Below are 71,075 nucleotides of genomic sequence, written 5' to 3'. Positions count from 1 at the left end.
TGATGATGCTTGAACAGCAATAGAAAGCAGCTCTCTCTCAGAGCTGTGTCATGGTGGTAGTAAACATATACTCTTGTATTAAGGCCTGGATCAGGGCACGAATGGGTGTACATATAGGAACTGACCTAGACTGTAAGCCCCTTGGGGCAGATACTGATCTCTTTGCTCTGTGTTTGTACAGCACCTTGCACAGTGAGGTCCTGCTCAATGGCTGGGGCTCCTCACCTTTTGGACAATTTTCAAACCACTTAGACATTGCTCATGTAAAAAGGCTGGGGAGGGGATTGATATCACCTTGGTGGGAAATCTCCAGGGACATCCCAAATTATGTTTGCCTTGTGGTGACAGGGGTGAGCTGTCAGGATGGGATTTCCACGGGGGATGCACCAGCTGGATGGGGTGTGGGCTACATACGCAGGAAACGCTCTCGCTGCCCTGCTGGGATCCAGAGCTGCTGCTCTCAGTGTGAGACTGAAGCAGACATTGCTGATCATGGTTTATTTGTCATTTCAGGCCCCAGTCATGTATGATTATATCACCGTTTATTTCTCCATGGAAGAGTGGGAGGAGCTAGTGGAATGGCAGAAAGAGCTGTACAAGGACATGAAGAAGAACAACAACCAAGAGGCTTTGCTCTCGCTGGGTAATGACTATTTTTTTCTCATTTATTAGGTGCTACAGGAATTTGAAGCACACATTTGCTTTAGCTTAGGATTGTTCACATGTTTTCTGATGGTTTTGCATGTACAGTTCCCAGAACATTTGGGAAAGAATGCCAGCTCCACTCCCCCTGCCCCAGACTGGATTAGTGAAAACCGGGCTTTGCTTCTTCCTGATGGAGAAAGAGGCCTGCAAATAACCTGAGGTGTTTTTTCTTTACTTCTTTTTTGTTTTTCAGTGGCAGGCTGATTGTCATTATTCCCCCTCAACCCCAAGCACCCCCTTGTGGGTGGGCGCAGTAACACAAGGATTGCCACCTCAGTTTTCCCTCTCAGGCCCCTTAAGGACTCACCACAGCATCTCCTGGTTTGACATTACCCCTACCCAGGGCTGGTTTATTATGCCGAAAGTGCAAACAATCCTCAAAAGGCCCAAGACACAGACCATTTATCTCACACATAGGGCTATAGTCCATAAAAGTCCTGAAATGCAGTCAAATGACACACCTCAGCTTTCCTTCGGAGACCACCTGTTCTATTAAACAGCCACCCTAGCCCTCCTGGCTGGAGTCCTTCCCAAGTTTCTTCCTGGTTCCCAAGCCTCTGGCTGGAAAAGGTCAGCAACCTAATCCTTTGGCTGGTCTCCTAGCCCTTTTCCTGGGGACTTCCTCCAGAGACCTCCTGCCTGATCACCGTAGTCTTCCTCTCATTTATTAGTCCCAGATGTCATCTCCCCTCTTAATGAGGTTACCTTGTGCTGGTATAGGGGGACTGATGCCACTTCACTTAAAGGGGCCAGCCACCCTGTGATAATTTTGATTATAATGTTGCTTATTGTTTGGCGTAACATCTAGGAGCCCCAGTCTCAGCTCAAGACCCTATTCTACAAAGCACTGTACAAACCTGTTTTCTCCTGATTTTGTCAGAAGACCTTTTTGGAGGTCTCAAATGTTGACTGTGGCTCCCACTTCTTCAGTAAAGGTGTGCTGTTGAAAACTGAACAAAGACTACCTTTCTCCCAGATGGTCATTAGAGTCAGGATTAAACAGATGTTGACAATTTGAAACAGTCTGACTAAAAATCCTCTCCCCCCTCTTAACCGCTCACCTTTGCTCTCTTGCCTCTTGTAATTTCCTTCGCTCTCCAGCCATCCTCGAGTGCAGGGTAGGGGAGACCTGCATTTCTAAATTCCCAAATAAAAACAAACAGAAAATAAAAAACCTTCCATGGGAAAGGGGTGAATTATTTCATACACACAAGGCACTTTTGACCAGAAAAGCACTGCACAAGTGTGATACAGTCTCATTATTACAACTGGCTGACACTTTTTTAAAATTCCAAATGTTAATGACGTTTTTCTCAGGATAAATGTCTCTCTCTGTAGATGGGAGGGTGTCTGTGAAAATTTTCCGCCATTATCCACCCAGTTGTTGCTGTTATTAGCACTCCCATTGACCCTTATTCTCTCCCAGATACTCTGGGGCTGGTGCTGTGGCATGTTTCCAGTCAAACATATCTTCCACCCTCCGTTTTTGTCCTTATTTTTCAAGACCAACTCACTGTTTTAGTAGTGAAATCTCTCAGCGCCTGCCCAATAAATACTCCTTATTCGTAGAACCCATCCAATCTGCAAACATGGTCCATGGCTGTAAGGCAGATATCCGCGGATTTGTGTTGTCGGTAGCTACCAGTAGTGCTCTGCTCTTGTTCGACGATAACAGTTGGCTGCATGCGTGTTCCCTCTGCTGCCCCAGCTGCCCCAGCTCTGCGCAGATCGCTAACACAGCAGACCCCAAGAGAACCCCCAAAAACCACAGACTCTAGTAAGATATGAAGGAACCCGAGCCAGGTTTATTATCAAACGAAGTACAGTGATAGTTCCCTATAGACTCTACAGGACATACTACAAATGTGTGCTTCCTGGCAATGGACACAGCTCGGTCAGTGGCGGGACACTCCACTACCCCCTAGGCTGGACAAAGATGTGCGCTCCCGGACCTACATTTATACCGATGCAGGACAGATTACTCATCATACTTCAAACGAATCTATCCATCATGTTGTCCTTTTGACCCGGTCTTTAAGATGCACCTGCCTGTTCCTTGTTATGTCTGTGCAGTGTTCTGATGCCGTCTTGGCGCAAGTTCCTCTCATTAGCACTTATGTGTGTGTGCACGTGCTTCTAACAACCTTTTCTTGCCAACTTCTGTGAGTGGGACCTGCCTCTGGCTCACAGCCCAGCTTTACTTATCACTGCCTGGAAGTACTTTGGTTCAGGCTTCAGGCCTCAGACTGGGCCTCTGATATAAGAATTTACGTTTCAGGGCCTCCTCTTACTACAATTTGCAGGGCTCTACTAATCAGCAAACTCTCCGTCTTAGACACCAATCCAGTGCAGCACTTAAGGACACGCCTAACTTTTACACATTGACGCAGTCCCATCAAAATGACTCGTGCTTAAAGTTAAGCACGTGCTTAAGTGCTTTGCTGGACTGGGGCATCCATACGGCTGCAGGCTGTGCACTCACCGTTATTTTGCATATCGCAGCCCGGAACACTCTGTATAGACTAGCAGGTGACAGGCCTTAATCCAATGAAAGGCAAATTGAGCTTTGCAGTGCTGGGTTTTTTCCTATTGTGCAAACCTCATATCTCCATCTCAGCTGTCAAAGGCTCCTCGTCCAGGCAGTGTAGTTTGCAAGGCTGATTATAGGGATTCTCCTCCAAGCGCGGCAATATCAGTCACAACAGGTTCTTTTCACTTCTAAGCACTGAAGTGAGTTTCACACCATGTCTTAAATAACGCCCCCTTTGGAGGCACAGTTGTAGCTCTAGGGCACCGGCCGAAGTCAATGGAGTTAATGCCAGCAGAGAACGTGGCCTGTCATTATTAGTGTGAGCTCTGCCCCATATGTCACAGGATGGGGTTCTCTTCCCTGCCTGTAGACTCCTGGTGGAATTATTTGCTGAGAACATTATTTGTTGTCAATTTAGCCCTTTCGGCTAAGTTGTCCCGCAACCTGCCGCGATTCCCTGCGAGTCTATTCGTTATTTTTAAAAGGAATCATTTGGACAACCGGTTCTCACCTATGGGCTGCCCACAAACAGTAACTCACACTGGTGGCGTGACCCCCACCCCTCAGCTCACACCTGTGACTGCAGGGCTCCATTAGTCATCTTTGTGACCCCCATGGGGTGATGAGTAGCAGCCTGGCCTCTGAGCAGTGGGGATTTCCCACAGTACTGACACCAGTGCTCTCCCCCAGTCTTCAGAGAGTTTGTACAGGAGACCTGAGCTATGGCACTAGGCCCAGACAATGAGGGAATTAAAACACAAAATCAACAAAATCAACCCAAGCTCAAATATGGGCAAAATAGGAAGAGTCACATTTTCATACGAGCACCTGGCAGCTCTTGTTATTCCCCGAGAACGAGAGAGTGGGCTGATGGGTGAATGGAGAAGGAGAGAGGTGATGGAGTCTCTACAAGGGGAACAAAATAATAATCAGAATCCCTCGCTCTTATCTAGCACTTTTCATCAGCCGCTCTCAAAGTGCTTTACAAAGGTCAGTGTCATTACACCTAGTTTGTAACCTCCCTGGGGTTCTTTTTGTTCTGTGTTTGTACAACACCTATCACCATGGAGACCTGGGGCATGACTGGGGCCTCAGGTGCTATAATACTACAAATAATAAACAATAATACACATGGGGAAACTGAGTCACAGGGTGGGGAAATGATTTGCCCAAGGTCACCCAGCTGGCTAGTGGCCTAGCTGGGAACAGAATCCAGGATGCCTGAGTCTCTAGCCAGTGCTCTAGCCACTAAGCACAAGACAGTAGGGACGTGGTGCATTGGTTGATATGCTTAGTCAGCACCCCTGGAAAAGCTGAGCCTGTCAAAGATACAGCAGTGTCCATGAAGTGCAGTGACAGAGGCCTACCTGAGCAGGGCCCAGTCCAGCCATTCCCCTGTGGAATTTCTCCCGAGCGAGGCAGAGGAAGGTTTGGTTTCTCAGCTGCAGCTCGGCAGTGGGGATGAATCCAGGCTGCACGTTCCCCCTCCTCCAGGGAGCTGCTTTTCCTGGGATGGAGACAGGCACAAAGGGACCAGGGAGTGACTGCAACTCCCGCTGTCCGGGAGAAAAAAGTGGCACTCAGCATAAGCGGGGAGATTATCCAACCCAGATCTGTACAAACACCAACAAGAGAAAATAACTCCAGGGTAGTTGGGGGGTTTGGGTCAAGATTAGAAATATTTACAGAGATGCTACGTGGGAGCAACACTTAATTTTCACTGCACGCTGTCATCCGGAGCGACTGGCAGCTCACTGTTGTAATGAGAGACTTGTACATTTATTTGCAATCTTTCCACAAAGCAAAGGGAAAGAAAATTTCAGAGGAGTAAAAAAATCCACCATACAGGGCCACCTCCTTAGCTGATGTAAGTCAGGGTAGCTCCATTCACGTCAGTGACCCTATGCCGATTTACACCAGCTGAGGCTCTGACCTTTGCAAATGATATCTAGTGTATCTGGCAGTAAGTTTCCAATGCCTCTGGAAAATCTGCTGATTTCCTAACCATGCTAACCCAGCATTCAATCTTTTAAACCCAGCTCACGTTGATGCCCCCCAAAATGCTCAGGCTTTGATGAAAGTTTCATTGACAAGCTGAAAATGTCACTGCCCCAAATCAATTTTTTTATCATTGTACTTTTCATTCACTATAATATTATGTGAATTCTATAAGCATCAACAGACAAGTTCCATTCAGCCCCAGGTGAGGGCAGAATATACATTATCTTAAATGCATATGTCTCAGCTAGCAGCAAAACCTAACTCAACAGAGACCCCAGTCATGCAGCTGGACCCCTGTGCTCCTGCAGAGCCCCACTGGAGTTCACCCATGCAGGTCCAGTTGCAAGGTCACAGCCATATTTGGCATTTTAAGTGTTTGTTCAAGCAAATCAGCTGTAGCGTATCCCTTTCAAACAAAGCAGATGGTTCCAGCCCCAGAGAGCAGCTGGATCTGAAAGCACAAAAGGAAAAACAAACCCAGGAAACCTCTGTTAAACTGACAGCAATTCAGAGGCAAAAACCCAACAAAATGTCTCCTGGGGAGAACAGAGTGTAACCCCTTCATTCCCAGAACAAACGGTGCCAGTTAAAACGTTCCAAAATGAGACACCTCCCGACCCAGCAAAGCACTTCAGCATCTGCTTAGTGAAAAGTGCTCGCTCTGTAAAAGTGAAATATTATTAATTTGAAGCATGTTGGAAATAGCTTTTTGTCATGAGTCTCAGGATAATTATTCGCAAAAAGAACAGGAGGACTTGTGGCACCTTAGAAACTAACAAATTTATTTGAGCATAAGCTTTCATGAGCTACAGCTCACTTCATCAGATGCGTTCCTTAAAGCCCCAGCTCCTGGAGTCAGGTGGAGATGTGATGATTTCAGCCTTCATTCTTAAATAAAAACTAAGTTTCTATCCCTTGTGACTGTGGAGAAAGCTTCCAAATGTGACCCCAGTGCACCCTGAAGGCCCAAAAAGGCAGAAGACAAATAAAAAGAACCCCAAATCTAGTATTTTACATAATCTCAAGATTTTAAAGCCAATCTCATGATTTTTGAGCATTTGGGACTGGCAATACTGCAGTCAATTGGCCTGTTCTTGTGCTGAAAAGTAAGCACATGCTGAAATGTTTGGCCATAGTGGGGCCCTAGAGAGATTCTTCAACCAACCCCCCAGATGGGAACAGCCTCAGACTCTAAGAAAGGTGCAATTCAGCTCGGAGCTTTGCAGCAAGCACCCTTTGACCAGGCTAGCCCAGGACTGAGGCCAGGTTCCAATAAGGGGTGCGCTACTGAGTATCTCTGGGCATAGTGGCTTGCTCAGTTTTTTTATTTCATGGAGATCTTGCCAGACATTTCTTTTTTGGTAATTATTTAAAACCCCAAGTCATTGTATAGTGGGACCCAAACCCAGAGACCCAAACCTGCCCCAACAGAGTCACATCATCAGGGTGGCTGCCCATTCCACCAATGGCCTCTGTATTCCCACTCCCAGCCTCCCACTCCTGCCGCTGCCCAGGGGCGGCGAGTTGGATGGGCCCATGGTACCCAGGCTCCAGGAATATTCAGGGCCTGGGGGCCCAGCTCCACCAATGTTCGGAGCCGGGTCTCTCCCCCGGCCCTGCCAGCCTCTCCCGCATGCCTCCTGCTGCCCCAGTGCGCCTCCCCCTGGCCCTGGAGCGTCCCTGCCGCTCCCGCGCCACCGCTGGCCGCCTACAACACAAGAGCGGTGCTGGCGGCAGGCTGAGACGGCGGCTGCACCTGCGGCGGGGAGGAGGCGCACACGGGATTGGTCAGCCCCCCTCCCCTCCCCTGGCAGCCACCAGGAGGCGACGCCGAGAGGCTTCTGGGAGTCGGAGTCTGGACCTCACCTGAGCAGCTGCTGGGGCTTGGGTGAGTGTCTGACCGTGTGATCAGCGCCCCATCCCTCGCCTGCCCCCAGCCACCTCTCCTGCCCCACGCTGGGCAAGGGGCAGCCCCATCACCCATGAGGCTGCAGCCAGGGAGGAGGCCACATGTGATGGCAGCCCCCTCCCGCCTGGCACCCACCACAGTGGAGGCGAGGGGGCTTCCTGGACCTGAGAGGGGCCCGGCCCCGGCCCTTAGGAGCATGAGCGGTGATGGTGGCGGTTGAGTGTGCTGCTTGGGGAGAGAGGGGGCCCCTCCACTGGAGCTCGCTGCGGCCGGGGGAGAGAGAGGGCTGGGGGGACTGTGGAGTCCTCCTCTCTGGCCTCAGCCCCGGGACAGCATGCCTGCACCCCAAACTCCTCATCCCTAGCCCCACCTCACCCCAGAGCCTGCCCCCCAACCAGATCCCTCACCCCCTGCACCCCAACGCTCTGCTTCAGCCCTGAGCCCCCTCCTGCACCGTGAACCCCTCATCCCTGGCGCACCCCACAGCCCTCACCCTCAACCCTCTGCCCTAGCCCCTCCCACACCTCAAACCCCTCATCCCATCCCCAGCCAGAGCCCCTATCCCCCACCCCAACCCACTGCCTCCCTTCCCTTCCTAAACCCCTCATCCCCAGCCCCACTCCGGAGCCTGTACCCCCAGCCAGAGCCCCCATTCCCCCACATTGTGCAAAATATAGGGAAACTGTTAAATGCTTATTGTTTCCAGTCCATTTTTACATTATTTTAAAAACTATATATCAGCTTACAAGGCAGGTGTGTCTGGGGGGATTGGAGGGGACTGGGACCCATTCTGGGCATCACCAAAAATTATACAAACCTGCCACTGCCCACCTCAGGCATGGATGCGGCTCCTGGTAATGTCAATAACACACTCCATTAATTGCAATGGTGCAAGATCTGGTCGTTCATGCTGAGCACAGGACTCCCCCGTGCAGTCGTTAGCATGCAGTGGATTCCAAATTCCAGTTCCTGGAGCAGCCCTGGCACCAGTTTGCACTGGGGCTCAGCACAGAGACCGTCCTGGGGGATGGGTGGAGTTGGCTGATTAGGTTACAGTTACAGAATGGGCTCCAGAGCACGTCTCCATGTAAGCACTGGCTGAAAGAGGACAGCCCCACAAACTGGGGTGTCTGGTTCCCTTAAACTGGTCTCAAGTCAGTCATAATCTGGAGCACCCCAAATGCTAAGAGAGTTTTATGGAGGAGTGTATTTCTACAGCAATAAATGAGTCAGTGAGAATTTTTCCTCCTGGAGCTCTCACTGCAAATAACTGCAAGTTGCAGGCAATGCTGAACTGGGGACCCGATAGTGGGGTGCTTTTTAGCTAAGCAGGGATGCTGGGGGTTGGGTGTTTTACAGGAGGCTATTGGGTTTGATCAGGTGGTTTTGTTAACACATCAGAGGCAGCTGGAATTTCCAGGCAAGCACCTGTTTGTGTCTAATGATCAATCAAAACATTATTATTTATTTGTATTGTGGTAGTGCCCAGAGCCCTCGTCATGGACCCCACTATGCCAGGCACTGTACAAACTGACAATCCCTGCTCCACACAGCTTCCAGGATATACAACATGACAAGTGTGGGACACAAGGAATCAGTGAGACAATACTGAGCAACATGAGAGGCAGAGGACACCTAAACATTTTCATTAGAGAATTAGAGAAGAACATTAGAGAAGCCCTGGCTGTGGGTTGCATAGTTAAGGTGGAATAAATAAATAAATAACACTGCTACGTCAGTGTAAAGTGTCCCCTGCCCACACATCTGATCTGTAGTCGCCACCACTAGATAGGTTTGTGAGATAGTGCAATCGGATTATAACATGTTAACTCTTCAATGTCAGAAGCAATTCCCTCAGAGGGGCTGTCAGAATCTTAGAGTTAGATGGGACCCTCAGGGACCCCAGAGAAAGGGCCTGAGTCCACTCTGATTTGTGCTGGTGACCAGCCACCAAGTGTGAAAAATCAGGACACTTTTTTGGGGGGTGGGGTGGTTATAGTTGCCCCTAATATCAGGCCATCTGTTTTCTGTCAATGTAACACAATTGACTTCAGTGCCAGTTGCTGCTGAGTTACACTGGCCTCAACTGTGCAGCATTGAGCGTAGGGCTGAGACTTATAGTTAGGGCTCTACCAAATTCATGGCTATGAAAAACGTTTCATGGACTGTGAAATCTGGTCTTCCCCTGTGAAATCTGGTCTTTTGTGGGCTTTTACCCTAAACTACACAGATTTCACAGGGGAAACCAGTGTTTTTCAAATTGGGGATTCTGACCCAAAAGGGAGTTGCATGGGGGACACAAGGTTATTTTAGGGGGGGTCACAGTATTGCCACTCTTACTTCTGCGCTGCCTTCAGATCTGGGCATCTAGAGAGCGGCGGCTGTTGGCCACGTACCCACCTCTGAAGGCAGCGCCCTGCCAGCAGCAGAGCAGAAGTAAGGGATGAAGTACTGCAACCCCCCCCAATAATCTTGTGACCCTCCCCCCCACACACACAACTCCTTTATGGGCCAGGCCCCCTAAAATTACAACACCATGAAATTTCAGATTTAAATAGCTGAAATCATGAAATTTACTATTTTTAAATTCCTATGACCAAGAAATTGACCAAAATGGACCGTGAATTTGATAGGGCCCTAACTATAGGTGGCCACTCTTGGGATGAACTTGGAAACACTGACGGCAGATTTTGTAGAATCAGAGAATCTCAGGACTGGGAGCCCTTGAGAGGTCACCTGCACACAATGTCCCTTTCTAGGGGCAGCCCGGATGATGGACTATAAAATGAAAAGTTTTAAACATTCTTTAAAATGTAATGATAGAGGAAAGTTACAATTCCCGAGCCCCAGCAATAATGCGCAGAAATTAGCTCCAAGGAACTATGGGACTTCTTTGGAATTTTCCTCCCCTTTCGAAACCTGCCTTCCACCGGTGGCATTTTAAAATGTCTGCTCACCACAGTTCGCTTTTTGTGCAGAGCGGCAGTGTCTGGCCTGTGACAGAGATCCTGAGACACGCACGCACACACGTATGCACCACCTGTACTGGGGCAAACTTTGATTTGGGCATGAAAGGGTTATTTGGGCACGAAAGGGTTATAGCCTGCTTTCTGTGGCGTTAACCTTTGCGCTGGGGCTGGCCATCAGTGAAACAGAGACAGGCTGCAGGTAAGGAGGCTGTGGGTTTTTCTCCTCTTTCCAGCCTTAGCCTCTGGAGGGGCTGCAAACGGCTTGCCTGGCAATTGTACAGATTTGGTTCGGGGGAGTGGAGGGGCCTCTACATCCGGGCTGTGTAAACGGAGGAAATATCTGCTATGTGCTGAGAGCTTTGCCGAAGAGGCCCTGCTCCAGGGGCAGAGAGTTAACATGCAGCATTGTGCCGGCTACGCAGAGCAGAGCTCCTCCATTTTGTTTTCCCACGGAAGGTTGGCTCCTGCCCCTGCTCTTCCCCCTCTGATCTCTGGGGCGGAGGGCCAGTAAAATGGAATGCAGACAAATGGAGTTTAGGGAAAGAAGCGTCCCTGTGGCTGCTTTGTTCCTGATGAGGCCGGGACCTGCAGAGAGAGTGAGCGGGGCTCTAATTCCAGGGGGGCTAAAGAGTTCAATCAGCACAGCAGCCACCACACGCTGCAGTTACACGCAACCCCCAAAGAAACTAAAAAGGAATGTATAAGGCAGGGTATAGGTTCATAGAGTCCAAGGCCAGAAGGGACCATTGTGATCATCGAAGTCTGACCCCCAGATAGCCAGAGAACTGCCCCAAAGTAATTCCCAGAGCAGAGCTTTTCGAAGAGCATCACACTCCCCTAGGCTCCTCCGTCTGTGCCAGCAATGGCTCCGTCTGCAAGACCTGACTTTCTCGGGAGGGCCCCGGCTAATCCGGAGCCCCTGCCAGCTGCCGTCCTGCTGCAGCCAGCGGCGTATTAACACCTAGGCCGACAAGGCGTAGGCCTAGGGTCGCAAATTTGCAGGGGCGGCAAATTTATAATAGCAGCCAGAGGCTGCTTCCCCCGGTGCCAGTTTGTGCCCTCTGCCCTCGCCCCCTCCCCAACTCCACCCCTTCCCCGCCCCCTCCCTGCCCCAGCCCCGCCTCCTCTCCTGAGCGCACCACATTTCCCCCCCACCCCCTTCCTTCGGGAAGCTGTTTCGCGCACAAGCGCTGGCAGGGAGCGGGGAGAAGCAGGACCTGGCGGCGCGCTCGGGGAGGAGGTGGAGTCGGAGTGGAGGTGAGCTGGGGTGGCGGGGGGGGGCAGCAAAATCATTAACCCGCCACTGGCTACAGCGGGCTTGTTTGTGAAGTTGGGAATGTAGATTTTGTCCACAAGGGGGCAAAGCTTAGGGGAGGAACAGTCTCTATGCCAGGGGTGGGCAAACTTTTTGGCCCGAGGGCCACATCGGGATTGTGAAACGGTATGGAGGGCTGGGTAGGGAAGGCTGTGTCTCCGCAAACAGCCTGGCCCCCTGCCCCCTATCTGCCCCCTCCCACTTCCCGCCCCCTGACTGCCCCCCTCCAAACCACCGACCCCTCCAACCCCCCCGCTCCTTTCCCCCGATTGCCCCCTCCCGGGACCCCCCACCCCTAACCGCCCCCTCTGGCAGGGCCAGCTCCAGGCACCAGCTTTGCAAGCAGGTGCTTGGGGCGGCATTCAGAATGGGGCAGCAGTCTGTGTCCCGTGGCGGCAATTTGGCAGCAGCCCCGCCACTCTTCCCACCATGGCAGCTTTTGGGCGGCAGCCCTGCTGCTCTTCCGGGTGCGGTGGCAATTCGGCGGCGACTGCTTGGGGTGGCAAAATTGGTAGAGGCACCCCTGCCTCCCAGGATCCCCACCCCCTATCTAACCCTCCCTATCCCCTGACTGCCCTGACCCTTATCCACACACCCACCCCCCTGACCCATCCAACCCCCCTACACTCTCCCTGACTGTCCCCTCCCAGGACCCCGTCCCTAACTGCCCCCCCAGGACCCCACTCCCTATCCAACTCCCCCTGCTCCCTGTCTCCTGACTGACCCGCCCCGAACCTCCGCCCCATCCAACCGCCCCCTGTCCCCTGACTGTCCCCCAGGACCTCCTGCCCCTTATCCAACCCCCCCTCCCCCTTACCATGTCGCTCAGAGTGGCAGGACAGGCTTATTGGAAAGCCTGGGAGGTGGGCGGGCACAAGCTGCTGCCAGCATGGCTGTGGGGGAAGGGAGACAGTCGGGGAGGGGCCGGGGGCAAGCCTCCCTGGCCAGGATCTCAGGGGCCGGGCAGGACGGTTCCGTGGGCTGGATGTGGCCCGCAGGCTGTAGTTTGCCCACCTCTGCTCTATGCTCTCTGGCCATTACAGTGCACGTAGATAGCAGTGATCATAAAGCACTCCCCTTGGCCTGTACAGTTAGGGTGACCATACAGCACGTATGAACAATCAGGACAGGGGCAGGGAGTAATAAGTGCCTAAGACAAAGCCCCAAATATGGGGACTGTCCCTATAAATTCAGGACATCTGATCACCCTAGGTGCAATGAATATGTGGACAGTGCCCCCCTCCCCTCAGTTGGTGCAGTGAGCATAGAGATTGCTTCCTCTCCACCTGGGGCAGTGGGTTAACATAAGAATGGCCACACTGGGTCAGACCAAAGGTCCATCCAGCACAGTATCCTGTCGACCGACAGTGGCCAATGCCAGGTGTTCCAGAGGGAGTGAACCTAACAGGTAATGATCTAGTGATCTCTCTCCTGCCATCCATCTCCACCCTCTGATAGACAGAGGCTAGGGACACCATTCCTTACCCATCTTGGCTAATAGCCTTAATGGACTTAAGGACTCCATGAATTTATCTAGTTCTCTTTTAAACCCTGTTTCATAGATTCATAGATACTAAGGTCAGAAGGGACCATTCTGATCATTTAGTCCGACCTCCTGCACAGTGCAGGCCACAGAATCTCACCCACCCACTCCTATGAAAAACCTCACCCATGTCTGAGCTATTGAAGTCCTTAAATCATGGTTTAAAGACTTCAAGGAGCAGAGAAGCCTCCCTCAAGTCAACCATGCCCCATGCTACAGAGGAAGGCGAAAAACCTCCAGGGCCTCTCCAATCTGCCCTGGAGGAAAATTCCTTCCCGACCCCAAATATGGCGATCAGCTAAACCCTGAGCATATGGGCAAGATTCACCAGCCAGATGCTACAGAAAATTCTTTCCTGGGTAACTCAGATCCCATCCATCTAATATCCCATCTCAGGGGATTTGGCCTATTTACCCTGAATATTTAAAGATCAATTACTTACCAAAATCCCATTATCCCATCATACCATCTCCTCCATAAACTTATCAAGTAGAATCTTAAAACCAGATAGATCTTTTGCCCCCACTGCTTCCCTTGGAAGGCTATTCCAAAACTTCACTCCTCTGATGGTTAAAAACCTTCGTCTGATTTCAAGTCTAAACTTCCTGGTGGCCAGTTTATACCCATTTGTTTTTGTGTCCACCTTGGTGCTGAGCTTAAATAATTCCTCTCCCTCTCCTGTATTTATCCCTCTGATATATTTATAGAGAGCAATCATATCTCCCCTCAACCTTCTTTTAGTTAGGCTAAACAAGCCAAGCTCCTTAAGTCTCCTTTCATAAGACAAGTTTTCCATTCCTCGGATCATCCTAGTAGCCCTTCTCTGTACCTGCTCCAGTTTGAATTCATCCTTTTTAAACATGGGAGACCAGAACTGCACACAGTATTCTAGGTGAGGTCTCACCAGTGCCTTGTATAATGGTACTAAAACCTCCTTATCCCTACTAGAAATGCCTCTCCTGATGCATCCCAAAACCGCATTAGCTTTTTTCACAGCCATATCACATTGGCAGCTCATAGTCATCCTATGATCAACCAATACTCCAAGGTCCTTCTCCTCTTCCGTTACTTCTAATTGATGCGTCCCCAACTCTTGTTATTAATCCTTAAATGCATAACCTTACACTTCTCACTATTAAATTTCATCCTATTACTATTACTCCAGTTTACAAGGTCATCCAGATCCTCCTGTATAATATCCCGATCCTTCTCTGAATTGGCAATACCTCCCAGCTTTGTATCATCTGCAAACTTTATTAGCACACTCCCACTTTTTGTGCCAAGGTCAGTAATAAAAAGATTAAATAAGATTGGTTCCAAAACCGATCCCTGAGGAACTCCACTGGTAACCTCCCTCCAACCTGACGGTTCGCCTTTCAGTAGGACCCGTTGCAGTCTCCCCTTTAACCAATTCCTTATCCACCTTTTGATGTTCATATTGATCCCCATCTTCTCCAATTTAACTAATAATTCCCCATGTGGCACGGTATCAAATGCCTTACTGAAATCTAGGTAAATTAGATCCACTGCATTTCCTTTATCTAAAAAATCTGTTCCTTTTTCAAAAAAGGAGATTAGGTTGGTTTGGCATGATCTATCTTTTGTAAAACCATGTTGTATTTTGTCCCATTTACCATTGACTTCAATGTCCTTAACTAATTTCTCCTTCAAAATTTTTTCCAGGACCTTGCATACTACAGATGTCAAACTAACTGGCCTATAGTTACCCGGATCACTTTTTTTTCCTTTCTTAAAAATAGGAACTACATTAGCAATTCTCCAATCATTCGGTACAACTCCTGAGTTTACAGATTCATTAAAAATTCTTGCTAATGGGCTTGCAATTTCAGGTGCCAATTCCTTTAATATTCTTGGATGAAGATTATCTGGGCCCCCCGATTTAGTCCCATTAAGCTGTTTCAGTTTCGCTTCTACCTCAGATATGGTAATATCTACCTCCATATCCTCATTCCCATTTGTCATGCTACCATTATCCCTAAGATCCTCTTTAGCCTTATTAAAGACTGAGGCAAAGTATTTGTTTAGATATTGGGCCATGCCTAGATTATCTTTAACCTCCACTCCATCCTCAGTGTTAAGCGGCCCCACTTCTTCTTTCTTAGTTTTCTTCTTATTTATATGGCTATAGAACCTTTTACTATTGGTTTTAATTCCCTTTGCAAGGTCCAACTCTACTCAACTTTTAGCCTGTCTCATTTTATCCCTACATGTTCTGACCTCAATTAGGTAGCTTTCCTTGCTGACCCCTCCCATCTTCCACTCCCTGTATGCTTTCTGCTGCTTCTTAATCACCTCTCTAAGATGCTTGCTCATCCAGCTTGGTCTACAACTCCTTCCTATGAATTTTTTCCCCTTTCTTGGGATACAGGCTTCCGATAGCTTCTGCAGCTTTGATTTTAAAGTAATCCCAGGCCTCCTCTACCTTTAGATCCATAAGTTCTTCAGTCCAATCCACTTCCCTAACTAATTCCCTGTTATAGTCCTAGCCTTCACAACCTCCTCAGGCAAGGAGTTCCACAGGTTGACTGTGCGCTGAGTGAAGAAAAACTTCCTTTTGTTTGTTTTAAACATGCTACCCATTAATTTCATTTGGTGGCCTCTAGTTCTTATATTATGGGAACAAGTAAATAACGACTTTTGTTTCCATCTGGTTTAACCACTGCAGAGAAAGGAGACTTGAGAAAGGCAAGTGAGGAAAGGCGCAAAGCAGCAGAGGGTGGAGGAGCCTGGGGGGCCAGAGTCCAGCAGGCGAGCTATGGGGAAGGGATGGCTGTGGAGAAGAGAAGCAGCAGGATGGACCAGAAAGCAGGGAGGGGAAAACGGGCAAGAAAAAGGATAAGAAGAGATGCTGCCTTGCAGAGGCTGAGAGAAAGGCCAGCAGCAGGAGGAAATGGAATCACAAGGAGGAAACAGACCAGCTCAGGAACAGAAAAGGGAGAGAGAAAGATGGGGATTAAAAAAAGGAACAGGAGAAAGCAAGCCCTCCCATCTAGGTTGGGGAATTGTGTTTAATTTCTTGATGCTCCGGGAGTTAAGCAGAGGCCTCTGTGGCCGCACTATTGAGATCTGGACACAGGATTGTTACCCTGGCCTCCTGCCTCCCACACTACCCACAACCATTATCTGTTACTTTTTCCCAGGAGTTTAACTACCAAATCCAGACTGGCCCGATACTGATGTACAATAAGGAAAAAACCCAACCCTACATGGAATTTAGCTCTTCAATCTGAATGTGCAAATCTTCCTCCTGACGCTAAGCCTCCCACTGGGACACTCCTGCGGTATTCACGCCCCATCTCCTTTGTGTCAGTCTCCACTAAAGCAGCAGCTGCTCTGGGCAGGAGGGGCTAGAGCAGCATGAAGCCTGTGGCAGTCCCAGCAGGAGGCCTGGATTCCCCACCAGCTGCTGAACCTGGGAGCAAACATCCACATCCAGTAGGATGGGAAAAGGCTGGCAGGGGCTCTGCTCAGGTAGGACTTTGTCCCTGAACTTGACTTTTTCCTGTGAACTGTAAGGACTCTGAGAAGGAGGGCGATTGCCAGCTGTATTTATGGGACTGTTCTGTTTCCTCGGCCCATGATTTTAGAACCATTGCTGCACTCCGCAGTGGAGTTGTGCAAACCAGTCCGATTCCAGTTCATCCAAAATTGGGGGATCTCTCTGGCGGGGTTTGGGACATGTGGTTTCGTGACTCCTTCCCCAGAGCTTCACCTCGCATTGCAGGCTCAGGAAAAGCCCCATGCTCCAGAGAAAGCTCCTAACAACGTTCTGTCAGAAAACAAAAAAGGGAAGAACTGTTCCCAGGAGCGGGGAAAACACAGAGACACAGAGAGAGAGCAGGGCAAACGGGCAGGGGAGGAGCTGGCTAGGAAGCCAGGGAGAAATGAGCTTCCTCGGGGGACAATTTTGAATGAATGCCTTATCCATCGCAATTCAAAGAAGAAAAGGAGTACTTGTGGCACCTTAGAGACTAACAAATTTTTAAAAATTTAAATTTAAAAACAAGTACTCCTTTTCTTTTTGCGAATACAGACTAACACGGCTGCTACTCTGAATTCAAAGAAGGTTTCAGAGTAGCAGCCGTGTTAGTCTGTATTCGCAAAAAGAAAAGGAGTACCCGTGGCACCTTAGAGACTAACAAATTTATTAGAGCATAAGCTTTCGTGAGCTACAGCATCCGATGAGCTACATGCATCCGATGAAGTGAGCTGTAGCTCACGAAAGCTTATGCTCTAATAAATTTGTTAGTCTCTAAGGTGCCACGGGTACTCCTTTTCTTAATTCAAAGAAGGATACAGCTGAGGGGGGCAGTGCATTCTGGGCTCTGAAATGCAGGTGTGCTCAGTATAGGGTGTGCCTTCATGTCCTCTCTAGCCGTGCCTGTGTTTAGATTTCTGTGTTTCACTGGACAACACAACCCCCAGTTAGATATCACTGCAAATAAGTGGGATGGGGGGAAGGGACTGGTGCTGCCTTGATGGGGAGTCTCCACTGTGACAATGGCTGGGCTACTACTCAGCATCCACTTGGAAAATGATTTCCTTCCATCAGAGCCCTGGAGTGGCAGGCGTGAGCTGACAGGGTGGGAATCACACTCCAGATGGACCGGCTGTGCTGTGTGTGTTACTCAGGCGAGTTACTTGCCCAGGAAATGCTCGCCCTGCCCTGCCAGAACCCAGGGCTGCTGCTGCCAGGATGTGACTGAAGCAGATGTTGCTGATCATGGCTTATTCACTGTTTCAGGCCCTGGTCACATTTGATGACATCGCTGTGTATTTCTCTTCGGAGGAATGGGAAGAGCTAGCAAACTGGCAGAAGGAGCTGTACAAGGACGTGATGAGGGATAACTATGAGGCTGTGATCTCTCTGGGTAACTGATCGTTCACCTATTTCTAGAAGCTGCATGAACTTCGAAGGGCCTGAATTAGCTTCAGCTCAGATTTGCTCTCATGCCTTTAAAATGCTTAGCAGAATTACAAAATACTGTGGTGGTTTTAATCATTCTAGCTCCGTGTTCTGTGTGTGATAATACTATAGCTCTTAGTCTTTAGCGCCTTCAGTTTTTACAGGGAATGTGCCCTGACCCCCACCTTAGAATCATCGAATATCTCAGTTGGAAGGGACCTCAAGAGGTCATCTAGTCCAACCCCCTGCTCAAAGCAGGACCAATCCCCAACTAAATCATCCCAGCCAGGGCTTTGTCAAGCCTGACCTTAAAAACTTCTAACGAAGGAGATTCCACCACCTCCCTAGGTAATGCATTCCAGTGCTTCACCACCCTCCTAGTGAAAAAGTTTTTCCTAATATCCAACCTAAACCTCCCCCACTACAACTTGAGACCATAACTCCTCATTCTGTCATCTGCTACCACTGGGAACAGTCTAGATCCATCCTCTTTGGAATCCCCTTTCAGGAGTTCAAAGCAGCTATCAAATCCCCCCCTCATTCTTCTCTTCTGCAGACTAAACAATCCCAGTTCCCTCAGCCTCTCCTCATAAGTCATGTGTTCCAGTCCCCTAATCATTTTTGTTGCCCTCCGCTGGATGTTTTCCAATTTTTCCACATCCTTCTTGTAGTGTGGGGCCCAAAACTGGACACAGTACTCCAGATGTGGCCTCACCAATGTCGAATAGAGGGGAACGATCACGTCCCTCGATCTGCTGGCAATGCCCCTACTTATACATCCCAAAATGCCATTGGCCTTCTTGGCAACAAGGACACACTGTTGACTCATATCCAGCTTGTCATCCACTGTAACCCCTAGGTCCTTTTCTGCAGAACTGCTGCCTAGCCATTCGGTCCCTAGTCTGTAGCGATGCATGGGATTCTTCTGTCCTAAGTGCAGGACTTTGCACTTGTCCTTGTGGACTCTGCACCTTCACTTGAGTTATCTGATAAATTTCCCTTCTCAAGATCCTGGGGATAAAGTCTGGGCCCCCTAACACGTCCAGACAGGGCATCAGATTTTCCCACAGTGCTCCTGGCCAGGAACACAGTACCAGCACAACTGTGTGTTTCACAGAGCACTGGCAGGGCAGCGCTTATAGGAAGATCCCATTTTGGGAACAAAGTGATCTAGAACATTAGTACTCCAGCACGTGTTCCCTGGATATCAGTCAGTGCGTAATCATCATTCTCCCCACGCAGACTGCGCTGCTGCCAAACCTGACATTATATCCCAGATGGAGCGAGGGGAGGAGCCGTGTGTCAGTGCTCACCGGGACTCCAGGGACAGACGAACATCTGCAAGTGAGTTGGAAGCTCCCTGGGGCAGGGGGAGTGGTCATATTCACCACCATAGCCATCACCACCATTCACCACCACCCCATCATCAGGGCCTCTCATTACAGGGCTCTTCACTGCTAGAGCCTTCTGAAGGCCATCTGCCTTTGTGTACAGTCAGCCCTTCAGGAAAGGAACATCTAATTCAGAGCCCTTTCAGCTACAGAACATCCATCTACCAACCCAGGTGCCTCAGCAAATCAGCCCGTCCTCTGGGCTCTGTCTTCAGTCCCCTTTTTGGGGCCACTCTGGAGTCTTTGCTGAGCTCCAGTACTGAGCCTTCCTGAGGTGTCTGTTCTGCAGTCTCTGGCTCAGGCCCCTTCACAAGAGTCCATTTTGGGTCCCCCTCTTCCCCGCCCCCACCCCAACCCCAACCCAACCCTGACTGAACGCTTTCAGCTGTGCATTAAGTTATCACCTGACACCTTAGTCCCGCCCCCTCTGCCTGTGAAGCAACCATTTAATTATGACACAGGTGTAGTAGCTGCGACTAACTGGCTTTTAACCCGTTCTAGCCCATGATGGGGTTTCACCCCATCACAGGAAGGGACCATCTTTGTTATGTGCTTCTACAGCTCCTTGCCCCATAGTCCATGACTGGGGCTCCTGCCTATAAATAAATAAATAGTATAATGTATCCAGAATGACCCCCCACTTCAATGTACACCTACAGTTCCATGCGGGAGGTTGGTATCTAGCATATGTCATATTTTCTTGGCAGACATCAATCATCTCTTTCCACTCTCCCTGATCCTCTGCATTTTGTCCAGCTAGTTTGTGAGCATTCGGATGTTGCAATTGAATTGATATCTTCATCTATCTTCTCTAGAGAGCTCACAAATACTTTGCCCCAGACAGAGAACTTCCCTGGAGGTGGCTTGATTCACAAGGGTCTCCTACTTTTCTATCCTGCATGGACCACTTTGTGAGTGTGTCTTTCAAGGACCCATTTAACCTCCCAATCCCCCAGCTCTCCACTCTTTGGTTCTCAAATTACGACGTTCTACAGACCACAGTTTGCGAATTACTGAGCTAGAAGGTAGAAATGGCTCCTGGGGTATTTTTTTCATACTCATCCGTCCTCCCCCAGTGAAGGTCTCAGAATACAGTAATTTCCACTTCTCTGAGAAGGCAAGACTTATTCTGAATGAATCACCTTAAGAGACACAGTTTCTGATCTCCTCCTGCTCTGTCCCAGACATACTGATGTTTCAGACTTTGGACTTGACTTACTGCAGTTCCTAGTTGTTCCCATAAAGTTGATTTTTTTCAAGCTATTGCTCTGTTCGTTGGGACACAACGGGTCAGATTTTCAGAAGGTTTAACACTGTTTTGTGCCCACACAGATCCATCATCTGCTCACACAGCTCTGAATACTGCCTTCACATCCTCACCAGCTGGGCCCTCTCCTGAATCCCTGTCGTCTGATCCCTCCTCCCACAAAGTGCACCTCTCTCCATCCCCTGTGCATTCCACTAGCCTGTGGATTTGGGAGGCACACCTAGAGCACACAGACCAGGGAGACAACATCATGGACATTGCTGAATGCATAGAGAGGCCTGGCAGTAGATCTTCCCGGGCACTCAGTGGGGCAATCCACGGCCAAGTGGAAAGTAAGGAGAAAGCACTGGACAGGGCATTTTGCTCACCTCCAGCCTCACCTGGCCTACATCCACATTCTGAGCAACTCTATGTACCTGGGCAAGTCCAGACATCTGAATCTGCTCACACAAATCAAGGATCTGAGAACAACACAACTATGTTCAGAGCAAGGAGAACTGAGGATCCTGCCTCTGCGCTCAGTCTGGAGAAGGAATTGGGCAGCATCACCCAGGAGATGCGGACGGCAAGAATCCACCTGGGTAGCATAGCTAGCTCTCTGCTCGCTTTGTCCTCGGCATTCCTGCCAGCTTCTGTGGATAGCACAGGTCCATAGGAGATAAATCTCAGAGCAGCATATTCTCTTAAACTTCTGCGTTCTCACACTCAAAGCTGTGGAACAGAGAAACAACCTCTCTCTTCTTTATTTTCTCTAAAAACATATAGTCTGTTACATTTTTATGCATTTTTTAAATAAAGATATTAAATATTAGTATTTTTTCATTTAAAAAGGCCTGTTAACATATTTATGTCTTAACACTTTATTTCTCTGTTTACTAAACTTTATTTAAAAGGCCCTAAATGTTTAAAAAGCCTATTTTCTACTGAAAAATGTTTTTTCTAACCTAAAATTTTTTAAATGGCTGTAAATGTGAAAAAACAAAAACACACAAGCAGCCGTAATGTGCCCCATGAAAAAATAAAATTAAAAAAAAAATCCAAAAGGGCCATGATGCCAAAAGCTTACATGTTCAAAAATGAGACCTGAGTAGGCCATAAACCAAAAATGGGGCCTGGAAACCAGTCAAAATGTATATGGTGATGAAAGGTATAGAGCCCTTTACTTTTGTTCTCCTCTTATGTTCCAAGATGGCAAATGTGGAATCAAGGATGCCAATCTCAGAGCGTACAGCATTCTGTTTCATAGTTGTGGAAAACAGAGTACAACCACCATGATGTACTCTAAAGTAACAAAAAGAAAAGGAGTACTTGTGGCACCTTAGAGACTAAAATTTATTAGAGCATAAGCTTTCGTGAGCTACAGCTCACTTCATCGGATGCATCAGAAGTGAGCTGTAGCTCACGAAAGCTTATGCTCTAATAAATTTGTTAGTCTCTAAGGTGCCACAAGTACTCCTTTTCTTTTTGCGAATACAGACTAACACGGCTGCTACTCTGAAACCTCTAAAGTAACAGTTAAACTTGGCAGTAGTCTTTATATTATTTACTCCTGGGGGAAATCTGTGCTACTGTGCATGTGTATAATTAATTAATGAGCCATGCATATTTTTAATTTTTTGCACAGAAAGCTTCTGCTGAAATGTTAGGCAAAAGGCAGAACTGCACCCTCAGAGGGTGTTGTGGCCATAAAACACAGTAGCAGCTCCTGGCTAGCTAGGGAAAAGAACAAGCCTGGTTTCTTCATAGCGCCTGCCAGACCAGGTCAGGAGACAGGGACTATGGGGAAAACAGAGCATGGGGTGGGTGGGGGGAGGGTCAGACAGGGGCTCATAAGGGCTGGGGAAGGACAGACTGGGGCAGAGGCTGAATGTAGGGCCCCTCCCCTGGTGCTACCCCTTCCAATATATGGTCATGTTCTGTTCTGGCTGGGTCTTGGGTTGATAAGACCACCTCTTTTATACCTGATGGGAGGGGTAAGGAGAGGGCTTACTTTTGGCCACAGTCACTTTCTTGCAGACTCCATATCTCTTCCTTACACTTTCCCCGCTGCTCCAGCTGCTTGGTTACCATTACAACCCCTTGCTTGATTAGGTTCCCTTATCTTCTCTTGTTACTGAAAGGCAAGGCTAACAGCTTCGCTATGTGTGTGCGCACGCACACGCAGCCTTGTGCTTTCACTTACATCTCTTGCTTGCTTATTCAGCCTCTTTAAATTAAAAGCAAGGCCAGAAGCAAGATTATTTTTTAGTTTTTACTGTGCAAGGACACACCCGAAAGCAAACATCTCTGCACTGCTGCCTTTTACCTTCAGCACCACTCACTAGTGTTCTCTGCCAGTGACTGGCTGTATTTCACTTTTGCCCACATGCAGCAGTTTTCCTTTTCCTACCTACTCTGTTGATTTCTCCTCCCACGGGGGCCGGATCTCCCCAGGTCCCTTTGACTTATTTCTCTTTCCTCCATGGCATCTGCAGCTTGCTCCAGTTTTACACCATCTGAATATTTAATGATCATATAAATTACTCCCTCCTCCAGGTGGAACAGTCCCAATGACAGATGATTGAATACATGACATGAAAAGCATAAGCTAAATAATCACCTCTGATCAATTCTTGTGATCCAGGGGTGGGAGAAGAGAAAAGAGAAGACTCTATTCTTTCTCAAAAAGAAAAGGAGTACTTGTGGCACCTTAGAGACCAACAAATTTATTAGAGCATAAGCTTTCGTGAGCTACAGCTCACTTCATCGGATGCATTTGGTGGAAAAAACAGAGGAGAGATTTATATATACACACACACACACACACACACACACACACACACACACACACACACACACACACAGAACATGAAACAATGGGTTTATCATACACACTGTAAGGAGAGTGATCACTTAAGATAAGCCATCACCAGCAGCAGGGGGGGGAAAGGAGGAAAACCTTTCATGGTGACAAGCAAGGTAGGCTAATTCCAGCAGTTAACAAGAATATCAGAGGAACAGTGGGGGGGTGGGGTGGGGGGGAGAAATACCATGGGGAAATAGTTTTACTTTGTGTAATGACCCATCCATTCCCTGTCTCTATTCAAGCCTAAGTTAATTGTATCCAGTTTGCAAATTAATTCCAATTCAGCAGTCTCTCGTTGGAGTCTGTTTTTGAAGCTTTTTTGTTGAAGGATAGCCACTCTTAGGTCTGTGATCGAGTGACCACAGAGATTGAAGTGTTCTCCAACTGCTTTTTGGATGTTATAATTCTTGACATCTGATTTGTGTCCATTCATTCTTTTACGTAGAGACTGTCCAGTTTGGCCAATGTACATGGCAGAGGGGCATTGCTGGCACATGATGGCATATATCACATTGGTAGATGCGCAGGTGAACGAGCCTCTGATAGTGTGGCTGATGTGATTAGGCCCTATGATGGTATCCCCTGAACAGATATGTGGACAGAGTTGGCAACGGGCTTTGTTGTTCTCTGTGTGTGTGTATATAAATCTCTCCTCTGTTTTTTCCACCAAATGCATCCGATGAAGTGAGCTGTAGCTCACGAAAGCTTATGCTCTAATAAATGTGTTAGTCTCTAAGGTGCCACAAGTACTCCTTTTCTTTTTGCATATACAGACTAACACGGCTGCTACTCTGAAATCTATTCTTTCTCTGCACATAGACAGGCATCAAATTGCAGTCTCTTTCCCATTTTTAGGGGAGCTTAACTATTCACTTCAGGCAATCAACGCTTTGTTACTTACTGTGTTGGAGTCCTACACTTGTAAGACTTGGCCAATACAGTTACACCAATGTATTATACAGATATACAATACCCGCAAACTGCTGCTAACATGGACTCAGGTGATATTGGCAAAATAGCATTGTCATAGAATATCAGGGTTGGAAGGGACCTCAGGAGATCATCTAGTCCAACCCCCTGCTCAAAGAAGGACCAATCCCCAACTAACTATTTTGCTAGTATAGTTTATTACAGTGTCCCTCCTTGTCCCCCCCAAACAAAATAAGCTCTACTGGTAAAAGTGCAAATTTTGGCAGTGTAACTGTGCCTACACTAGGGGCTTTTACCAGCACATTGTTCACTCACAAATCACACAACCTTAATAGACATAACTGTGCTAGCAAAATCTGTAGTGTAGACATAGTTATATCAGCAAATGAGTCCATTTGCCAGGATAGTATATTGTTGGGGAAACTGGTATAATTTATACCATCAAAACTCTTGCCAGTATAAGAAGGGCAAGGCAAGTTTCCTAGAGATCTTAATTCAGTTCAATACAGTGAAGCTGAACAACATGACCAGTTCTGACTGAAGCTTCTCTCACCATTGGAATATTTATAGGATTTTCCTTCTGTGTGAATACTTTTATAGTCAACAGTGTGGAGTTCATATGGAAGCATCTCTTACAGGTTCTCCCTGATGTGAGTTCTCTGGTGTTTAATAAGGTTGGAGCTCCGATTGAAGGTTTTCTCACAATCACTGCATCTAAAAGGTCTCTCTCCCGTGTGGATTTTCTGATGCTGAAGGAGATGCGAGCTCTGAATGAAGCTTTTCTCACACACTGGACATTTATAAGGTCGTTCTCTAGTGTGAGTTCTCTGATGCTGAATTAGATGTGAGCTGTAAATGAAGCCTTTGTCACAGTCAGCACACTTGTACGGTTTCTCTGCTGCGTGGTTTTTCTGATGGAGCATAAGCTGCGAGCTACGACTGAAACTCTTCTCACAGCTAGGGCATGTGTAAGGTCTTTCCACATGGTGGATTCTCTTGTGCTGAAGAAGATGGGAGCTGCTAGTGAAGGTTTCCTCACACTGGCTGCATTTATAGTTCTGGTCTCCCACGTGGATTCGTTTGTGTTTATTTAGCACTGAGCTTCGGCTGAATCTTTTCTCGCACTCAGGACATTTAAAGGGCTTTTCTTGCGTGTGGACTCTCTGGTGCTGAATGAGATGGGAGCTCTGGTGAAAACTTTTCTCACAGTCAGGACATTTGTAGGGTTTTTCTCCCCTATGAGCTCTCTGATGGAGCATCAGGTGCGAGCTCTGAATGAAGCTTTTGTCACAGTCGGGACACTTATAGGGTCTCTCTCCTGTGTGGATTCTCTGATGCTTAATAAGATTTGAACTCTTATTAAAGCTTTTGTTGCATTCGGAGCATTTATAGGGCTTCTTTCCTGTGTGGATCTTCTGATGTTTATGAAGGTCCGAGACAAGACCAAACCACTCCTCACAGCCATCGCACTTGTAGAGTTCCTCTCCCATGTGCATTCTCCGATGCAGAATGAAATGAGACCTGATCAGAAAGGTTTCTTCACATTCCCCACACGTATAGGGTTTCTGTTGTGTGTGGACTCTCTGATGTTTAATAAGATTTGCACTCTGTACAAAGCACTTTGTGCAGGTAGCGCATTTATAGGGTCTCTCTCCTGTGTGGAGTCTCCGATGTTTTATAAGGGTCGAGCTCCAGTTGAAGGTTTTCTCACAGTCGGGGCATTTATAGGGTCTCTCACCTGTATGGACTCTCTGGTGTTTAATAACTGATGAGATCCAGCTAAAACTTTTTTCACACTGGGGGCACTTGTGGGGTTTCACTCCATTGTGAACATTTTGATGCTGAATAAGCCGTGTGCTCCGAATGAACCTCTTCCCACACTTATCACATTTGTAAGGTTTCTCTTGAGTATGCGTTCGCTGATGATCAATCAGCTCTGATCTCTGTCTGAAGCTTTTCTCACACTCGGTACATTTATAGGGTCTCTCCCCCGTGTGGATTCTCTGGTGCTGAAGAAGATGTGAGCGGCGAGTGAAGCTTTTGTCACACTCAGTACATTTATGGGGTCTCTCTCCTGTGTGGATAGGAATGTTTTGGTGTTTGCTGAAAGGTCTTTCATTTGGAGTGGATTTCTCCATGCTCTCATCCCCTATGTTCCTGTGTTGGCCGGCTGGCCCGCGTTCACTCTCACACGTATTTCCCTCATCAATGCTATTTGCTTTCTCTCTTTGTGATAAATTCCTGTGCTCTGCCAAACCCTCAGAATTTCCCTGCTGCTGACTCTCTTCAGTCTTCCACTTGATTCCATCATCTGCGGGAATAAATGGAGAATCCAGATGTTACTTCAACACACAAAGGATATTGGACTCGTGAATGTAAAGTATATAAACATACAGCGTATCATGTTGGTATTCTGACTATAGGCTCTATTAGAAAAGCTGAAAATATTCCTTCCATCTCCCTTCAGGAGTGTTGTATATACAGGAGGTAATTGTTCCGCTGTACTCAGCGCTGTGGCCTCAGATGGAGTACTATGTCCAGTTTTGGGTGCCACACTTAAGAAAGATGTGGACAAATTGGACACCGTCCAGAGGAAAGCAATAAAAATGATAAAAGATTTAGAAAACCTAATATATGCAGAAAGGTTAAAAACAACTGTGCGTGTTTAGTCTGGAGAAAAGACGACTGAAGGGGGACCCCATAACAGTCATTAAGTACATGAAGGGCTGTTATAAAGAGGATGGTGATCAATTGTTCTCTATGTCCACAGAAGGAAGGTCAAGTAGTAATGGGCTTAATCTGAAGTACTGGAGATTTAGATTATACATTAGGGAAAACTTTCTAACTCTAAGAACAGTTAAGCACTGAAACAGGTTAGCTAAGGAGGCTGTGGAATCTGCCTCATTGCAGGTTTTTCAGAACAGGTCAAACACTTGTCAGGGATGGTTTAGGTTTCCTAGGACTGGGTCCTGCCACAGTGCAGGCAGATGAACTAAATGAGCCTCTGAAGCTCTACATTTCTATGATTCAGAAGCTCCCTCTCCACCTCCTGGCTTAGCTAATGTTTCAAAGTTCTACAGAGAGGCAAGACAATGATATCCATTATGTCCTGCCATCCCACCTGAGCAGTCAGATGTCCGAAGGGGGAGGCTACAGTCCAAAGCCAGTCAGGATAGGTAGGAATCCATGATAGACGCCTGCCAAAAAGATGTAATAATGGCTGGCTACTATGCTGACTGGAGGGGACAAAAGTCATTTCAATAGAAGCTCATGAAATGCGGGCTTCTCTCTCAGCTCATTAATGAGCTCTTCAGAAACTCTGAGTGAGGTACTTATTACTCACCAGAGGAGACCCCTGTAGAAAGGTCTCTTTTCCTCGACTCCTGGTGAGCCTGGACACGTGGCTCTTCCCCACGTTCAATCAGGAATACGATGTCTGGTTTGGTGACAGCACGCCTGTTAGTGGGGGGGGGGGGGAGAAAGAAAAAAAGAATCACACCGTGTTTTCTGTTACTTGGCAAGCACAGAGTATTTGGTATTTTGTAAAAGTCTCATTCAACATTACTGCTTCCCAGGATTGTCCCTCCAACAGAGCATTTCAACCTGTCCCCAGATTTATTAGCTGCCATATTGTTTGTAATTTTGTTATTTGCCAGTCAGGTTTGTAATTTTGCAACATTCCCTATCGTTTTCCTGTCCTCACTGGTGTTTGCAATTCCTCGCAGTTTAGCACCACCTCCTAAATCCATTGGCATGCTGTTTACCTCTTCATCCAGAGCAATGACCACCGTTTTAAATGCTGGACCAAATGCTTCCGTAACCATCTCCCAACCTGGCTATTTGTTGTTAATTCTAGTTTGTGATCTTTGAACTGTTTTATATCCAATAAATTGTTCTCCTATCCCACCCAATTTTGGGAGTAAGGTTTTGCGAGATACTATATCAAATTCTTTTCTAAAATACCAGTCTCTTTAATGGGTCTCTTCCATCATATAATTCCCAGATTCTAAGGCCAGAAGAGACCACTGTGATCATCGAATCTGGCCTCCTGTATTACACAGGCTACAGTCTAGGAGATAAAGGCCCAAAAAATTAATACAGCATTATTTAAGGTGAAGCTGTACCATAGATAATACCATTGTAACATGTTCTTTCTGTCACAGTACAGCCTAAAATCTTAATTGCTTACTCAGTAACCACTACATACTAAGCAAACAACTTCATTGATTTGTCCACAAGGGCACCTTGATCTCTGTCCTAAGAGGTTACAAGGAACTGGGATTGAGATTCAATGTATTTCTACAGGAGAGTCATAAAAGACAAATACCACATAATTTTACAGACCTCTTTGGCCATGAAAGAGTTAGATGAGAGACAGGCAATTTCCTGGCTGATTGTGTGGATGCTGAATTGCAGAAAATTTAAATTGCTTCTATTACAATATTGACACTCTTTCCACGTGGAACATCCCTTATTTGCACCAACTTATCACATGCAATGACCCAGCAGCTCGTTTCTGCTCGTGGGCTAAACAGACGGAGAAGTACAACCATTGTCCTAAACCAGAAAATATTGTAAACAGAGGGATTAGAGCTACCTTCTGTATTTTGAGTCTCCATTGACTGGAGCGGATTTTTTTTCCCCTCCCACAAAGGGATGCAAGTGCAAACTGTCAAAGTCAAAGGGAAATGTGAGAATAACCCTGATCTGAAGATCACTCAGGCCCTTCACAGCTCATGCCACTTCTACAAACTAGCGAATAATAGTTTTTACCCAGTGAGATCAAAGTCTTGTAGTTGTCCCTCATCACGTCCTTCTACAGCTCCTTCTGCCATTCCACTAGCTCCTCCCACTCCTCCTCAGGAGAGCTAGACAGTAACATCAAACATAGCCTGAAATGAGAAATGAAACATTCTGGATCCAGACTCACGGCTGCAACCTTCAGGCCTATGGGGGAGAGAAACAGACAGTCCTTGGCACTGAGAGCTGTGAAATGAGGGAGGATGTGATTCCAGCTTGGGAACTCATAGAAAGCTTGTTATTACATACTGACTTCCTTCCGTGTTCTTTACGTATCTAAGAAGGAAGTGCAACCAGTATCTGAGGCCTACAGCAGTCTTAGTTCTTGTTAGTGCTGAGAGATGAACAGTCTGAGGTGCTAATCAGCCCCCAACTGATCAGCTAGTAGAAAGGCTTGAAGTTTAAAAAAAAATTTATGAATATTTTTACAAATACAAGGACCAAGTTCCATTCATTTTGATTTGCTGCCTCTTGTTATTTATTATTCTAAAGGATTTAGGCATTTTCTGGGGATTCATCAAATTCTCTCCAAATCCCAAAAATCACTATACATTTTTAAGCACTAATGATCTTCATTTGAAAATCCATCACAAAAAAGTGGATTATTCCCAGTTCGCTTCCTATTTAAAGTGTTTGTGATCCACGCAAGGATCCTGGGGATCCTAAGCCATATTACTTAGGCTACCAGCCACCATGCAAATAATGAACAGTGATCCGTTGATGAGAACAACCCCATGGATGAAAATCAGTTGCGCAAAAGATGCAGCAAACATCAGGAGCAGTTCACCAATGAGTCATTCTCCAAAGTAGTAAATGTGCAACATACATTAATCATAATAAATCTTTCCAACGGCAAGCACTGTCAGCTACATGATAGGCCTGGTCAAAGTTTTTCATTTAAAAAATATATATATATATATATATATATATATATATATATATATATATATATATATATATATATATATATATTATTTATTTATTATTTATTTATTTATTTATTTATTTTTTTTTGGTAAAAACTGGGGTTGTCAAAGAAACTCCACTCTTTCTCCCACCCATCAAACATGACTTTGGAGGAGAAGTTGTTTTAGTTTTCAGAAACACTTTTGAAACAAGTAAGTTGAGGGAGAGGATTTTTTTGGTATGTCTGAAATTATTTGTTTTAAAAAGGGTGGGGAAATGCCTTGCTCTCTATTTTTTCCTCCCATCACCCTCCTCCCCCAATTTTCTCATTCGAAAAGTGTGAGAAAAAAAATTTACATTCAAAAGTAACTTTTCCCTTGGAAAAAACAAGCCTGGATAGTGCCTCTTACTCCCATGTTCAGGGTCACACTGATCACCAGATTTGGGGTTGAGAAGGAATTTTCCTCCAGCTCAGAATGGTGAGAGTCCCTATGGTCTTTTTTGCCTTCCTCTGTAACATGGGGCATGGATCACCAGCAGGGATTACTTGTGCACATCTCATCTAATCATTCCCTGACATCGCAGGGACCTTGGCCTCACCTGTTCTCTTTTTCTCAGAGCCAAAATGCTTTGGTCTGACTAAAGTCTTTGGGCTTAGTCCAGTTAGTGAAATGTAATGGGTTGTGATATACAGGAGATCAGACTAAGAGATCTGATGGTCCTTTCTAGACGTAAACTCTACGAAACTCTCCCCCCCCACTCTCTCTCTTATGTTTAATTTCTTACCCCCTTTTTCCGACTTGAAAAAGATTGTCGAGGGAGGGAAGTTTTAAAAGAAAGTGAAGGATTTCCCCCACCAAAATGAAAGTAATTTTTTTCACTGAAAAACACACATTTTTACATTGCACACACAAACTTTGTTTTAAATTTTTTTTTCCCCCCACAAAACACAAGTTTTGATCAGCTCTAATACTTAGTTACCAACAGCATCTGCAAGATGCAAATCAGAGCTCTTCATTGTCACTCATATCAGACTAGGAAATCCCCAGGAAAAGTTCCTCCCCAGTGCAGTGTGGAGAGTTAGACAGTAACACTGCCATTAAGCAATATTTTAAATACAGCTGATTTGAAACAGATTACACAGTTCGGGAGAGACACAGGTTACACTAGAATCCACCACTTTATCCTCTGTCCACAAGCAAAAAAGGCCAAGAACTTCATTATCAAAGCTCTACCTGGGCAGAGGTATCTCTGGCCATTCTCTTTGAATCAGGCAGTGTATGTTTCACAGCTGTAGTTTAGCAGCCAGTGGGTCATCTGGGGCAGGTTTCACACAGGGACACTGCCAACTGAACACAATATTGACTTAACTACAGACTTGCTTAATTAGTTTTAATCTCAGCAACAGATTAGGAACCTCAAACAAAATTCTTGCTTCTCCCTGAGAGGATCATTCCACAGTTCTGCAAATCAATTCATTCGCTCAGATCTGTGCTGTCCATGGCAATTTGTCCCTCAACGCTACCTGGGAGTTGCTGGTAGAGTGCCTCAGTGCTGCTGTATAGCTCTGGGGGCACACACTGCACTCTTCCTTACACTCCTTAAAAGGACAGCATTTTCTGCATCTCAAGCCCCCAGGCTCCAGCCTGATTCCCAGCCCACAGCATCTTCCAATTCTCCCCTCCATGTGACTCCCAAATCCAATCCCTCTGCTTTGGGCCCCCATTAGAGACCCAATTCCCTTTCCCCATGCATCCCCCCACCCCAATTTACTCCTCCACTCTTTGTATCTTTCCATTTTGCTCCCTCACCTTCCCTACCACTCACAGCTGCTCATTGCATCCCCACAACACACCAGCCAGTCTGCTTCCCATTCACCTTGACCTCTCTTAGCTCCCAGCCCCCTCCTCACACCCTATTGCTCCACCTGGGGAAACCAGAGCATTTCTCAGACTTACCACTTCATACCCAAGGGCTCTCCCAGACTTCCAGCCTCCCGACTGAAACCCATTGGGGCTCCCCACTGGCACACAACCAACCTAACTTTCTCCCTGCCTTCTCTTGCATTCAAACAGGCTTCAGTTACCCAGTCCCAGATCAGTCCCGGGTTCCAACCCGGGGGTCCTCAAACCGGGGGTCGAGACCTCTCCGGGAATTGCGATGCATTACATGGGGGAGGGGGGGGGGGTTGCGAGCTGCCAGCCTCCACCCCAAACCCTGCTTTGCCTCCAGCATTTATACTCGTGTTAAATATATAAAAAAAGTGGTTTTCATTTATGGGGGTGGGGGGAGTCGCACCCAGAGGCTTGCTGTGTGAAAGGGGGTCACCAGTAGCTCCTGAACTCTCAGCGTCTGCAACACAGCGAGACCCTTGTGGTAACTTCCCATGGCAAGGCTGTGGCCCCTGCCTAAGTCCCCACTTGCTAGACCAGATGAGCCCCAAGAGCACCAGGTACACAGTGACCCCGGACATCTTGATGTCGCACGGACAGTAGCACGAGACCACGAAACAACGCAAATACCCCCGCGGCGCCGCAAGTCCGCGGGGGCAGGGAGGCGCCGGGTATCCGCGCCGGCGGCTTCGCCCGCGTTTTAGCTCGGGTTGAGTCACGGGAGGAAGTTGACGCCTTTGGACAGGCGAGTCTGCAGGTCGGTGTTTGGAGAAAGGGCAACGAGGGACCCTGAACCGGGCCGGCCGCCGCCGCCGTCCCGGGCACTTGGCGGCGTTGCTGGGACCCGCCCCAGCCCAGCAGCCGCCGCCCGCCGCCAGCCCCAGCCCGCGTCCCGGCCGCACGTCCCCAGGGCCCGGCCCGGCCCGGCTCACCTCGCGCCGCCGCCATCGCGCCGCCGGGCCCGGGCAGCGTCAGCGCCACCGCCACCGCCAGCCCCGCCCGCCGTCGGCCTGCCCCTGCCGGCCGAGCCGGGCCGCAGCCCGCGCCTGCAGCGCCGAGCCCCCGGGCGGGGAGCGGCTGGAACGAGCCGGAGCCGGAGCCGGCTCCGCCCCTGCCCCGGTCACGAACTCACAGAGCTGGGGCGTGGGGCAGGGCTCGCCCCTCTCCTGGCATGGGGGTGGGCCCCGGAAATTAACATCAGCCCTGACCCCACCCTAGGGCTGCCAACTTCCTAATGGTGCAAAACCAACCCCCCCCGCCCCTTCTCCGGAGCCCCGCTCGCTCACTTTCATGGGGCTAGGGGTTGGGAGGTTGAGCTTGGGGGGCGAGCGGGCGCGAGCAGGTATTTTGAGCAGGGGGCTGGACTAGGTGACCTCCGGTGGTCCCTTCCAACCCTGATATTCTATGATTCTGTGACTTCCCTAAACCCCCCTTGAATTTCCCCAACCCCCCCCCCGTTACATGCAGTATTGCCAATTTAGTGCTTAGTTAGAAATCTGAATTTAAATGGAAACATCTTTAAAAGCATATACAGTGTATGGAAAAATATTTATACCTGAGAAAGCAGAATGGGTTTGAAAAGTATGAACAAAGATTAGCTTCCTCATACAGCTATTTATGGCAATCTGGGCACATTTGTTTCAGCTATATTGGCCTACCTAGTCATTTCAAATTATGATTTATTAGCAAGGTCTGACTGAGCTCTCCCCTGTCCGCTAGTGGTGAGCCAGGGGTGCGTGAAAAGGCTTCAGGACCAGACTATTTAAATGGATTCACCTACTCCACCTAGGTATCCAGCAGACAGAGCCGTGCTGCTCAAGAGAGCAGTTTTGGCTGGTGTTGGGTTACAAATCAATGAAGTATTAAATGTGGGGGTCATGAAATGTTGTTCTCCTTATTCCCTCCATGCTTAATTTGTGCTAGGGCTGGGGGGGGGGGGCAGCACCTCCAGGCTCAGCAGTGCAGAGCCCTGGGACCTCTGAGCTTATCAGATCAGTTATGAAAATAACAAACTTGCTTGAGCCCCGGCACCTCTTTCGTTACAAATTAAGCACTGGTCACCATCAACTGAACTGCACTTGCTAGGCAGAAGGTTAAGATGCCAGATCCCAGTGAAGAGAGAGAAGGTGGGATACAGGTGTTTTGCTTGGTGGTGTGGGCTCTGCCTAAGAGTCACAGGCACTATTTGACCTGCCCCTCTCTCCTGTTTAGAGAGAGCGAGCTGATTATGCTCCAGTCTTTTGGTTTGTTAAGTGATCACTAGAGCTGAAATCACTGATAATCAGGTCTAAGTCCTTAGACCGGCTGTGGGATAGTGTTTCTGTGAAAGAGATAGCCCAGCCTGCACTAGCAGCGAGGATCCCCCACTGAGAGCTGAAATCACTGAGAGCTGGGTGGAACTGCAACAGACTGATTTGCAGAGGTCACAGTGGCAGGTGGCAGCAGAAGGTGACAGTGCAGGGACATTGGGGATGGAGCGGTTGAGTGAACGGTGGCACGACAAACAACAGCGGCCAGAGTATTGGACTATGTTTTAGTGATTTTGCTCCAGAATGCTAGATTTGTGACTGGGAAACTTATACAATATAAGTTTCCTAGTAGGCCAAGATTTTTAAAATGCATTATTTGCCCAGGTCATTATCTCACATCATCGCTATCTCAGGAGGTCATTATATGGGGAGTTTCTTTACTAAACTTTTTTATTATTATAATTATTTTTTATATAAGAACAGCCATATTGGGTCAGACCGATGGTCCATCTAGCCCAGTGTCCTGTCTTCTGACAGTGACTGTTCCAGGTGCTTCAGAAGGAATGAACAGAACAGGGAATCATCAAGTGATCCATCCCCTGTCGTCCACTCCCAGCTTCTGGCGGACAGAAGCTAGGGACACTCAGAGAATGGTGTTGCATCCCTGCCCATCCTAGCTAATAGTTATTGATGGACCTAACTGCCATGAACCCTGTTATAATTTTGGCCTTCACAACATCCCTGGCAAAAAGTTCCAGGGGTAACTGTGCGTTGTGTGAAAAAATACTTCCTTTTGTTTGTTTCAAACTTGCAGCCTATTAATTTCATTGGGTGACCCCCCCTGGTTCTTGTGTTAAGTGAAGGGGTAAATAACACTTCCTTATTTATTTTCTCCACACCAGTCATGATTTTATAAGCCTCTATCATATCCCCTCTTAGTTGTCTCTCTCTTTTCCAAGATGAAAAGTCCCTGTCTTTTTAATCTCTCCTCATATGGAATCTGTTCCATACCCCTAATCATTTTTGTTGCCCTTCTCTGTACCTTTTCCAATTCCAAGATATCTTTTTTGAGATCGGGTGACCAGAACTACACGCAGTATTCAAGATGTGGGCATATCATGGCTTTATATAGTAAAAGTGGAGGAGCTTGGTTTGCCAGACTGATCAGCTAAGCCAATACTGACAACTTATATGAAAAGGCTGCAAAACACCAAGCCTCTGGACTACATCAACATGCAGAAAGCCTTATAAGCCAGTCACTGTCAAAGCAATTTTAGAAGAATTTAATGAGGCTGTTAAGAATGCTGGAGACACAACTCAGTTTATGTGACCCTACATGGCTGTTGCATCATACTTTCTATTTAAGCAAGAGATACCACACACTGCAAACTGGAGGCCAATGTTAAGTGCATTGTCATTTGTTAATCCTGAAGCTGGACACTGGTTTTGAACAAGACTGGCAAATGCTCGCTATCTTTCTGAAAAAACTCAGCTGACTCTCTAGAAGCATGCGGTGTAACAGTGAAAGACTCAGCAGTTGAAAAAGTGAAGAACTCTCTCATCATATTCAAAATATGTGCATACATAGCTGATGAATGCACCAGTGCAAATAGGCATCAAAGTATTAAGTCATTGTGTATGTTTTCTTGGTGTCCGTGGTAGGCCAGTGATGCATTCTATATGTTCAGGTTATAGAAGACACATCAGCTGCATCTGTGACATCTTAGAAGAGTTAAATACTTGTAAATTGAACCCCAAACAGATGGCTGCTTGTGCATTTGATGGAGCTACAAACTTCTCTGGAAGACATAGTGGAGTATAAGCTTTGCTCAGAGAAAAGTATAACCCTAATCTCTCTTATACACACTGCAGAGGCCATCTACTCCAGCTAGTTCTAGTACAAGCTGCAGAATCTTCAAAAGATATTAAAAAGCCATAAATGTAATGGCTTTTTATGTTCTTTTTTTCAGCAAGAGTCCAAAAGGACCGAACATCTTGGAAAGAAATGGAAGATGCACTGGGATTGAAGTTCAAATGAGTCCAATCTGGGAAAACCTGCTGGCTTTCTCATGAGTGATTCTTGGCTGTTGTCTTAAAATTACTGCAGTCGTCATTACTGGCTTTGGAAAATATCCACCAAGATAGGACAGATCTAAGTAGTGAGACTGGTGGACTACTTTTATTACTAAGTTCAGAGAAAACTATGGCCATTCTCTCTCTTGTAAGTCTACTGTTGAAACCACCTGGGTCATTAAAAAATGTCATCCAGGCATCTGCTACAACAGTAGTAGATCTTTGTCTAGCAATAGAAGCTACCCTTGGTTCAATCAGAGATATCCATTGAAAATGTACTGAAAGAAGCAAAGACTTCAATCCAGAAATTGACTAATGAAGGTACTTATATTGACTCCTTAAGTTAAGAGGACAAGAAGTGTTTATTAAGCCAGCTGAAAAAGTACACAGACTTGATTCTTACAAATCTACAATAACAATTTCTGGATTCTCTCAACCTCTACGTAACTTTTACAGATGCCTGTCTTATAAAAACTCCTACAGTTGAGTGGAGTGAAGCATTACCAGCAATGGGGCTGCCATGTGATCAGGACAGAATAGAGAATTTTGAACAGAGTGGAATATCAAATGACAGACAAATGAAGTTAAATCTTCTTTATCATCACTAGTAGTTCATCCCAATCTTTGTGCTCTGTTTCCTGGGATGAAAGTAGGAATTCATCTCTTGCTATTCCCAGTCATAACAGCTACAGTTCAGCCTTCTTTTTCCTCATTGAATAGAATTTTGTGTTCTGAAAGAAGTCACATTCTGCCTGATCATGAGCAAATCATGAAGGACTGGATGTAACGGACACACAAGAAAACACCAAAGAGTGCAAAATTACAACAAGAAACCAAGATGGATGTAGAGGTAGTGCTTCATAGTAGTCTCGAGTAGCCAACTTTAAAGTTTGTGATGATTTTAAAACATGAGTTAAATCTAATAAAATGGTCGTGAAACATTTTTCAGTTTTTACTATGGTGCCATACAGCCTACCTTTGCCCTCATGGTCTCAACCCTCTCTGAATATTCCAATACCCCCCCAATTTCAATTCCTGGGGAAAACACTGGGCATGAGGGCTCCGGCTGTGGGGTGCAGGCTCTGGGTGGAGCCAGAAATGAGGGGGTTTAGAGTGCGGGAGAAGGCTCTGGGTGGGGGCAGGTAGTTGGGTGCGGGGGGTGTGTGTGTGTGTGTGAGGGCTCTGGCTGGGGGTGTGGGCTCTGGGGTGGGGCTGGGGACGAGGGGTTTAGGGTGCAGGAGGGTGTTCCGGGCTGGGATTGAGGGGTTTGAAGGGCAGGAGGGGGGTCAGGGCTGGGGTAGGGGGTTGAGGCCGGAGAGGGAATCAGGGGTGCAGGCTCCGGGTGGCTCTTACCTCAATCAGCTCACGGAAGCAGCAGTATGTCCCTCCTCCAGCGCCTATGTGGAGGCATGGCCACGTGGCTCTGCGTGCTGCCCCATCTGCAGGCGCCACCCCTGCAGCTCCCATTGGCTATGGTTCCCAGCCAATGGGAGTTGCGGGGGCAGTGCTTGGGGCGGGGGCAGCGTGCGGAGCCCTGTGGTTGCCCTATGCGGGGCCACCAAGCAGACAGTCAACAGCCCAGTCAGTGTGTCAAAAACCGGACACCTGGTCACCCTACCTAATTGGTGTTTGTCTGACCCCTTCTTAAAACCCGTCAGTGAGTGACAGGGATCTCATAGCCTCCCTAGGCCACCTGTTCCAGAGCTAAGCTACCCTTAGACTTAGAATGTTTGCCCAATATCTAACCTAAATCTGCTGCATACTGAGACTTGGTCTACACCTAAAACGGATACCAGCATAGCTATGTCGGATGGGCAAGGGGATGAAGAAATCACACCCCTATCTGACATAGCTATGCTGACAAAACCCCCAATGTAGAGGCAGCTAGGCTGACAAGGTGGTTCAGGGAGGTGGTGTTACTAGACCACCAGACAAACGCTGACAGTGTGTCTTGCAATTTACACTAGGGGGCTATGCTGAGCTATGCTGGTGTAACCCACACACCTTCTGAGACTGGTGTTCTGTCCCATGTAGTGGCACCGAGAGGACTTAGAGAGAGAGGGAGATTAATGAGTCTGCTCTACAACCTTAGCTAACAGCCATATGGCTTTTAGCTCATGCAGTAGAGGCTCATGCACTGAGTTCTAGAGGTCCCAGATACAATCCCGACAACCGGGGTCTGTCTGTGTTACACCAGCATAGGCCCTGTATTGTAAGCATATCCTGAGCCAATTACTTCCTGTGCTACCTTCGGTGGACATGAAGAACAATTGACCCACTCCTCTTTATAACAGCCCTTAACCTACATGGGAGTGCAACAGTACCCCCTGGCTTGAAGTGGTTTCCCATCTTATACAGGGTTTACAATAATGTCCAATGGCTCTCAACACCCGCTTTTTTGCAACAGCATCATACAGTTAACTCATATTCAATCATAATGCAAAGCCCTCTCTCTCTCTCTCCCCCTCCCTTGCACTTATTCACAAACAAGCTTGCTGTACTCTCTCTGCCTGCTTTGGTCAGATTTCTGTTATCTGTTTATTCCCCCTTAGTCCAGTCAGAGTGACCAGAGCATCACTGTGAACATGTCTATACTGCAAAGTGTACACATGTCCTGGTTTGCATGTGTGCAAGCACTGCTAGGCAAGCTTGACCCATAGCACAGAGCTCATATCCCTGTACCCACGTCCATACAAGCACTGCAGTATACGGGTTTGGAGATAGGATTTCTGGGGTTGTAGCCCCTCATCAGCTGGAGTCACTCTAGGAATTAGTTTGCAGTGTATTGTGGGAGAAGTTGTCTCTCCTTTCTGGACCCTTGTCCAGAAGTGATTTTATCCCACCAGCACATTTCGCACTTCTGACTCTGCACACTCCTCCTTCCAGCTGGGCCCAAGCCCTGGACTGAGCACTGCCGGATGAGCTGCTCCTGCTTGTGGCTGAAGTGTTCATGCAGAAGGGTAGACATTCTGCAAGACTCTGGATGACATTTCAGCAGCAGTTTCTAAACCACGGAAGGTGGCAGGACCCAGAGGGAGGAATCCATTTCCAGCAGACTGGAGACACGTGTCCCTTCTTTCAAGTACTGTAGATTCCCCATATATAGACCGATACTTCTGGTGCCAAATAATTGGAAGAGCATGGTGGCTCACAGTCACACAAACCTGTGATGACCAGCAATGACTCCAAAACATCTGTATGAGGAAGCGAACCTTAATGGAGCTCTAAGAGGTGCTTACTCCAATGCCCTGGCGTCAGAGCAAACAAATGAGGGAGGCATATTGCTCTAGAAGCAGGTTGCTATTGCCCTCTGGAAGTGGCTACCCCACACTGCTACAGGTCCGTGGCTAACCAGTTTGGTGGAGGCAAGTCAATTGTCAGTGTGGTCGAGGTTTGGGAAGCGATTAACTGGTTTATCCAGGGATGCCAGAAGTGATGTGCCTGAAATAGAAAAAATGGGGTTTGTGAACTGTGCAGGGGCCACTGGGGCCCATAGTGTGCCCACCTGTCACAGATCTGTCCATGTAGAGCACCCCCTTTAGAAGCTACGTGGAAAGTGAACATGTGTGAGTCCAACTATCCCCCGTGCCCCCCCAGTGGGTGCTAGAGTGTCACTTTCTCATGGGCTGGCTCTCAACCCTCCAGCCAAGGGCTGTTCCGTCCCCTCTCCGGGTCTGGGGGAAACAACAAGCAGCCTTAAACAAAAGAAAAGTAAAGGAAAAAAACTTGTAGGCAGCTTCCTCCAGGTTAGGGGCCTGCCTTACTTCAGAGAGCCCTGGGATCACCACTGCTCACCTCAGAGCTCGCTGGACCTCCAGGGAAAGTCTGTCTTCTCCCCTCTCCCTTTCAGATCAGGGGAGCTGGTGTGGTGTTTAGATGCTGCTTGTAATTATTAGAACTGGGAGCACTGGCTGTTGGGAGTCTGAAAGGACAGGAAACAGGAAGGGGGGGGAAATTGAGGAGGTGGAGTGAGAGCTACTGAGGGTGCAGCAGCAGCTTGGTAAAGAGGTTTCTACTTTAAAAATAAAGTCCTGTTGAAGTTTGTTAGTACCTTGCCTGGTTGCTACAACATTTTGGGGATGAGGATGGATATTCTGCCTCTGAACCCACCTGCACCCTTTCTGCAAAGTCCAGGTGAGCCTACAATTGCTTTTACTGCCTGTATCCATATGTTTGAGACTTATCTGCCTGCAATCACTGCTACTGAGATTTCTGAAGTAAGAAAGCGTGTTCTGCTAATCCACTGCCTTGGAGCAGAAGGGCAGCATATATTTTACACTTTTCCCCTTGCAGATGATAAATATGAGACTGCACTCATATGAGACTCCACTTCAGTGGAATTAAAGAACTTTTTTGTGCCAAAAGTGAATATAGTAGCTAATTGCTACAGATTTCACCAGTGTGAGCAGAAACCAGGGGAAACTATAATGCAGTATATTGCTTCCCTAAGGAGTCTGATTGTAATTTGTGACTTTGGGAACATGGCAGATGAGAAGATTAAAGACCAGCTCATTGAGAAAACAACCATGCTTCATGCAAGAGAACGCTTACTTCTAGAACCACAACTTAGACTAGAAAAAGCAATAACCATTGCTACTCAGATTGAATCAGCTACAGCTGAAGCCAAAATAATGAGCATGGATACAGGAGGCACAGTCCAGGCTGTGACTCCTTTGCAGAAAAGTTCACTATTACTGCAGACAAATGATTACAAGAGGAAAACTAATGGAAAACCACCGAATCAGCAAATTCAAAATACAGTAAAAGCATGTTTTCACTGTGGAGCCCCACAACACCTTGCAAGCTACACAGAATGTCCAGCAAAAGTACCTCAGTGCAATCATTGCAAAAAGATTGGGCATTTTGCTAAAGTATGTTGCAACAGCCAGTTCAATCAACAGGTGCATGCAGTTACAATACCAGATGTTACTGTGCTGAGCGTGGACAAAATCACTACTGAATATATTCCAGCACGAATAAAGTGCACTGTAAATGTTTCCACCATACCCTCAGGCAACACTCTATTACAATACACTCTATTCAGCTGGACACTAGCTCAGCAGTATCTATACTACCTGATTCCATCTATCTGCATTACTTTAAAGATGTGCCTCTTACTGAACCCAAACTTTACTTGATGTGCTATTTGAAAAACCATATTCCAGTACATGGCTGCCTGCTAGTAATAGTTACTTTTGGTGATTGCTGTGTAACTGCAGAGTTCTACATTGTCCACAAAGGCACTCCTATCCTTGGCAGAGATTTATTGGCTGCTTTAAATCTCAGGGTAGTTAATGGACGAATTGATCTTCCTCAGCAAAGCACTCTTGCGGTACACACACCAGTTTCAGCTGGGACCCAACAACAGGTTGAGGAGAAACTCGGCTGTGCTTATGGGTTTCTGCATAAAGTTAAAATGCGAAATATTGTGATGCCTGTTTGACAGAAGTTACGGCGCTTACCATTTGCAGTCAGGGAAGCTGTTTCAGAGGAACTTAGAAAACTTGTTCAAAAGGACATTATTGAAGAGGTTGACTCCTTGGAATGGGTTTCACCTATAGTAGTGACGCAGAAGAAGGGTGGAGGCATTCGCCTTTGTGTGGACTTAAGGGAGCCAAATAAAGCTATTGTGATTGACAACCATCCTCTTCCTCACATAGAAGAGGTATTTGCAGAACTCTGTGGAGCAAAGATATTTTCTATTCTTGATTTGCAGACCGCATACTATCAGGTTATGGTGCATGAAGATAGCAGAGACCTCACAGCATTTATTACACATGAGGGACTATTTCATTTTAAACGTGTTCCATATGGTCTCGCATCTGCCCCAAGTGCCTTTCAAAAAATGATGTCATTGATTCTGAAGAATCAACATGGAGTTCAGTGCTATCTGGATGACATTATCGTGTTTGGAAATACTTCTGAGGAGCATGACAATAACCTGCAGTCTGTACTAAACTGCATCAGCAAAGCAGGCCTCAAGCTCAATAGGTCTAAATGCAAATTTAGACAAACTGAACTCTCCTTTCTGGGGCATACAATTTCACAGGCTGGACAAAAACCTGATCCAGATCATATCCTGGCAATTTCAAATGCTCCTCCTCCAACAGATTTGCAAACCTTACGTTCCTTCTTGGGTCTTACCTCCTGGTATGCAAAATTCAGTCCCAATTATGCTTCTGTCATGGAACCGTTAACGGGAATTACTACAGAGAAGTTCAATCTTAGTGTGGACAACGGATGCACAAGCTAGTTTCGAAACAGTGAAAGACTTGATTGCACATAGTCCAGTACTTGCACTATTCACTCCTGCATTGCCCACAATTGTAACTACTGATGCTTCTGATTATGGACTTGGGGCTGTCCTCACACAACTTCATGAGAACAATACAAAGAGGACTTGCATTTGCTTGAAGGACACTAAGTAATGCTGAGAGGAAATATTCTACAGTTGAAAAAGAAGCACTTGCTTGTGTCTGGGCTACTGAAAAATGCAGAATTTACCTGTACCTGGTATGAGCCAGACCACAGCCCTTTTGGTCTATTATATGGGTAGTCTGTCTCAGTGAGTGGACCGGCTATATCCCAACTTCAGCACATTCATAGAAGGGTTGAAACAACAATTTAATTGGTGGGTGAGAGGACATACATGGAAACATCACCAGAGAAGGGGATTATGGTCAACAATAAACACGGGGCTAGGAGCATGGAGTTTGGCAGAAAATTTTGAAACTAAGCTTTCAATGAGCCATAATGTGAAATCGCAACAAGAAATGAATGAATTGATGGTATAGCAAGTAGCTGCAATAGCAGATGGGTGGGGGGAAGAAGCAAAAGTGAATCTACAGATTGCTGATTGAGCTGGGCAATTGGTGAAATGGGCAAGGGATAGTTTTAGAAGTTTGATGTGGAGAGAGGTGTGTATGGGAATGCAGAATGCTCAAGTAATGATGTTAATGAATGTTATGACGAATGCATGGTCAGGACGGTGGCCATCAGTTTTAAATCATGGAGCTAGCCCATACCTATCAGCACTTGCAAAAACATACCCGTCCACATGGAAAACAACATCCCCGACCTGTAAAATTAGCACATACATACTGGTCACTGTGATACCCTGGGAGGAAAATGCAACCAAGTAGTCGCCATGAGTCCGATGGCAGTGCAGGAAAAGGGAAGGATTTGATGGGAACCCTTGGGAGATCAGTGGGGAGGATGGAATGGTATAAATTGGACCATAATTGAATTAAACAACTGTGTATTCGGGGGGATGGGATATGGATATGCCCCACCCCAATGGCATCAGAGAAACAAAATGAGTGTCCTATTGCAAAAGGGGGACACTTAAATGTGATGTATATGGGATATGGAGTGTTCTCCTGGGAATGCATACCCTCCTGCAATGTAACACTAGGAGGAAGAAATACAGCAGCACATAACCGAACTGCACGCACCTACAGTATAAGCTGTGACCAGGACTATGGTGCTCAAATGGGTCAGTGGAACAAATTGTTGTGAATTACCAGACCAGTGCATACCACCACATCCCAAGCCAAGTGGTCGAGTTGGTTTGGAAGATACCAAATTTTACTGTTAACATTCAATGAATTTATAATATGGACAAAGATAGTCAAAAATTGCAAGAGCATCTCACCGTAGCAGCTGATAATTGGACGCTCTTGAGATGTATGCTCCAGAACAATGCTGAAATAATTCTAGTGCTGTTGAAGCTGGAGGAGCAGTGCCAGTGGTGGTGGTGGCCAAAATGCTGGACTGTATTTCATTGGACAGGACATTTCAATAGTACTCTGGATTATCATGACACTTGGCCTACTATTAAGTGTTCATTTTGCAAAATATGGATGGCAGTGGGCAAAAGGGATATGGCAGCAAAATCAAGAACAGCAATCAATTGAGATTAAAAGGCAGCAAAATAAAAAAACAACAACCATCAATTGTTGCAGATGTGTAAATAAAGTAGTGAACCCACCCCATAGTGTACCAGACAACCCGGCCCCAACCTTTCTGCACCCACGATAATGGGAAGCCTGAGACACTGATTGGAATAGAGCAGAATGCCCGTACGAAGGAAGGTGCAGGGCACTCACTCACACTGGGAGCTGTGGGGCACATGGATCAATGGCACATTCCATCTTGACACCTGGCCCTATCAGGAAAGGTGCCGCCATGTGTCCTGTGCTCTTCCCAGGATGCCTGGGCAGGGGGATCCCAAAAGAAAAGAAAGAGGCAGAATATTAGGGGAATGTGAAGTAAATAGGATAAAGACTAAACAATAATAGTCTTGCTTCTGGCCTTGCTTTTAATTTAAACAGGCTGAATAAGCAAGCAAGAGAATGTAAGTGAAAGCACAGGCCTGCACTCCCCCTCCTCACCTGCAAAGTAAAAGCCCTGCCTTTCAGTAACACCAGAACATAAGGGGACTGAATGGAGCAAGGGGTTGCTATGGTAACCAAAAAGAAAAGGAGTACCCGTGGCACCTTAGAGACTCACAAATTTATTAGAGCATAAGCTTTTGTGAGCTACAGCTCACTTCATCGGATGCATTTGGTGGAAAAAGCAGAGGAGAGATTTATATACACACACACAGAGAACATGAAACAATGGGTTTATCATACACACTGTAAGGAGAGTGATCACTTAAGATAAGCCATCACCAGCAGCAGGGGGGGGGAAAGGAGGAAAACCTTTCATGGTGACAAGCAAGGTAGGCTAATTCCAGCAGTTAAACTATTTCCCCGTGGTATTTCTCCCCCCCCCCTCACTGTTCCTCTGATATTCTTGTTAACTGCTGGAATTAGCCTACCTTGCTTGTCACCATGAAAGGTTTTCCTCCTTTCCCCCCCTGCTGCTGGTGATGGCTTATCTTAAGTGATCACTCTCCTTACAGTGTGTATGATAAACCCATTGTTTCATGTTCTCTGTGTGTGTATATATAAATCTCTCCTCTGCTTTTTCCACCAAATGCATCCGATGAAGTGAGCTGTAGCTCACGAAAGCTTATGCTCTAATAAATTTGTTAGTCTCTAAGGTGCCACAAGTACTCCTTTTCTTTTTGCGAATACAGACTAACACGGCTGCTACTCTGAAACCTATGGTAACCAAGCAGCTGAAAAGCGAGGGGGGGGGGAAGGTGTAAGGAAGAGACACTAAGTCTGCAAGAAAGTGACCATGGCCAAAAGTAACACTGCTCCTTACCCCTCCCATCAGGTACAAAAGAGGTTGTCTTATTGCCCCCAGACTCAAGACCCCCCAGAATGGAACATGACCATATATTGGATGGGATGGTACCAGAAGAGGGTCACAACAAGTAAGTTTGCCAAGAATGGTGGCGGAAGGAAGAGGGAGCTCCCTCGGCGTGCAATGCTAGGGGTCAGGAGAAGACACGGGTTCTATCGGTGTATAGAACGGTAGTTGGGAGGGAAAGAGGAAAACACTATCGGCGTATAGAGAAAAGCCCAACTGGTATGAAGGGCTTCGGAATATGGTTAAACTCTATCACCGTATAGAGGATAAGCCCGACTAGTGTGAAGGGCTTCAGAATATGCTTGCTTGTTTAGCCCAATAAACCCATCATATTGCCTGCAGATTGGACGCAGGACTGTTATTTTCCGGCAAACTGTGTCTGGGAACTGAGAGGGAGGAGGGAGCTGGACCACCACCAACAGAGATGCTCACTAGCCTCTTCTCTTCCCAGGATTGCCCCCAGCTGTGCAGCCTTGTGATCTGCAGCTCCTTAACCCCTTCCATGCCAGGCCAGGATTTATATAAGAACATAAGAACGGCCATACTGAGTCAGAGCAAAGGTATCCTGTCTTCCAACAGTTAACAATGTCAGGTGCCCCAGAGAGGGAATAAATAGAACAGGGAATCATCAAGTGTTTCATCCCCTGTCACCCATTCCCAACTTCTTTCAAATAGAGGCTAGGGACACCCTCCCTGCCCATCCTGGCTAATAGCCATTGATGGTCCTATCATCCATGAACTTATATAGTTCATTTTTGAACCCTGTTATAGTCTTGGCCTTCACAACATCCTCGGGCAAAGAGTTCCACAGGTTGACTGTGTGTTGTGTGAAGTACTTCCTTTTGTTTGTTTTAAACCTGCTACTTATTAATTTCATTTGGTGGCTAATGTTCCCTCTAATTTTTTCCATCCATGTGTGGAATGAATTTTGTTATGCGCACCAATATCAAGGTAATGTATGGATATGCACCACCAGTAGAAACAAAAAAACCTCGATATACTATATATAAATTACCATAGGGATAATTACTTCAGCCAGGACAGGTTAGGCATTTTAGCACCACTATTCAAAGAATTAAATTTAAGCGAAAGAGAGAAATTAAAATTATGAAATGCATAGATCAGTCCAGAAACTAAAATAACAGCACTTTGAAAGAATAAAATTACAGAGAATATATGTGCATTGCACTAAGTACCAACAAGTAACAACAACAACAATACAAGTATGTGTTGGGAGATGAGTGTGAAAGACGCACAGTGTGTTTGTGTGTGAGAGAGAGACACACAAAGTGTGGGGAGTGTGAGAGAGAAAGAGAGACACACATACCGTGTGTTTGTGTGAGTGAGAAAGAGACAAAGTGTGGTTTGTGTGTGTGTGAGAGAGAGAGCGAAAGATAGAGACACACACCATGTGTTTGAATGTGAGAGAGACACACAGTGGTGTGTGTGTGTGTGTGAGAGAGAGAGAGATAGTCACGTTGCCCCTTTAAATATGCTGCCCTTTTAAGTAGATTGGCACTCACCAGTCTGAAGCTTGCTTGTTCAGACACAGCAACAGCTGCCAGCAAGCTCCGTCCCATGTCCCACTCCTGAGCCCTGTTGTGTCCACCCCCCAACTCTGCAGAGATGGGGTATGTGGGTGGGGGGAGGTGAGGGAGGGGGACACCCTGACATCAGCTTCCCCTCTTCCCCCACCCCTGCAATGCACAGCAAGCAGGATGCTCCTGGGAGCAGCTGGCCTGGGGCTCGAAGGCAGAGAGCAGGAGCAGCATGGCAGTGGAGGGAGGGGCACCTGAAGTGCATGGCACTTGATAGACTGTTGGGCAGCCATGCAGCCACACAGCTTAGAGGGAACTTAGTGGGTGACCCCTAGTTGTTGTGTTATGAGAAGGGTAAATAACACTTCCTTATTTACTTTCTCCACACCAGTCATGATTTTTTAGACCTCTATCATATCGCCCCTTAGTCATCTCTTTTCCAAGCTGAAAAGTCCCAGTTTTACTGATCTCTCCTCCTATGGAAGGCATTCCATACCCCTAATCTTTTCTGGACCTTTTCCAATTCCAATATATCTTTTTTGAGATGGGGTGACCGCATCTGCACGCAGTATTCAAGAAGTGGACGTACCATGGATTTTTATAGAGGCAATATGATATTTTCTGAAGGGCCATAATCCATTTAATGTGGATGTAAAATCTTAACTACAGTTTCTGTTAAGAACTTTTCATATAGGCCCTGATGAGGGCTAACTAGCAAAGAACAATACATGGCTAAGAGAAAGCTGGGGTAAACAGACAACCTTGTGTGTTTCAAGTCAATGAGTGGAGTCAGCATGACTCCAGATGGTGAGCTGTCACTGAGTGTCCTTATCACAAGTTATAGGCACACGAAGCGCTGAGAAGGGCCTCCAAGATAACTCCCTGTGGGAAATGCTGAGTATCAGATGTTTTAGAAATGTGTGCCAAGTAATGGAAAATAACAGTACAAGAGGCGGGGCTGCGGGTGGCAAGTTGAAGGACTAAACTTTGGCTGAACTAAGGACTAATGAGATAAGCAGCACCTGAGAGTCTTTACCACCACAAGATAATGGAACCCAAAGATAAGAATGATGAGAACATTGGGTGATAAACAACAGAAAAGGAATAAACAAGTGCTGTATATATATTGCTGTGGGAAGGGAAATAAAGTGCTTTTTACCAGCAACTGTGTCAGTTGTCCTGTAAGCCAGCCTGCTAGCAGCAACAAATGGTGACCCCGACGTGATAGAATTCTGTGAATTTGATACCACGGACAGAGGAAGAAATAGCAGGGACCGCCGCTGCCGGTGTCCTCCGTTCAGGTGAGGGACCGGGACGCCCAAGAGGCGGGGGAGCTCCCACTGAAAGGTGAGTGGCGGGGAATATCTCTCATAATGGGAGCGGCAGCATCAGCAGATGAGCAGGCCATGTTTAAGGTCTTAAGCAATCTGCTTAATAACCAGGGAGAAAAATTTTCCCCAGAAGCTCTGCAAAAATTGCTTCGGTGGGGAAAGCGACGGGGTTTCCTGGTTAATGCAAAGAATGTGTTTGACTCCTCGGTGTGGAAAACAGTAGGGGAAGACCTGTGGGACTTTGTGGGGGTCGGAAATAAAGAAGCTGCTGCCTTGAGCCCTATCTGGCGGACTGTTCATCGAGCCGTTACCACCGCAGCGGCTCAGGCAGGGGCGCGTATTGCATTACGCGAGGCATTAGAATCATCAGCGAAAGGGGCCTTCACGGTAGGAGCGAAAGACTTTTTTGGTAAAACAACGCCTATGATTCCTTTGGCGCCGTTGGACCCCAGTGAGGTACCGTTGCCCTTGAAGGATGACGACTCAGATCGGGGCGAACCGATGGCCGTGGATCAGCCTGTGTCGGGGGAATTGTCATCGGGCAATCCAGAGAACCCGTTACAAGGGGGGTCAGGATTGCCGCCCGCGGTTGTGCCACCAGCCCCTCCCCGACACGTTCGAATTACTGACTTGCCTAAAACTGGAGAGTTTGATAACTTGACTCAGGATAATTCGGTGGTTATATAAGGAAGGTATTGCAGCTCAACAGATGATGGATGAGCTGGATAGAAAGGAAAACAGACCGCAAGGATCATCACGATCGCATCTGCTACAACAGCTTCAAGAGCACGGCATACCTGACCCCTCACGTTTGCCCCATATTTGTAGGTTGTGTGGGTATTATGGTTGTACGGAGCACCTCACTTCCGAGGGAGAGTTTCGACCGACAGCAGAGGAAGAATATCGCAAAATTTATGCCCCCGCTACGCAACCGGTTCAACCAAAAGTGAAACCTCCGCCACCTACGTGTTCTTCAATTGGACGAGGGCAAGAAGAACGGGGGATGGGGGTGATTTGGAGGGATAGGGGGGGAGGAGTGGGATCTCCTGACCCAATTAAGCGCTGGCATGGATTGATAAAGGATGCTATAATTGAAGGGGAATTTTTGGATGCCATGCCGGCTACTTTCCCGGTATTGGTATCAAGGGAGGGGGTTAAATCTTGGGTGCCGTTAGACTGGAAATTGATGAGGGAGGCTCAGAAAGCTATTGTGGCGTACGGCTTGAAAAATCCGTATGTACAAGTGTTATTAGAACAAATATTCTCGGGGCAAGCGATGTGTCCCTTTGACGCCCAGAAATTTGCAGACATGTTGTTAACACCCACACAGAGATTATTATGGAAGGATTCATGGAGAAAAAAGGCTGAGCACGCGGCAGTGCTTAATTTAGATAGACCCCGGGATGACCCTCTCCAGGTAGCATCAATAGACATGTTGTTGGGACAGGGGCGATTTGAAGAGCCTCAGCTACAGGCGCGATTGGTACCCCAAATATTACAACAGTCTCAGCTTCTAGCATTGGAGGCATTCAAAGAGCTCCCTGATTTGGGCACCCCTTCACCTCCCTATTTAAAAGTCACGCAGGGAGTGAGCGAATCTTTTGCCCTCTTTTTGGACCGCCTAAGGACGGCATTGGATAGGGCCCCTAATTTAAAACCAGACGCCAGATCGGCATTGGGGGTAGATTTAGCCCTTCAAAATGCTAACCCCACGTGTAAGAAGATTTTGGTGACCTTACCAAAATCGGCCTCCCTAGTCGACATGATTGAAGCCTGCACTCGTGCTCCTTTGGTGGAGGAGGAGGATAAGGCAAAGATTCATGCACGCGCCTTGGCGGTAGCCTTGAATACCTCCAAGTTGAATTGATGTAGAGGAAGGGAGGGGGCGTGTTATCAGTGTGGAAAGATGGGTCATTAAAAACGGGATTGCCCCAAGAAAAGAGGTCAGCCACAAAACAATGCACTTCCCTCCCCATTTCCCGGGACATGTAATTGATGTGAAAAATTCGGTCATAAAGCTACTGAGTGTCACTCCCGGTTTAAAAAAGATGGGACCCCTTTGTCGGGGTTGGGAAACGCCTCGCGGAGCGCCAGCCGGCAGGGCGTGAGGACAAACAATACGCCGGCTGCTTGGACGGCCTCCACGGGGCAACTTCCGGCAGTGCCGGAGTTGATTTGGCCACCGCCGCCGACGTCTCCCTAGAGAATGATAGGGTGACGCTCGTTCCATCGGTGGCATCTGGACCGTTGGGGCATGGATTAAGCACATTGTTAATAGGTAGATCATCCGCCTCCTTACAGGGGCTTTTTGTGCTTCCAGGGCTAATTGATGCTGATCATAGAGGGAACATTGGGATTATGGTACGAGCTATATGCCCGCCTATTACAATAATGGCCTGAACCAAAATTGCACAATTAATACCTTTTCATGCGAATGTTCCTGTGAAGTCATCCCAGATAAGAGGAACTGGGGGCTTTGGGTCGTCCAGTCAGGTAGACCCCACACCACTAACAACAGCATTTGTTTTGTCAGTGGGACAAGATCGTCCCACTAGATTAGTTCAATTTAAGGGCCCAGATGGTGATTCTTTCGAGCATCAGGTCCTTATCGATACTGGGGCAGATGTGACGGTGTTGCCCCTGCAGGGTTGGCCGGTGACATGGCCACTTCGACCGGTAACCACACCTCTTCAGGGCATTGGCGGACAGCGTGAGCCCATGCTGAGTGAATTTTTTATTGACATTACTGATGTAATCAATAATACATTAAGGGGGTCAGTCCGCCCTTACCTTGTCGATACAACTATTTGGCTGTTGGGGAGGGATTGCTTGAGTCAATGGGGGGTGGTGATCAGCTCCCCCCCCTTTCTAGTAGCGGCCACTGAGGAGCGGCCAACCCTAGCATTGGAATGGAAATCCGATGAGCCGATTTGGGTTGCTCAGTGGCCGCTGCCAACAGAAAAACTTGCCGCATTAACAAAACTAGTAGAGGAGCAAGTACGTCTTGACCATCTAGAACCTTCAGTTAGTCCATGGAATACACCTGTATTTACCATCCTAAAGAAATCAGGAAAATGGCGTTTGCTCCAAGATCTGCATGCCATTAATGTTATTATGGTCGACATGGGTGCTTAACAGCCCGGTTTACCTGCCCCATCCATGCTCCCATCGGGGTGGCCATTACTAATCATTGACCTGAAGGATTGTTATTTTACTATTCCATTACACCCGAGAGACAGAGAGCGCTTTGCTTTCTCTATTCCGATGGTAAATCGTGAAGCACCTTCCATACGGTATCAGTGGAAGGTTTTGCCCCAAGGAATGAAAAATTCCCCTACCATCTGCCAGCTCTTCGTTGCATGGGCAATACGCCCAATCTGAGTGAAATATCCCCAATGGAAAATATATCATTACATGGCTGATCTTTTATTTGCGGCACCAGTAGCCTTTGAAGCCATGATTATAACACAGATCACCTCCACATTAGCAGAAGCTGGTCTGTTTGTGGCCCCAGAAAAGGTTCAGACTAAAGCCCCTTTTTTGTATTTGGGACTTCGGATCACTGACTGCACCGTACGCCCCCAGCAGTTGAAAATCTCTCCTCATGTGCGCACACTGTATGATGCACAGAAACTGCTAGGTGAACTGCAATGGCTTCGCCCCCTTTGTGGCATCACAAATCAGGATATAATTCCTCTTCTTCCCTTATTAGAAGGGGGGAGAGCCCCTGGAGATAAACGACAACTGTCGGTACTACAGAAGCAAGCATTACAACGAATAGGACAGAAGGTGGGGGAGGGTTATTCCCGGAGATATCGGGAAAACTTACCCTTCGTGGTAGCGGTCTTTAGCCTAGATGCAGTATTGGAAGCGCTATTATTTCAGTGGGATACAAGGGATAAAGACCCCCTAGTCGGTTTGGAATGGATATTCCCACCGTGTAAAAATGTGCGTACGGTAACTTCCAGAATTGAAGCAATAGCCATGCTAATAGTGCAAGCACGGAAAAGAGTAACTGTAATGACAGGAATTGATCCGCATCAGATTTTGTTGCCATTTTCAAAAACGATGATTACACATCTGTATCTGATCTGTATGACACTGTGTTTGCTGTTGCCCTAGCAAATTATCAGGGACAATTGAGTTGTCATTACCCTCCCCACCGCCTGTTTTCTTCCCCGTTGCAGTTGGAAAAACACCTTATGAGACAGGAGAATCCAGGGACAGGAATAACAGTATTTACTGATGCGGCTGGGCGAACAGGGAGAGCAGGGGTAGTCTGGTGGGATGGACATACTTGGGCCCATAAGAAGGTTATTAGCGAGGGGTCGGTACAGATATTAGAACTCCTAGCTATACTTTTGGCATTTGATCACTGGAACCAAGAATCGCTCAACGCGATGAGCGATTCTAAATATGCCGTGGGGTTAGTAAACAGGCTGGAGAGAGCTATGCTGGGAAAGGTTCATAATCCAGAATTGCAACAGATACTCTTGCGCCTTTGGCATCGACTCAATGAAAGAAAGTATCCATATTTTGTAGGCCATATCAGGAGCCATACTGGCCTGCCTGGATACTTAAGCACGGGCAACAATCAGGCAGATACACTGGTGGGATCTGTAGTAGTACCCAATCGGTTTGAGCAAGCTCGCCTGTCTCATGGATTTTTCCATCAATCAGCGAAAGCCCTAGCGCGACAATTCTCTCTACCTATATCCCAAACCCGAAGTATTGTAGCCTCTTGCTCAGAATGTAATAGGTTGACACCCACCTTTCCCGCCGGGGTTAATCCCCGAGGTCTAGAGGCTTTAATATTATGGCAGTCAGATGTCACCCAATATAACCAATTCAGAAAGCAGAAATACATCCATGTGTCAGTAGACACCTTCTCTGGAGTTATCTGGGCTACACCCCACGTGTCCACGGGCAGTAAGGAAGTGATAAAACATTGGCAGGCATGTTTTGCTGCATTAGGGGTGCCCCGATTGATAAAAACAGATAATGGAGCTGGGTATGTGGCCAGGCGCACCGCAACCTTTTTGCAAATGTGGGGGATAATACACAAAACAGGAGTGCCAGGCAATTCGACAGGCCAGGCCATTATTGAACGATCTCATGGTACTTTGAAAGGAATGTTGGATAAGCAGGCACAAACTGGACAGGATGCAGTAGTTCAGACACCAGCTGGGCGATTAGCTAAAGCGGTTTATGTCCTTAATTGGTTGCAACCTAGTAGTGCTGATAACAATCATGTTCCAATGCAAAGACATCTAGGAAGTATTGGGATAGAACATGAGCAGAAGAAACCTAAGGTGAAATGGTTTGATTATGCCTCTCAACAATGGAAGGGGCCAGCACAATTGCTAACCTGGGGACGGGGTTATGCTTGTGTCTCCCTTGATGAAGGTCCTTGGTGGATACCTGCTAAGTGGGTGCGGCCGTGGCTACAGCAACCTCGCTCGCCCTTGCACCCGGTGCCTGGAGAACAAGATCCCGCGCTTGGAGGGGAAGCATCAGAGGAGGTTGTGCTTGTGGCCATATCCTGTTTATTTCCAGAATGAGGATGTGGGTTATCGATATTGTTATAGTGGTATTGTTTGGGTTACAGGGGGGACTCCTTGTACCTCTACGCGTGCGAATGACGTATAACCTATGGGAACGTCTAGCATTGATAGCCAATGTCACACACTTTTGTTTGTCTGATTCTGTGGCAGCCGGGGAACTACTGGGCACTTGTCTTGTGCCCATATGTCATCATCCCGAAGAAATTGGCAGTCACACCATGCTTGCAGCTTATGCCAATTTGTCTTCACAGTATTCGAATATGGCAAATTGGGGCCCCGCCAATTACTCCTTGCCCCCTGGGGCCCTATCTTTACATACTCCGTACCCAGCCGGGGCAGATAATGTAACGTGTGCGCGAGTGGTTAATTGCACACGCGCAAAGGTACCCATGGGCTGCCAAACCGTAAGTGCCCCCCTTTTGAATTGTACTAATGCGGTTAATGTTTCTTTTAATTATGGACATATTATTTTGCCGTCTGGTTGTTTTTTTACCTGCGGCGAACGAACCTTTAGTTATATTCCTGCCAATCTAAGTCATAATACCTTGTGCTGTCTTAGCCGAATGACCCTTTTGTTGCCCGGAAAGAATCAGCAGCGAAATCGGCGAAGCACGGCCCTGCAAAATACGTGTTCCGCCGATGTTACCTTATATAGTCACTCAGAATATTTGGCTTTGCTGAATGCTGTTGCAGGCATTCCTGGCTTTGCAACTTATTACACGGTGCAAACTTTGAATGCATTAGCTTGTTTTGCTGTTAAAGCGCTTAATGCTATATTACAGGCAATTGCTCTTTTAAGTATGGAACAACAGGAATTAAGAGATGCCATTTTAGATAATCGAGCTGCGATTGATTTTCTATTGCTTAAGCATCCCTGGTGTTGCTATTATGGAAAATGCTTTTAATTTAGAGAAATTAGTGTGTTGGAGTATTAAACAGTTTAATCTAATTTTTGAAATATTAACTGAGTTATTAATCGATGTAGATAGCATTTGCCATGCAGTTTTATATAATAGTGCTGCGAGTGAATTTTTGTTATTAGCACATGGACACGGATGTGAAGATTTTGAGGGTTTGTGTTGTGTTAATTTGTCAGATCATTCTCACTCTGTTCATGAGTTACTTGCAAAATTAGAACAAAATATGAATAACATCATTATAGCACACTCTTTTATTAATTGGTATCTGTATTGGTATAATTTGTTTGTGTGGTCCATATATAGTTCAATGTATGTGTTGGGGAATGTCACGGATGATTCAAGCTGCTTTTAAACAAAAAGGGGGAGATGTGGGAAATGCTGAGTATCAGATGTTTTAGAAATGTGTGCCAAGTAATGGAAAATAACAGTACAAGAGGCGGGGCTGCGGGTGGCAAGTTGAAGGATTAAACTTTGGCTGAACTAAGGACTAATGAGATAAGCAGCACCTGAGAGTCTTTACCACCACAAGATAATGGAACCCAAAGATAAGAATGATGAGAACATTGGGTGATAAACAACAGAAAAGGAATAAACAAGTGCTGTATATATATTGCTGTGGGAAGGGAAATAAAGTGCTTTTTACCAGCAACTGTGTCAGTTGTCCTGTAAGCCAGCCTGCTAGCAGCAACAACTCCCTGGTATAGATGCCAGAACAGAGTTCAGGAAGAGGCCTAACATGACTGACATGAGTAATGATACCCTCCCCTCACAGATGTATGTGTACTCAATGCCTTTTTTGCCTGTGTTTTCACGAACAAGGTCAGCTCCCAGACTACTGCACTGGGCAGCACAGCATGGGGAGGAGGTGACCAGCCCTCTGTGGAGAAAGAATTGGTTTGGGACTATTTAGAAAAGCTGGATGAGCACAAGTCCATGGGGCTGGATGCGCTGTATCCGAGGGGGCTAAAAGAGTTGGCGGATGTGATTGCAGAGCCATTGGCCATTATCTTTGAAAACTCATGGCGATTGGGGGAGCTCCCAGATGACTGGGAAAAAGCTAATGTAGTGCCCATCGTTGAAAAAGGGAAGCAGGAGGATCGAGGGAACTACAGGCCAGTCAGCCTCACCTCAGTCGCTGGAAAAATCATGGAGCAGGTCCTCAAGGAATCAATTTTGAAGCACATTGAGGAGAAGAAAGTGATCAGGAACAGTAAGCATGGATTCACCAAGGGCAAGTCATGCCTGACTAACCTAACTGCCTTCTACGACGAGAAAACCGGCTCTGTGGATGAGGGGAAAACAGTGAACATGTTATTCCTTGACTTTAGCAAAGCTTTTGATATGGTCTCCCACAGTATTCTTACCAGCAAGTTAAAGAAGTATGGGCTGGATGAATGGACCCTTAGGTGGATAGAAAGCTGACTAGATTGTTGGGCTCAACAGGTAGTGATCAATGGCTCCAGGTCTAGTTGGCAGCCAGTATCAAGCAGAGTGCCCCAAGGGTTGGTCCTGGGGCCGGTTTTGTTCAATATCTTCATTAATGATCTGGAGGATGGTGTGGATTGCACCCTCAGCAAGTTTGCAGATGACACTAAACTGGGAGGAGTGGTAGATACGCTGGAGGGTAGGGATAGGATACAGAGAGACCTAGACAAATTGGAGGATTGGGCTAAAAGAAATCTGATGACGTTCAACAAGGATAAAGTGCAGAGCCCTGCACTTAGGACGGAAGAATCCCATGCATCGCTACAGACTAGGGACCGAGTGGCTAAGCAGCAGTTCTGCAGAAAAGGACCTAAGGGTTACAGTGGATGAGAAGCTGGATATGACTCAACAGTGTGCCCTTGTTGCCCAGAAGGCTAACAGCATTTGGGGCTGTATAAGTAGGAGCATTGCCAGCAGATCAAGAGATGTGATCATTCCCCTCTATTCAGCATTGGTGAGGCCTCATTTGGAGCACTGTGTCCAGTTTTGGGCCCCACACTACAAGAAGGATGTGGAAAAATTGGAAAGCATCCAGCAGAGAGCAACAAAAATGATTAGGGGACTGGAACACATGACTTATGAGGAGAGGCTGAGGGAACTGGGAGTGTTTAGTCTGTGGAAGAGAAAAATGAGTGGGGATTTGACAGCTGCTTTCAACTACCTGAAAGGGGGTTCCAAAGAGGATGGATCTAGACTGTTCTCAGTGGTAGCAGATGACAGAACAAGGAGTACTGGTCTCAAGTTGCAGAGGGGGAGTATAGCGGAGTGGCTACCCTGCTCCTAAAATAGAAGGGGTTAAAAGCACCCTGGAGAGGGCTGTGGCTGGGGATGGCTGATTGGGGAAGCAGCCGCAGCTGGGCCACACCCCATCAGGCCCCAGCTGGCCTGAATAAAAAGGCTGTAAGCCAGTGGCACAAGGTGTCTCTTTGCAGGTTGGGAGAGAGTAGGGCCTGCTGGCTGGGCTGAGCGGGGGTGCTCCAGGCTGGCAACTCCCTGGGCCCGGGCCCATAGGGGTACTAGGAGGCAGAGGAAGGCAGCATTGTCTGAACCCCTTTGCCTATAAAAAGAGGCCTTTACGCTGCAGTCTGCCCCAAGGAGTGGGGGCTTGGTGATGACTGGCAGTAGCCCAGACTGAGGCAAGGTGGGGATAGTGGGTTGGGGGTTCCCCAGGAAGGGGAGACCCAAAGGCAGAGTGTGGGGGTACTGCCAGGTGGCAGAACCCCAGAGCAAGGGGCATTGGGGTCTGTGAGGGACATGGGGGCCAGAGCTGTGCAGATCACTGGCCTGCAGAGGGTGCTCCAGGCTGGAAAAGAGCTGATTCCCAATGACCACCAAGAGCTGCCCCAGGGGTGAGTCTGCTCCTTTACAGGGAGGTCTAGGTTGGATATTTGGAAAAACTTTTTCACTAGGAGGGTGGTGAAGCACTGGAATAGGTTACCTAGGGAGGTGGTGGAATCTCCTTCCTTAGAGATTTTTAAGGCCTGGCTTGACAAAGCCCTGGCTGGGATGATTTAGTTGGGGATTGGCCCTGCTTTGAGCAGGGGGTTAGACTAGATGACCTCCTGAGGTCCCTTCCAACCCTGATATTCTAGGAGTCTATTATTTAGACTGCTAGGATTTGTATAAAAGCAATTAAAATTTGTCACTTTTTACATGATGTAATTGAATGGGACTCTCTTTCAATTGACTGTTTCTCATCAGATCCTACCTGTATTTTATCATCTTCCATCCTCTCCTCCTTAGTAGGACACAGAATCTCCATTAATAGATCATCCCTTAAGGGATGTCTCTGTCTGAACCACCTGTTCCTCCACACCTGTTGGCTTTCCCTCAGCACTTAAAATTAAAAAGGTCAGAGAGCAGTTTTAAAATTTAGTGCCAGGAATCTGGTTCCATTTTGGTTTAGGTGGAGCCCATCCTTCCTGTATAGGCTCCCCCTTTCCCAAAAGTATTCCCACTTCCTAATAAGTCTAAACCCTTCCTCCCATCTCATCCACACATCGAGACAGTTCTGCCTGTCTACCTGGCCCTGCGTGTGGACCTGGACCATGGAGGCCCTGGACTTCAGTCTCTTACCTAGCAGCCTAAATTTGGCATCCAGGACCTCTCTATCACTGGTACCTATATGTACCACAACCACCAGGTCCTCCCCAGCACTACATGTAATTCTATCCCCCATCGCACCGCTGCAAAAAGCAGGCGAATGTCACCTGCAAAGGGGGGTACTCCTGCATTCTGCAGGCCATCATCACCGAGAGAGGCAGGTTCTCGGACCCCCGATGTGGAATACATCGTAAAGGTGAAGGACCTGAAGGTGCTGAGGGCTTGTTTGTGTGTGGACAAGCAGGAACCTTATTCCTTCCAAATGACATTGTTCTCGGTAGGGAGTCTGTGTTATTTTAGGGGACCCCTCTCGTACTATGCAGTAGTGGAGCCAGCTTTTGCAACCAGAGGGGGTGATGTGTCATTGGTGGTGCACTGGAGAGAGAGCCTGTACCGCATTCACCCTGGAGTGGCAGCTCCTGTCCTGGGGGCTTGGCTCAGTTCCCCACACTGGTCATTGCAATCTGGCATGTGGGGTCACAGCATTGCTCAGATTTGGCCCAGCTGCCCCTTCATCACAATGGGGGGGGCAAATTTGAGTGAGCAGCATTGCAACCTGGCATGTGGGGTCATAGCACCACACTATACCATGTACCATCTCCCAAAGCCTGGAGTGGGGAGCTGGACTCAGCCCTGTGGACAGGACCAAGCTGCCAGGTCAGTGCAGAGCAGGCTCGCTTTTCTGCCCCAAAAAGGCACCTCCTGTACTCATAAAGGCTGCTGGGAGTGCAACCCCTTCCCCCCACCCCCCCATTTATTAGCTCCACCACTACAGCCGTGGCTAGTGGAATTGTACCCTGACCTCAGAGCACCTGGCAGATGATGGCTCAATTACACACTGAGGATGGTGGTGGCATCTGGCAGGCTGAAGGCAAGATTATGTTGTTTAGAAAATGGTTTGGATGCCAGTGTGGCCAAAGCCATCTATGTGACTGTGGGCTGCTGAACCCTGAACAACATCTGTAAGGATAAAGGTAAGAGCCTTTGCCAGGAATGAGCTCAGGGTACTGCTGGTTTGCAAGCCGTGTAGAGACAGCCAGAATGTGCACCTGTTTTCACTGGGGCTGAGGCCAGGTGTGCAAGGGAAGTAAGGGATACCTGACCTAGCTCACAGACAGCATCAGAGGTGATATGGATGAAGGAACAGGATGTTGGGCTAGGGACTGTAATGCTGTTGTACATATCAATTTATTTGGTATTTGCAACTGGTTTTATGTGATAAGAGCTTGATTAAAGGCTTCGGCTACAACTTCCTGTGTCTTCCTTCTTCTCCAAACACTCACGTGTCAACGTACTGATCCAGAAAGTCAGTTTCTTAAGAAATTCATAACTATTAAAAGTACTATTAAAACCGTTGTAGCCATCCCCCGCCCTCAACTTTTTACAAATGTGAAAAGTGAGGCCAAACGGTAGGCTTCGGGTTCATGTTGGGGTGTAGGGCTCAAGGGTAATGTAAAGGGTAAGGTGCTGGGGCGGGGCTAGGTTTAGGGTGCTAGTATAAAGGCTGGCATTAGGGGGGATAGGGCCAGGCACCGGTAATGGGATTAGAGGTATGAGACAGGGTTTGGGTACTGGTGGATTAATTCTGATGGATTATATTGGCCCAAAGAGTCAGTGACTGTTCACATGACCCTGTCACTGTCCAACATTAGACATTTTAAACGAGGTTTGGGATTCTGCGTACTGAGACCTCAGCCTACTGAGCACCATTAACCACTATTTCAACCTTTTATTAAAGATACAGGGGGGAAAAACAGTTAAAGCTTTTGTGATGTAAAGTAAGGATTGCATTTGAATGGCACTCCTTGTTTCTTTCAGCTGCAGAGAATCTTTAGAGGGGGGGGGGGGGGAACCTGACAGGATTTTAGATGGTATTAGAGAGATGGTAACTGTTCTTCAGGAAAATGAAAACATTAGCTGAGAAGGGCTGGAGCTGCTGCTGTTAAAGTCTGATCCTGCTTCCTAAAAGTCAAAACAAGACAAACACACACACAAAAGGGGGCAGAAAATAACAGCAAAGAAAGAAAAGGGAGCCCGTCGCTGGTGCATCCACCAAATGCATCTGATGAAGTAAGCTGTAGCTCACAAAAGCTTATGCTCAAATAAATTTGTTAGTCTCTAAGGTGCCACAAGTACTCCTTTTCTTTTTGCGAATACAGACTAACACGGCTGCTGGTGCTGACTCTTACTCGCAATCTCACTGCTGGAGATGCAGGTACAGCACACAGTCTGACCAGCTTGTCAGGCCCGGGAAACTTGTACCAGTGTCAGGGTATTTAGGAGATTGTTTTTAGCTGCCTCTTTCTGGTCACTGACTTACAGCACTGTTGCAAAATATACACTCTTGGCTGGTGAAAGGAGGAGAACAGGAAAAAGAAATGAGGTGGGGAAAGGGAAAGGACAGCTGGGAGAGACCTGTATGCTGGTGGCTGTTTATGAGCAGTCCAGGTTGGAGGCTACAACAGCAAGGCATTGCAAGACACCCCAGGTCACAGGACAGGGGTGACACAGCTCTTCTCCCCCCCTCCCCCCCCCCGGTCTGGATTGTACCCTGGTATGTCAAGAAACAAAAGTTTCACATCCAGGTGGTGGTTGGGATTTAGCTGGAGCTGGTGGAACTGGCAGTGTCATCTGCATCCCTCTCTAGGCCTGGCTGGTCAGGACATTTCTCAGGATCAAAAGGATAAAGGCCTCCTGTTCTCCCGTCTTTCAGTCAGCCCGGGTCCACTAATGCTTCCCCTCCCCCCAGTCTGTTTTTTCAGAACCCCAAAAAGGGATGAGCTAGTCTGCCCATCTTTCCAGCATTTTGTTCACCAATGAAGCCTAATTTCCAACACACACATTCTGATTCATCGATTTCCAGTCTCATGCTTCCCTTGTTCACCAGGTGTGATTTTAACACCATCTGAGTTATGTCAGGAGGCCTTTTCGTTTAACCCAACTCAGCCTGTCTCCCTTTCCCCACCAATGTTTGTTATATGTTAGTGGCATATTTTATAAACCAACTCACTTTTCTACAGCTGAGCTCACAGTTAGGTTAAATTTGTAGGCCAGTTATTACAACAGCAGTAGCACTAGCAGCGGGGTTAGGGCTGGGGATAGAGGTAGGGTGTCAGTGTTTAGGTTATGAGATATGGTTAGGGTGTCAGGGTTACAGTGTTAGCATTAGAGTTATGGGGAGAGGATTGGGGCATAGCCAAGGCATCAGGAGGTCCTGGACAGAGAAGGCACCTCATTGCAGAAATCTGTCACTGCAGCATGTAGATGAGGCCGAACCTGGGAATTTTCAACATGAGGCCGCAGTCCTTAGTTCCCCAGGCTGTACAGCTCAGGTGCCTGGCACCCAGGCAGCTTGCTGGGCGGGGGGAGGACACAGCCAGGCCTAGTATTTTAGGGTATGTCTACACTGCGAAATTAGGTTGAATTTATAGAAGTCGGTTTTGTAGAAAGCCTTTTTATACAGTCGAGTGTGTGTCCCCCCACACAAATGCTCTAAGTGCATGTAGTCGGTGAACTGTGTCCACAGTACCGAGGCAACCGTCAACTTCCGGAGCGTTGCACTGTGGGTAGCTATCCCACAGTTCCCGCAGTCTCCACCGCCCATCTGAATTCTGGGTAGAAATCCCAGTGCCTGATGGGGCTAAAACATTGTTGCGGGTGGTTCTGGGTACATATCGTCAGGCCCCCGTTCCCTCCCTCCCTCCGTAAAAGCAAGGGCAGACAATCGTTTTGTGCCTTTTTTCTTGAGTTACCTGTGCAGATGCCATACCACGGCAAGCATGGAGCCCACTCAGCTAACCGTAACCATATGTCTTCTGGGTGCTGGCGGACATGGTACTGCATTGCTACACAGCAGCAGTTTATTGCCTTTTAGCAGCAGACAGTGCAGTATGACTGGTAGCCGTCGTTGACGTAGTCCTGGATGCTCTTTTAACCGGGCACGTGGGCAAACATGGGAGTGACTCAGCCAGGTCATTTCCCTTGTTTTGTCTCATGGCGATTGAGTCCTACCGGCAGTGCACTGTCTTTTAATCTGCAGCTAGCAGAAGACGATGGCCAGTAGTCATATTGCACTGTCTTCTGCTGAGCACCCAGGAGGTGACGATGGCTAGTGGTCGTACTGCACAGTCTGCTGCCAACAAGATGTATAAAGATAGATGAAGTGGCTCAAAACAAGAAATAGACCAGATTTGTTTTGTATTCATTTTCACCTCCCTCTGTGAAGTCAACAGCCTGCTAAACCCAGTTTTGAGTTTTATCCTTGAGGTTTTGAGTTCTATCCTTGAGGCGGCCATTCAGTTTCTCGCAAAGCCATCCCCTTTGTTGATTTTAATTCCCTGTAAGCCAACCCTGTAAGCCATGTCGTCAGTCACCCCTCCCTCCGTCAGGGCAACAGCAGACAATCGTTCCGGGCCTTTTTTCAGTGCAGATGCCATACCACGACAAGCATGGAGCCTGCTCAGATCACTTTTGCAATTAGGAGCACATTAAACATCACACGCGTTATCCAGCAGTATATGCAGCACCAGAACCTGGCAAAGCGAAACCGGGCGAGTAGGCGACGTCAGCGCGGTTATGAGAGTGATGAGGACATGGACACAGACTTCTCTCAAAGCACATGCCCTGGCAATATGGGCATCGTGGTGCTGATGGGGAAGGCTCATGTGGTGGAATGCTGATTCTGGGCCCGGGAAACAAGCACAGACTGGTGGGACCACATGGCGTTGCAGGTCTGGGACAATTCCCAGTGGCTGCGAAACTTTCGCATGCGTAAGGGCATTTTCATGGAACTTTGTGACTTGCTTTCCCCTGCCCTGAAGCGCAAGAATACCAAGATGAGAGCAGCCCTCACAGTTGAGAAGCGAGTGGCAATAGCCCTGTGGAAGCTTGCAATGCCAGACAGCTACCGGTCAGTTGGGAATCAATTTGGAGTGGGCAAATCTACTGTGGGGGCTGCTGTGATGCAAGTAGCCAACGCAATCAAAAATCTGCTGATATCAAGGGTAGTGACCCTGGGATATGTGCAGGTCATAGTGGATGGCTTTGCTGCAATGGGATTCCCTAACTGTGGTGGGGTCATAGATGGAACCCATATCCCTATCTTGGCACCGGAGCACCAAGCCAGCGAGTACATAAACCGCAAGAGGTACTTTTCAATAGTGCTGCAAACACTGGTGGATCACAAGGGACGTTTCACCAACATCAACATGGGATGGCCGGGAAAGGTACATGACGCTCGCATCTTCAGGAACTCTGGTCTGTTTCAAAAGCTGCAGGAAGGGACTTTTTTCCCAGACCAGAAAATAAACACTGGGGATGTTGAAATGCCTATAGTTATCCTGGGGGACGCAGCCTACCCCTTAATGCCATGGCTCATGAAGCCATACTGTTGTGAAAGAATTAAGAGAACTCTCATTTCTGTGGCTTTGTAGTAGGCTGCTCTGGCCTGGCCTTGACTCGCTGTTTGGCGAGATAAGTGACTGTTATGAAAAAGGCCTGGAGTTAGCAAAATTTTGTGTAAGCATGTTATCGCAAGTGAAGGTTAGGTCTAAATGCAACAATAATAGGTTTTACTCATTGGCTGCAGAACTCTGTGCACGAGGACAATGGAACCTACTGATTCATGGAGAGGTTTGGGCACGAGGGCTGCATGTATTACCCACTCATATATATATGGTGTATAGACAATGCATAGGGTCCCCCTCTGACTAGCAGGGGGGCACCACGCTCGAGCGTAATAAACAGAAACTTTGCAAAGATTGATCAGTTGTGACTCGTTTATGTGCCTCAGCCTAGACTCGAACTGTGTGTGACCTATTAGGTATAATTCGTAACAGTTTTTGTGCGTGACCTATCAGGTATAATTCACAACAGTTTTGGCACCCCAGATGGGACTCTAGTCTCGCCCTAATAAGCGAAGCTGCACTCCTCCTCTCGGATAGCTCCAGCTGGCACAAGGTGAGTTTGAGAACTCCGAGGAGGGGGGGGAGGTTGTCCCTTAGGCGATAAGGTGGCACATTTAATGCTCTCTTGGTAGCCCATTCCATTATGGGCTCTGGACAGAGTACAAGCAGGGGAACCCCTTTGGCAGAAATCCTCGAAAATTGGAAACGCATTTCTGGCACCCATGGGTTAGGTAAAAGGAGAATGGTACATTTGTGTAAAAAAGAGTGGCCGGCATTAACAACTCAAACATCGTTTAAGTGGCCACCGAATGGATCCTTTGCTGGGGACAAATTAACAGCACTTAGGAAAAGGCTGGAGGACAAAGCTCCAGTCCAGATGGATTATTGGTATGTATGGGACAACTGGACTTATGTGCATGCAAAAGGACGTCCTCTTTCCTCCTCCTTTTCTTATTTATCTCAGGGGTCTCCAGCCCGCTCTGTGCTATGCCTGCTTCTGCCCCTCCTCTGGCTTACCCTCGGCTTTCTGACCTACGCCCAGGACCAGTTACAAGCCTTAAAACAGGACTTCCAGGCAGAAAAAAAGGCACTGGCTAAGCAAGTACCAGTCCTTCAGAGACTTGTCAAAATGTAACCATTTGTGCTCAGCATACACCGTAACAGCAGTGTGTCTGCCATAAAAGGAAATTAAATAGTTAAACCGCCAATTGGCCGTGCATTCTGTCTGGGTGGCAAGCCTCACGGGGAAGGACTGGGGTAGCCCTTATAAGTAAAAATATTTAAGAGAAGAGACCAGAAGGGCTGGGGGCTAGTTAAAAAGCCCACCCTCCTTGTTAAATGGATAGTGGGACAAAGCTGGTGCTCATGGAAGGGACAGTTCAGAGAGGAAATCAGGATAGGGCCCAAGCGGGCAGGCAACAAATAGAAAAATTGGAAAACAAGTTAAAAACTTGGAGGGCATAGTGGAAAAAAAAAGGAGTAAATAATTACAGGAATGGGAAATGTAAATCTCGGAATAATACTTGGAATGGTAAAATATGAGTTGATTGGGTGTCATTTTGGGAAATAAGCAAGTGATTTAAAAAAGGAAAGTGAGAGGTTAACTCTGTTGTTGCTGGAGGGAATTAAGTAGTTAAACTTTGTGAAATACTAGAAAAAAAAAGAATTTTTGGTTTCTTTGCAGCCATTTTAAGAAAAAAGGCCCTTTTTCAAAGGAATCCAATTATACCGTGCTACTTAATTAATATCTTAATAGGCTCCAAGGGGCTACAATAGGTGGTGTCTTCCTTTTCAGGTCGCTGTGTGTTTGACAGCAGGAGTTAAAAGTAAAAGGCAATCAGAAGTCTGGTAAAGTTTATTGTGCCCTTTTTAAAGTAAGAATCTTTAAGCTGTGGATCCAAAAGCAAGCCGGAAAGCATTTGTTTTAATGTAAATTACCTAACTGATAAGGTAGAAGACACTGAAACCTGGGCTGCCTATGAAACAAATACAAGAAAATATGGGTAATTCCTTTGTTTTGCCTGCAATTAACAAGGGTATTTGTATATAAAAAAAATATTTTAAGCAATGACTGACTGCCCAGAAGGGGTATATCTATGTTCTTTTTGTCTTTCAGAAAATCAGAGAAAACTGATGCCAGCTGAAAAGCAATTCAACATATCATGAATTTACTGGCACAATAGGAATTATGTTCTGTGTTCTATTTTCTGTCTTATGTTTGTCTTATGGCCAGAATTGCTGGGTCTAATTTTTCATAGGACAGTTTAATTTAAAACTAAATAGAAGGGTTAAATCAAAATGCAGATACTTGTTTTATTCAACTTGGAATACAAAGTGTTTGGATAATATCAGGAAAATGTGATATACTAAAGTTTAATATATTTGCTTAAGTAAAAAATATAAATTTCATTGGCCAGATCTTTTAATTGAAAAAAATTGTTGTTAAAATTCACACACCAACAGTCTTTGGAAGCAAGAACGTGAAAGGTTAAACCACTTCCCATATTACACATGGAATCCTTCTGGCTACCTCAAATTTCTAGCCAGAGGGCTGGGGAGGGAGGAAAGCTATTGGATACCAGAGATTGTACCAAGTGGACTCCTCAAAAGTGGGTGTGCTTGTCCTGGCTTGTTGCTCCAAAGCTCCGTAATAAAATCATTTTACTAGAAGGGTGTATGTGGCATACATTAAATAATAAGACTAAAGTGCTGTATAATGGGCAATGTATATGTATTCATTTTTGAACAAAGGTGTGTGAGTGGAAAGTGAACGTTTCCTTTACAGGTTAATAGAAACCAATAAGGGAAGAAGAAAAAGAATGGAGGACGAATTAATTCAACGCTGTAGCTGGCAGGCTCAGTCCAAAGATAAGACACTGGTCTGCCCAAGGACACTACTCACAGCTAGGATTTGGCTGACAGCCAAGAAAGAGGGGGGCTTGAATGTGTCCAAGCAGCTGTGAGATCTGGAAAACACTGCCAGACATTAATGAAATGTGTTAGGTCTCTGTATTTACAGGTAAAAGAAGTCCTGCTCCAAGGATCCTGAGCAAACCTGCCATTTGTTAAAAACTGGGTCTACATAAAAGTCCATCAACGAAAGACTACTCTGGCTCCATGCTGGAAAGGCCCTTATTAAATCCTACTAACTACCAACACCGCTGTGAAGTACCAAGGACTGACTGCCTGGACCCATGCTTCTTACTGCAAAAAGACTCCTCCACCTCGAGATGACTTCACTTTGACTACTGATCAGCCTATCCCTCCTTCTGGGTTTTTTCTTTCCTCCTTTTGGACAGCAGGGGAAAGGACAAGGTGAAGTGCTAGTAACCTCTCCCTTGTCCACTGACAGAGCTAACCTGCATTCAGTATTTGCTAAAGAAACCAAAGCACTACAGGGTGACGTGCTAGTAACCTCTCCCCTGTATAATGCAAAACCATGACTGTTCCAAAAGAAAAAAAAGGAACACCTGCTCTGCTGAAACCACCAAGATCCAAGGATTCCTGACTACAAAAACCATTGAGAATTGGTCTTGGTGGCGAAGACGGAGCATTGTACATTGGCAGGGAGGGAGTTGCGGGATGTATTCTTGGGAATGTGGAGTGAAGAGGTGGGTTTATTCCAGGGGCTGGAATCTGTGCTTGTGGGCAAGTACCATCAGAATGCACTGTTCTCCCTAATTGTCTTCCGGATGATGAATACCAAAAATGCCTTACAGCCACGAACATTACTCCCACCATCTGCCACCACTCCTTTGCAGGTAAAGGTTCCTGGATCCATCATAGCTACGTTAAGTTGGTGCTGGGACCCCCACCTGACCCTGACAAACCATCGGACAAGCCACTTCACGAATGAACGCCACTACCAACCCATGGACTGAGCTTTCCAGCTATTGGGACCTACACAGCCCACTGGGACTTTTTGTGTTCCTGTTTATCGGACTCCTATTGGGAGTATTGGTTTGTGTGATATCGGGGAGGATGTCGTTATCGGTATGGTTTGCCTGGGGGTTCTTCCCCCTATTCTCAAGTTCAGTACAAGGATGGGCGGGTAATAGTTTCTTAAATTTGACTCGTGTTATTACACAAAGCGTAAATCAAACACAGTGTTGGATATGTATCCATACCCCCACGTATATTGGTCAGGGGGTCCCGTTAGTAGGGGTGCCTGTCCCTTTTAATAAAACGCGTTTGCCCACGCTGTGGGCCAATACCACCTTTAATTGGAATATCACTATTCAAACATGGTCTATCGACATGGTGGCCCAGGGCAATTATGCGATATGTGTGAAACGCGGGAAAGGAGTGGAAAACAGGAATTTTGTAGGAACCTTTATGGGGTGCAACCACACTACCACAATTGGCTCTGGAGTGGCACACGCTTTGAATTACTCAGGGGCCCCTCGGCCGGTCCCTGAGGGATCAGGCTGGTTTTGGTTGTGCAATCACACAGCTTATAAAATTCTCCCAGCAGATTGGGTTGGCACGTGTACTCTGGGGGCTATTGTGCCCACCGTCACAGTGCATCAAAACTTATTCCGGGAAGGAATTCGCAATTTAATATGGAGAAACAGACGGGAGGTCCCACAGAACCCCCTCGTTAACCACCCCACGGGGTTTCATTCCTTCACACGATGGTTCTTACCGTGGTTGGGAGTTAGTGAATTAGAAAAGGCTATAGTTAACATATCAGCTGCCCTAGAATTGATGGCAAATGCCACCGCTGATGCTCTCTCTGCCCTTCAAATAGAAGTTACTCAACTATCACAAACTGCCTTGCAAAACCACCTAGCCCTGGATTACCTACTTGCAAATCAGGGCGGGGTCTGTGCTTTGGTAAATTCAAGCTGTTGTGTGTTTGTAAATCAACATGGCCGAGTCGAAACAGACATTCACATTTTATAACAGCAGGCAACAATATTCCATCATGTTAGTCTTGACAATACTAGCACTGGGTTCCAAGAGGTTTGGAACTGGCTTACGTCATGGGTGCCAGATCTGGGTGTGTGGGGACAGCGTATCTTGTATCTGATCTGTTTGGGCGTGATTGTATTTGTATTATTTTTTGTATGTATACGGTGTTGCGGTATATGTTGTCGACGGGTTTCTTCTGCTCTAATATAATTAACTGACGTACAAAAGAAAAGGAGGGACTGTTGTGAAAGAATTAAGAGAACTCTCATTTCTGTGGCTTTGTAGTAGGCTGCTCTGGCCTGGCCTTGACTCGCTGTTTGGCGAGATAAGCGACTGTTATGAAAAAGGCCTGGAGTTAGCAAAATTTTGTGTAAGCATGTTATTGCAAGTGAAGGTTAGGTCTAAATGCAACAATAATAGGTTTTACTCACTGGCTGCAGAACTCTGCATGAGGACAATGGAACCTACTGATTCGTGGAGGGGTTCGGGCACGAGGGCTGCATGTATTACCCACTCATATATATATGGTGTATAGACAATGCATAGGGTCCCCCTCTGACTAGCAGGGGGGCACCACGCTCGAGCGTAATAAACAGAAACTTTGCAAAGATTGATCAGTTGTGACTCGTTTATGTGCCTCAGCCTAGACTCGAACTGTGTGTGACCTATTAGGTATAATTCATAACGGTTTTTGTGCGTGACCTATCAGGTATAATTCACAACAATACATTGGCAGCCTGGAGAGTAGTCAGTAGCTGTTCAACTACAGGCTGAGCAAGTGCAGAATGGTGGTAGAATGTGCATTTGGACGTTTAAAAGCGCGCTGGCGCAGTTTACTGACTTGGTTAGACCTCAGCAAAACCAATATTCCCACTGTTATTACTGCTTGCTGTGCGCTCCACAATATCTGTGAGAGTAAGGGGGAGACGTTTATGGCAGGGTGGGAGGTTGAGGCAAATCGCCTGGCTGCTGGTTACGAACAGCCAGACACCAGGGTGGTTAGAAGAGCACAGGAGGGTGTGGTGCGCATCAGAGAAGCTTTGAAAACCAGTTTCATGACTGGCCAGGCTACGGTATGACAGTTCTGTTTGTTTCTCCTTGATGAAACCCCCCGCCCCTTGGTTCACTCTACTTCCCTGTAAGCTAACCACACTCCCCGCCTCCCTTCAATCACTGCTTGCAGAGGCAATAAAGTCATTGTTACTTCACATTCATGCATTCTTTATTAATTCATCACACAAATAGGGGGATAATTACCAGGGTAGCCCAGGAGGGGTGGTGGAGGAGGGAAGGACAAGGCCACACAGCACTTTAAAAGTTTAAAACTTTAAAACTTATTGAATGCCAGCCTTCTGTTACTTGGCCAATCCTCTGGGGTTCTTGGGCATCTGGGTAAGGAGGCTATGGAACTTGGGGAGGAGGGCAGTTGGTTACACAGGGGCTGTAGCGGTGGTCTGTGCTCCTGTTGCCTTTCCTGCAGCTCAACCATACGCTGGAGCATATTAGTTTGATCCTCCAGCAGCCTCAGCATTGAATCCTGCCTCCTCTCATCACGCTGCCGCCACCTTTGAGCTTCAGCCCTCTCTTCAGTCCGCCACTTACTCTCTTCAGCCCGCCACCTCTCCTCCCGGTCATTTTGTGCTTTCCTGCACTCTGACATTTACTGCCTCCACGCATTCGTCTGTGCTGTCAGTGTGGGAGGACAGCATGAGCTCAGAAAACATTTAATCGCGAGTCCTTTTTTTTCGCCTTCTAATCTTCACTAGCCTCTGGGAAGGAAAAGATCCTGTGATCCTTGAAACACATGCAGCTGGTGGAGAAAAAAAAAAAGGGACAGTGGTATTTAAAAAGACACATTTAATAGAACAATGGGTACACTCTTTCACGATAAACCTTGCTGTTAACATTACATACATAGCACATGTGCTTTCATTTCAAGGTCGCATTTTGCCTCCCCCCACTGCGTGGCTAACAGCGGGGAACATTTCTGTTCAGCCATAGGCAAACAGCCCAGCAGGAATGGGCACCTTGGAATGTCCCCTTAAGAAAAGCACCCTATTTCAACCAGGTGACCATGAATGATATCACTCTCCTGAGCATAACACAGAGAGATAAAGAACGGATATTGTTTGAACGCCAGGAAACATACACTGCAATGCTTTGTTCTACAATGATTCCCAAGTACGTGCTACTGGCCTTGAGTGGTAAATTGTCCTACCATGGTGGATGGAATAAGGCTGCCCTCCCCAGAAACCATTTGCAAAGGCTTTGTGAGTATATCCAGGAGAGCCATGAATGC

At 47.1% G+C, this 71,075-nt stretch overlaps 2 protein-coding genes and 1 long non-coding RNA gene across 7 annotated transcripts; 1 reads left to right on the top strand and 2 right to left on the bottom strand.

Annotated features, from left to right (window-relative positions):
- Positions 1-16,136: 16,136 nt before the first annotated feature.
- On the top strand, positions 16,137-21,212 carry LOC119843720 (zinc finger protein 786-like). Of its 2 annotated transcripts, XM_038373488.2 has the most exons (4): positions 16,137-16,464; positions 17,738-17,864; positions 19,142-19,243; positions 20,623-21,212. In XM_038373488.2, exons 1-4 carry the CDS (start codon positions 16,351-16,353, stop codon positions 21,210-21,212), a joined length of 933 nt encoding a protein of 310 aa, XP_038229416.1. In that variant the 5' UTR covers positions 16,137-16,350. The 2 variants fall into 2 exon arrangements, with proteins under 2 accessions (XP_038229416.1, XP_038229417.1); XM_038373489.2 differs by lacking the exon at positions 19,142-19,243.
- A 2,988-nt stretch (positions 21,213-24,200) lies between these two features.
- On the bottom strand, positions 24,201-32,937 carry LOC119843699 (zinc finger protein 420-like). 4 transcript variants are annotated; one of them, XM_038373437.2, is made up of 4 exons: positions 32,863-32,937; positions 29,106-29,224; positions 27,676-27,788; positions 24,201-26,643 (listed from the first exon to the last, which is right to left on the bottom strand). In XM_038373437.2, exons 2-4 carry the CDS (start codon positions 29,165-29,167, stop codon positions 24,965-24,967), a joined length of 1,854 nt encoding a protein of 617 aa, XP_038229365.1. In that variant the 5' UTR covers positions 29,168-29,224; positions 32,863-32,937; the 3' UTR covers positions 24,201-24,964. The 4 variants fall into 4 exon arrangements, with proteins under 4 accessions (XP_038229365.1, XP_043353772.1, XP_043353773.1 ...); XM_043497837.1 differs by lacking the exon at positions 32,863-32,937 and adding an exon at positions 32,390-32,558 and having other exon boundaries at positions 29,106-29,226; XM_043497838.1 differs by lacking the exon at positions 27,676-27,788.
- An 11,505-nt stretch (positions 32,938-44,442) lies between these two features.
- Positions 44,443-60,453, bottom strand: LOC122456766. Its single transcript, XR_006275807.1, has 3 exons — positions 60,443-60,453; positions 45,891-45,895; positions 44,443-44,631 (listed from the first exon to the last, which is right to left on the bottom strand). It is a non-coding gene; the product is annotated as an uncharacterized LOC122456766 (long non-coding RNA).
- Positions 60,454-71,075: the final 10,622 nt, after the last annotated feature.

Source organism: Dermochelys coriacea, chromosome 15 (assembly GCF_009764565.3).
Source record: "Dermochelys coriacea isolate rDerCor1 chromosome 15, rDerCor1.pri.v4, whole genome shotgun sequence".
In the NCBI taxonomy this organism is placed as follows: Eukaryota; Metazoa; Chordata; order Testudines; family Dermochelyidae; genus Dermochelys; species Dermochelys coriacea.
Note: the sequence above shows the minus strand (reverse complement) of the source record. Positions and strands in the feature narration are given on the sequence as shown.

Coding starts and splice junctions, on each gene's coding strand:
- LOC119843699 (XM_038373437.2), bottom strand. CDS start 29,167: ATGGCAGAAGGAGCTGTAGAAGGACGTGATGAGGGACAACTACAAGAC. Junction 27,789..29,105: donor CAAGACTTTGATCTCACTGG/GTAAAAACTATT, acceptor CCCCACTAACAG/GCGTGCTGTCACCAAACCAG. Junction 26,644..27,675: donor TTCTACAGGGGTCTCCTCTG/GTGAGTAATAAG, acceptor TTATTCCCGCAG/ATGATGGAATCAAGTGGAAG.
- LOC119843720 (XM_038373488.2), top strand. CDS start 16,351: ATGAAGCCTGTGGCAGTCCCAGCAGGAGGCCTGGATTCCCCACCAGCT. Junction 17,865..19,141: donor TGAGGCTGTGATCTCTCTGG/GTAACTGATCGT, acceptor CTCCCCACGCAG/ACTGCGCTGCTGCCAAACCT. Junction 19,244..20,622: donor GGACAGACGAACATCTGCAA/GTGAGTTGGAAG, acceptor GTGCCCACACAG/ATCCATCATCTGCTCACACA.